The sequence below is a fragment of the Gigantopelta aegis genome, unplaced genomic scaffold, assembly GCF_016097555.1.
Source record: "Gigantopelta aegis isolate Gae_Host unplaced genomic scaffold, Gae_host_genome ctg1752_pilon_pilon, whole genome shotgun sequence".
NCBI lineage: Eukaryota > Metazoa > Mollusca > Gastropoda > Neomphalida > Peltospiridae > Gigantopelta > Gigantopelta aegis.
Window position 1 is genome coordinate 106328 of NW_024532785.1, and position 72089 is coordinate 178416.

The 72089-nt window shown below is 34.5% G+C and overlaps 3 protein-coding genes and 2 pseudogenes across 3 annotated transcripts; 2 read left to right on the forward strand and 3 right to left on the reverse strand.

The window, feature by feature from the left end:
* Positions 1-26002: 26002 nt before the first annotated feature.
* On the reverse strand, positions 26003-31894 carry LOC121391123 (guanylate cyclase soluble subunit beta-1-like). Its single transcript, XM_041522857.1, has 4 exons — positions 31199-31894; positions 30320-30466; positions 29877-30031; positions 26003-26138 (listed from the first exon to the last, which is right to left on the reverse strand). The coding sequence occupies exons 1-4, from the start codon at positions 31892-31894 to the stop codon at positions 26003-26005; spliced, it is 1134 nt and encodes a 377-aa protein (XP_041378791.1).
* A 3609-nt stretch (positions 31895-35503) lies between these two features.
* Positions 35504-38859, forward strand: LOC121391124 (bactericidal permeability-increasing protein-like). Its single transcript, XM_041522858.1, is given in 10 exon segments — positions 35504-35588; positions 35591-35608; positions 36418-36529; positions 37171-37244; positions 37409-37563; positions 37921-38097; positions 38167-38213; positions 38215-38227; positions 38277-38444; positions 38836-38859. Coding segments are annotated over 10 exon segments (873 nt in total).
* A 718-nt stretch (positions 38860-39577) lies between these two features.
* LOC121391125 (P protein-like) lies at positions 39578-52791 on the reverse strand. Its single transcript, XM_041522860.1, is given in 21 exon segments — positions 39578-39674; positions 39757-39850; positions 39902-39995; positions 40042-40146; positions 40384-40556; positions 40559-40570; positions 41270-41343; positions 41345-41431; positions 41979-42058; positions 42106-42161; positions 42460-42542; positions 42814-42888; positions 43018-43097; positions 43169-43225; positions 43339-43404; positions 43452-43523; positions 43570-43623; positions 51254-51340; positions 51679-51756; positions 52261-52389; positions 52639-52791. Coding segments are annotated over 21 exon segments (1806 nt in total).
* A 259-nt stretch (positions 52792-53050) lies between these two features.
* LOC121391126 lies at positions 53051-55545 on the forward strand (annotated as a pseudogene).
* A 10759-nt stretch (positions 55546-66304) lies between these two features.
* On the reverse strand, positions 66305-69267 carry LOC121391127 (annotated as a pseudogene).
* Positions 69268-72089: the final 2822 nt, after the last annotated feature.

Consider the following 72089-nt stretch of genomic DNA (forward strand, 5'->3'; position numbering starts at 1 on the left):
AGCAGCAACCTGCATGGCTGAGGCAGAGCTCCCTCTTAACATGTAGAAAACGTTTATAGTCAAACAGTTCAATAGAAGGTGGGGTAATGGGTGTGTCATAAATTAATTAATTAATAATTAATTTAATTAAAGGTCTATAATGAGATTGTTATCAATTATAATTTCCGCAATACAAAATATTCACATTAATTAAGTTATTAACAGAAATAAGTTATTATAATACAAAAAGTACACAAAACAAAGAAGCAATCTGTTCTGTCTTTAATCGATAATTTCTATAACAATAATATCACTTTAAAATTACTAATAATAATAGTTTCAAAGGATATCTATGCAATAAGTTTGATAAAACAGACAATATAATTTAAGCTTGGTAGCCCATCTATTTTTGATCTCATCGACTAATATAATTTTTGGATACGATTTGAAAATTTAAAGTCTGTGAAATAGAAATGATGTTATAACTGTAGAAGGGAACAGTTCAAAATTAAAACTAATGTCATAAATTAAGGATTTCTGGCTATTGACTGCAGTCCATTCTCCACCCATTCAGCAACATGTGCTATAGGACTATGTGTGTGTGTGTGTGTGTGTGGTGTGTGTGTGTGTGTGTGTGTGTGTGTGTGTGTGTGTGAGAAAGAGAGTAAGATAGATAAAGATCAACTATTCAATGGGCAGTGATTACAATGACCACAATCTGTAAACCATTACAAAACAATTTATATGTAATATCATTAATGATCTTCTATACATGCTGGCAATATAAGGTGAGTGTTTGTTGTGCATGTGTGTGTGTGTGTGTGTGACTTAACAACAACTATGTCTAGTATCTCTCGTCATCAGGAACTAAAACCAGACATTCACATAACATACTAACAATATTGAACAACAGATAAAAGCTTAATGATACAAAAATATTAAATAACACACTACATGTATCCTGTTGATCTCATAATCAGTCACTACACAATACAATTACCATTATCCAACTAGCATCCCATCATCCACACACCAAATACATATCTATTTATTCATCAATACATTTAATATAATATTATTATAGAACAGAATTAAAGGACAAAAGAACAGAGCTCTCGCTGTGTTGCTGTTACTCCGAGTTTCACGCGTTATGCGATCTGTCTGACGATCGCATAACGCGTGAAACTCGGAGTAACAGAGGAAAACACAGTGAGAGCTCTGTTCTTTTGTCCTTTAATTCTGTTCTAAACCCGCTCTGTCTAAACGACATCGAGCACTCTTCAACAGACTTAGATACTTCAGTATAATATTATTATAGAAATATATAATATCATTCTATAGTATACAATATTACATCACATGTTCCATTACCTATATTGATAAAACAACTCCAATCCTTCTGTTCACGTTGTTAAACACATCTAAAAATATAATAGAAAGATTATAATAATAATAATAAATATGTCTCTCATTTTTAGACCGTTCTATATATCCCATTAAGAGGATGTCCTACCACTGCATTGTCAGCATACTACACAGCAAAAACCTCAAGTTTATACTATACTATCATAATGGAGGCTGGGAAGTTCATTCATGTAGTAATTCAAGAAAATTATTGTCACCTCCCAGTGCTAAATTTGTCCAGCTTCTTCAAGAGAGCATGAAGGTAAGTTAGGCTTTAAGACACAGACATCTGTCTCCATAATCTTTTTCTGTTCTACATATACACACAACACTTCTAGCTAATAAGAGAGTGTGTCTTTGATCTCAAACTATATCAAGTACAAGTACACCCACTTTGCATCCATAAAACAAGAGTTAAAGACAAACAATGGCTCTTGCCACTCATAACTGACATTCCCACTTCAAAGGATCACTCTAAATTCCACTCTTCACACATACAGGTTCTACTTAAGTAGTTATTTTAATGGCATTTCAATGTGACTTTGATGTTAAGCTTAGCAACTCTCAGATTATTGCTATAATGTTACACATCAAAGTAAAGTTAGGACAGCCCCAAAGCAACAGTTCTCAGGTCTTATGTCAGGTACTATAGGATGTACATTAATACTTCCTAAGGCTCCATTCTAGAAAAAAGACTTTGAATATTTTTACATACTTAGTATACATGTGTACTTGTAAAGGGAGATTGTTTGGTCACAGACACCCACACACATATCCATATTAATGAAACCTAATCCCTCTCAAAACAATTAATGCCTTGTTTCCATAGTAGCGGTAAGCGCCACAAACAATAAAAACTATTCAACTTTTATCTGATAGCATATCTGTATAGCAATCAGATATTTCTATATATTTCATAGACAAGATGAATTTTCAATTTCTTACAGATATCTCTAGCATTAAAAGTATATATTCTTGTTGCTTACTCTATATTGTCCCATCAGTATATCTGCTTGCTTCCATAGCTCTTGTCCTTGATGTACGTAACCAGTTAACGTAAGATACTCTGTCACTTTAGAACACACTGCTTTAGATACTGATGTAGAACCAGTCTAAACAAGAATATATATATATATAACACTTATTATTGATATTAATTTACTGGCTCTTGGGAGGGGGCGGAGTTTGATGCAGAGCATGGTCCACTACAGGAGCTGGCTGTACTACCTACACTGGCTGGAGAAGGCAATGGAGAGAAACTCCCGGCAGGATTAGGTGATTTCTGATGAAAACTATTGATAAAAAAAGTAAAAAATCATGAAAAAAAATATCTATCTAATCAATAATGTTTATCTCCAGTTGACCATGGACTCATCCACCTGTCCAACTCATTTATTAATACCTTTGACGAAGAATTAAATATTTCTTGTAATTCCTAAGAAAAAAAGTACCTGATCCAACTGCTATGGGCCATCCTCATTAACATTCCTCACATGTTGACATTAACATAATGTTTTGGCCAACTATAACACATTCTTTAGGGTTACCTTGTGCAGCTGTAGGAGACTGGATTGTTTCAACAAGTACATACGCCACATGAGGGCAGCCTGGCAACGCAAGCTAAGAAATAAATGTGTATACATGTACTTATATGTAATAACAAACAATAACAAACAATAAACAACAAAAATTACAATTACTGCACACAGACAGATAAACAATACTTACCATATAATGATTAATGGTTTTACAATCAGCACCCAGTTTAATACAATATTTGACCATACTGATAATGTCATAATAAATCTTGTATGCTTTACTCTTATTATTGCTAGCATCTTTACAATCTGATTTTACCTCACTCTGTAACAATAAAGACATTAATATTTTAGTTAATTAATTATTTTATTAAACAGGGGTTACCTCTTGTGAGTGACCGTGTCTTATAAAGTATACCACAGATTGCATATAACGAATTGCCTTGGAGATACCTTGTGTTTGCTGATATGAGAGAGAGAGAGAGAGAGAGAGAGTCATTTATTATTCAGATAAAGGTCACATAAGAGCATTTGACATAGACCCAATACCAGCTGTCACAACTATTACATAATGTTAAATAACTTTTACTACATACATTATCAATGTTATATAACAATTTACCAAAGAAAGCATGGACTATAAACTCATCCTCATAACTGGGATAGTTAACCAATTTACTAACAAGATAAAGCTATCAACATAATGGACAGGTTAATACCAGCTATAGTATTATTACAAAATATTACATAAATGTTATTGTACTATGTTATGTAATACTACATAATAGAGATCATGTGATCCAGCTATGACATAATCAGTCATGCTTACTCTAGACTAGGGGTGGGGCCTGAAACCATGCAAGGTACAATAGTTGTGATAGTAAAATAGAACGTAATAAAATGATCTAATTATGAAACTAGTACAAACTAGTAAATTATAGTAAATTATAGTAAATTATTGTAGACTCTTTTACTTACTGGTAGACTGTCTGCTTCATGCTTTAAAATTTTGGCGCGTTTCATAGAAATACTCGGAGCTATTGGTTCTGTTTCTAATGAATGGGTGTGGTTAAAAATAAAACAAACATTATAATAGTATGACATAATGTTACGTAATGTTATTTATAAAACTGGTGGTTTAACAAATTAACCAAGAACACACACTGATGATATAAGGTTCTCTCCTCTAACACAGATCAAAGAGGTTGTTACATAATATGAAACAATAAGTTGACAGTTTAAATATGCAACAATTACAAAGAAGACACAATAAAGGCAGACACAATAAGAACAGAAACTATGATATAAAGTGAGACGTCTAAGTTACCGACTAACACACGTCTATATTCTCCAGTGCTGTTACTGGTACAGCTGCTGCTACTGCTCTGTCTACTACACTAATACTAATAGTAGCTAGTTATTATATTAATAGTAGCTAGTTATTATATTAATTATTAAAATATGTATAACCATCTCTATATAAATATAGGAAGTGTGACTTGCTGGTGGTCACATGACTTCCATACATTTTTCAATGGAACACTATTAGTAGCACTTAAGATGAATAATTATAGCTACTGGACTTGATTTCTAATTAATGCCACACCAAGAAGCGCGGGGGGGACAGAGAATTTTAGTTTTGCAAAATGTTGCTAAAAACTTGAGGTTGATCATAGGTGTGGTCAATTAATTACACTGGTAATTAATACAATATAAAAATATGACTATTCATATCCAAATGACATGAAAATTATACTAAATATTTCATTAGTTAGACACGTGTTAGTAATGACTTGATTACTGTAACATTCTCTTATAATATACAACGTGATTAATCTAAGGTTTTAAAACTCTAAAGTTTTCTATAGTTGCAAAAAGTTTCATTTGACCAAAAACAAGTGGAGAAGATTTGCCCTTTCGGCTACCTCACTCCCTGTTATTCTGCCAGCTATGCACTCTGAAGGAAGTGTATACTCCATAATACATTTATTTTTAATCCCCATATAATTACTTAACTAACTAAGATACATTTTAAAGTCCTATTTATAACAAATAATAGAAATTCTAATTGCTCATTCCTAGGAGACACAGAGAGACACACACATATAGACAGACAGACAGACACACATATAGACAGACAGACAGACACACACACACATAGACAGACAGACAGACACACACAGAGACACACAGCTGTCAAAAGTGCACACAGCATCAAATGTATTAACCATTTTAAGTCATCATAAAGAGATAGAAAACAGAAAACACTTACAGAAATATAATTCATACATACTTAGTCAGTACATCATATCTTCTACACACAGACACGTAGCAAGTCAGCATATTATATAACTTAAAGTAATAACTACTTACTTAACATAGGCAACACTAACTTAGATCTTACAATGATAAGATTCCACGTTGTTATTAGTTATGACATGTTATAAAACTAGTCAGCATAATAACGGAAGTGTGAGTACAGTACTACATGAATCTTAGATATATCACAATCATTTTAACATTATGATGTGATAAAAGAGAATAAACAGTACAGAGGACAGTAATAAGGTCAGTACAGAGGACAGTACAAGGACAGTACAGTAGTCCCTCTTTTGAGAGACCACTCCCGTGAAAGACCACCTCTTTGAGAGACCATAATTTGTGTGTACGATGCATTGCAATACAAACCACCTCTAGTCAAAGACCACCTCTTTTGTGAGACCAGAGACACTAACATTGTGCATTTTTAAGACCATTAGAAGTGTAAATTGCATGTAAAATTCAATGCATGCACATAATTGCAGCTGTATTATCATGTGACTTGTAGCTGTAGTTAACTCTAAAGTAGAACTACCAACCAGAGAGGTCTCTGACTACATTAATTAATAACAATTCTTAATGCTTTTTAAATAATTTACATACAAGGTAACTTAATGCTTTTTAAATACATGTACATACAAATTGATCCAAACCCATTACCCCGCCCACCTCTTTTGGGAGACCACTTTTTGTTGGCTATGAGGGTGGGTCTTCAAAAGAGAGACTACTGTAATAAGGTCAGACAGAGGACAGTAATAGAATCCCCAAACACTCTATTGCATGCACATGTCTACAAATATAATACCCACCTCTCTGTATATTGCGTACGATCTCTAGGGTTCTCTTCGACTGCTTTCATAGCTATGATGAGTATTATGGTAACTCCAATAAATTCATTGTTGTGGTCAGAAAGTGGAGTGGATTGTGTATTGTTCCCTTTCCCATCTATCTCCGTCTCATCTCTATCTCTACATCGATCTCTTCTGCTTGAATTTCTTGGATCAAATTAACAGACCAACCCCCTTGAAATAAAGGATGAATAATTAAATTAAATGGACAGATGAATTTGTAAGATGGACAGATAAATGAGAAATGAATTCACAACCTTCTATCTTTATCTATGGCTTCTCATGTTCCCACGGTAACATCTCCTTGATATGACACTTCAGTTCCTATGATGACATTATGACATCATATTTATAATGATTTTCCTGTCACTTACCTCTTGTATATCATATCGTCGTTCTCTTCTAGCAGGGGTAATACCTGCCCCTATTGAGGAAATCATTGAAATAAAGTAATGATTTAGACTAACTAAATTATTATCTTCTTCATTGCCAGATCTCTTGCGATTTGAAGATATGTTATAAGGATTAACAGTGCCTAAATAAACAACAGTTATCATTAATCCATTCATTGTACGTTGTCATTTTTATCGGTCTGCCATCCATCCATTGGTCTGCTAGTAATCCATCCATCTATCAAATCTATCCATCCATCCATCCATCCATCTGTCCATCCATCTGTCCACCACAAACCTGTGGTTTTATCTTCTGTTGTTAAGTAAATCTGGTACTTTTTAGAGAAAGGTATTTGGACAATGAAAGTCTTTAAATCTCTTCTATCCGACACCTCAATCTCAGAGTCTTCTCTCTTCAGTGAACGGTTCAATGCTAAAATCTGATAATTGTAACTTGTCTGGTGTAAGGTGTTTGGGTGGAGGGTCTAGAAGGATCTCTCTCGGAATTTCTTCGCCTCTTTTTGCTAGATTGATTTGTGAGACAATAAAGAAGCGTAGATTTTATCGTCTGTTCTCTTGATGGAACAGGTTTAGGTCCGATATGAGTTCCCTCAGGTTCTGAAGGGAGCTTAGCGCTATCAGTTGATGGCGAGATATCGTCAGGTTCAAATAGAAATGGTTTAGAAATCTGCCTTGTTGTCACGTTGTTACTAACATGGAAAGGTTGAGTAACATCCTCATTCCTATTTGAGGATTGGAAGTATTGGACTCAGTCTTATCTTCATCTTGCAGAGTCACTGGATTCAGAATCAGACTCTTCCTCTGATGAACTGGAATCTGAATCACTAGTCATTGGCTCCGCCTTAGGTTGAAAGTTGGTAAGTGGAGTAAAGGGTGTGGTTGCCCCACTTTTACTGTTGTCGATAGAAAACCCAAGACATTAGTATCCATTTTTATGTGTCTAGAGTCTGTTTGATGATGTTACGTGAATAAGGTTTGGCAGGAGAAAGATTAGCACTTTCATCAGCAATGAGAGGAGAGACAAGAGAAAGGGGGGTGTTGACCACGTCCAGGAGGTGATGTTTTAATGGGAGTTAGTGTGTCTAAAAGTGAGCATTAAATTCATTTTTGATCTAAAGAAAGAAATGTAGTTACATGAATGGAAAATGAATGAAGCACCCTTGTACAAGAGTCTCTCAAGACTATTTACTGCGCTTAAAATAAACCTAGTATTTTCTTCAGTACTTTTCTCTACTTCATCATTTATTTCTCCTTCTTCCCTCTTCCTCTTCTCCACTGGCTATCTTCAGATTCACTACTGCTATCATCACTGCTACTAATATTACCAAGAATATCCGGTAGTACTGGTCAATGGAGGGAGAGATAATGACTTGGAATCATGAAGAGATGATGGCGTCGTTAAAGATATTTTATGTGTGCTAGGATATTGTCGGATTTCCTCTTCATCTGAGCTAGTATTGTTAAAGTCAGGTCTAGTAGAAATGGACACCTGATTAATAACCAATATGAGAAATGGATGGATGGATAATTTAATGGACAGATGGAGGATTGAATGGACATATAGAAATTGACTAGAAAGATGCATCCTGAGAGTATGTCCATTAAAATAAGAGTGTGTGTCCATTATATAAAAAAAAAACATTGTCTTAATTCAAATTTTGTTAAACTTACTTTTCCATTGTCTCATCAAAGGTCGCTCTATTTGTTGTACCTAAATAAAAACAATCACATGACTTATCACATGACAGGTACAATACCTGTGGTCACTGGGAAAAAGAAAAGGAAACTCAGGTTTCTTACACGGAGTATGCATAGGAGTAAGAGATGGATGGTAACGTCATTTCCTAATAGAGTAAATGGACAAAGAAAATACATGATTCACGTAATGCTATGAATAATTAATTAGTCACATGATACCAGAAATGGCAAGCTATGAATAATTAATTAGTCACATGATCAATAGAAAATGGCTAAGAATTAAGTCAATTGTTGTGGAAGACAAATTAAAGTAAACTTTTGGTCTGGTCCCAGACAATAACAAAATAAATACCATTACTAATTAAGGAACTACTGCTAAAGGAACTATTTCTTACTAAAGATTTTTATATATTATCTTTACAGATTATATTGAGACAAGTTTATATTACAAGTATAAAGAATTTACATGATGATAAATTTGAGAATAGAGAATAATAAAAATTATAAAGACATATTCCACCATGACCTACTAAAATTATGTTAAAAGCTATCAATATTCATTGACTTCCTAAAATTATAAATATTAAAAGATCACAAACAATAGTCCACAGATTGAATACCCTTACTCTGGAAATATAACAGACAACACCAGCTGTGATAATAATTGAAAACAAAAGCCTTGTTTACAACATATTGTTTAACATTGTCTCTGGAGCAGAGATAACTAATTCTAGATTGATTTTCTCATGCAAGTGTTATTGTTTTAATTGCTCTTCAAACTTTTTTAAAAGTAACTTCACGTGTAAAAATCAATTTTTTGTTTTTTTCCCCCCCCCCCCCCTCCCCAAACATCATCTCATGACTCTTAACATACAACTATGTACAAATAGACTAGCTCAGTACTGGTACATATTCTGACCTTTAGCATTGATGGACATCATTAGATTCAATTGATGTAGTTTTTCAACAGTCAGCTGGCTAGGTCTACTTGAACTACGACTACTAGGTGGTATCATGTGACCAGTTGATGTGGTCACATGACTAGTATTAGAGATCACATGATCAGATGTAACAAAGCCAGATTCTCGAGGGTCTTTCCTTTTTAGATTTTTTCGGCCGTTTGTCTTTTTTCTTTATATCAACAGACATTTTTTCATTTGGCTGATCCCAAACTGAGTATGGTCAAAAGATTGTGTCGTTTCCATGGACAAGTTGTTTATCATCTAAACTGTTAGTTCTTTTGAAGGAGTGTGAAGTGAATGGATAATTTGAAGAGACAGAGAGAGATTTACCAGAAGATGCTAGGGAAGGTTTAATTTCATCATGAGGAACTAGTTCATCTGTTGGAACAAAATGTCGACTTTTTTTAGGTTTCTTAGAATGTTTATATTGGGCTCGCTATGCTGTCTGTATCTTTAGTGGAGAGGTGTGGTTGGGGTGTGGTTTTAGAGATTGGTGACTAAGAGTTGAAGAGGAAGAGAGAGGGTGTCTAATATCAATCTCCATTTTTTTTGGAAGAATTTACTACCAGAAGACAAAGTTTGTTCTAAGTGTCTGGATGACTTGTGTTGAGAAGGGTCTGTCATTTTGGTTTGTTTTTTCTAGTCTCTCTTCATTGGTCTGATCAAAGATGTTAACCAGGATTTTTACCAGGTATGGGAGTTATGGGAAGGGTAAAAAACGATCAACTCCCATAAGCCGGCTTTGATCCTTTGCAATTGTCTCCACTGTACTGTGATAATCAACCGAGTACATTCTATTTATAAAATTAAAGTAAACAATTTACATGCAGTCTCTAGACTAGTAAACAATTTACATGCAGTCTCTAGACTAGTAACCAATTTACATGCAGTCTCTAGACTAGTAAAACAATTTACATGCAGTCTCTAGACTAGTAAACAATTTACACATAGTCTCTAGACTAGTAAACATCAGTACTTACATCAGTAAACTATTAGTAAACTCTAGACTAGTAAACATCAGTGTTTACCCACAGTGACCTGAGCACAATTAGACAGTTATTGATCAAGACTCTGATTACTACTCTTATAGTAATAAACTTTAAACCTTTCTAATAAAACAAAAACCACAGACTACAAATACACAGGTGGACAAGAAACCCAATATCTATTGTACTATAATAGTAATGTACATGTTTGGTAGGTTCTTGGAACAATCTAAAACTATAATGAAGTGAACTCACATTAGCAAATTGTCCTTAAATCATCACTACTGCTTTACGCTAAATAAAGAAAAGAATACTAATATATCAGATGATAGAATGAATGGGTGATAGAATGAATGGGAGATTGAATGAATGGGTGATAGAATGAATAGGCCAAAAAAAACCAACAGAGATATTGTAATTGTAACAGTTTGATTTTATTATAAATTAACAAACAATTACAATTCATTTAAAACAACATTAACTCTTGTAATGACCTCTACTGTTTTAATGATATATACACAGAACAGCTGTCAACAGTTTATAATTTTAAAGGATATACTTCTATTCATCTAATTTGTAAGCTAAATATCAATGATGTCATTAAATGTAACTTAACAAACCCTATGAATTACATATCATAAGTCTCTTACAATTAGTATTAGTAAAATGCAATTATTATAGGGTCAATTACAACTGACATTACTAATATTCGTATAACATGTCATTACAATATCCCTGTACATGTTATTGTAAACAAAATAAAACATCAATAACGTACTGGAATGAGCTCTCCAAATTTGGGTGGCTGTTTTCGTGCAGAATGCTATAATGAAAACAAACAGACATTATACTAATATAATAAACAATACGTGACAACCATACTAATATATTAACAATACATGACATTTATACTAATATAATAACAATACATGACATTATACTAAATAATAACAATATGTGACAATATACTAATATAATAACACATATTTATTACTCAATAAGAACGAAGCAGTAATAATTACTTAATAGAGAAGTCATCTAAGTAGGGTAAAGTACCAGGAAACTAATGTTATTTGTAAAGTTTCAGTCCTATTACAGAATATGACACTATCTTTGTAATAAAGAGTTAGCAACCTACACATGGTCCATCTTGTAGCTAGTACACAAATGTCCATAAAGTGTCATATAGAGTGTGGTCATATTTATGTATCTAATGTGCAACTGAATGGACACTATCTTTGTAATATAATAGTTAGTACCTGTACAGTTCTGTCCTCTAGTTAGAATATATAAGTGTCATAAAGTGTCATAACTGTCATATAAGATAACACTACAACATGTGTAATGTGGTTTTGAAATAAACCATTGTAGAGTGTGTGGAATAGAATAGAATGGATGGATGGATGGACGGAACTGAAGTAATATGGACAGATTTAAAAGCAACTTAAAAGCATTTTAACTTTTATTAATAGAATCTTTGAAGTAGATTTAAGGGGGGAAGTCAGTTGAATGTAAATCTAATACATGTAACATGATCAGATAGAGTTTATTATAACACAGATAGTATATATTAAAACAAACTCAACGAAAGGCAGCACAACACAACATATCTCTACAAATTTTACTCCATTAGTGAACATGATCAATGAATAGAGGTGAACATGTAACAATAGAGACAACACATTAGCAGTCTATTGTGTAACAAATGGTCACCTTTCTACAGACATTTGGTCATTAGCATATAACTATAAATATATAATATAAATGAGTAATGATATTAATAGACATAAACACAGAACTGGGGTTAAATAACCATATGTAATTTGGGAATTCATAATGAGTTTCATAATGCAGAAAATAATGAGATTCATAACAGTCCCCAAAAACTGATGACAAACATATGACATCATTATTATTACATATCATAATACAAATAAATGTACCTCTCTGTTTGATGCCTGCTTTCTCTCGTTTACATGAGTCTCTGTGTGATCTACTCCTAAGGATGGATACATGAATGAAGACATAAAAGAATAGATCAATGAATATCATTATCCTCCTACATAGTTAACTGTCAATACACAGACAGACATGTAAATGAATGTGATTCATGCCACTCAGGGGCATTGAACTGTTAGACTTAAATAAACATATCTGTCCCTTTACAAATAAACTCTCCCATAGAAAGGATAAATATGTGGCAGAAAGAGAAAGTAGTTATTAAGAAAACAGTATTGTTGCAATAAAAACAGAAAGGGAGGGCTAAATTCATCATACAGCTGAACAGTTATTCAGTATATGTAAAAATACATTTCCATTAAATATGTTTTTAACATGATATATAAAAAATTTAAAGGTTATAGTTTGACATATGATCAATATATGTCAATATGAAAACAGGAGAGTTCACTAGAAACATCTGTTACAAAAGATACTATTGAATAACTGACTTTATTGTTCAGGTAATTAAAAAAAAGCTTTAGGTTTTTAGAATTTCAAATTAAAGGGATTTGTATTTATCTCAATTTAGTTGTTAATGTCTAATTTTGACTTTGTATATTCTTTTATCTCACTTTAACAAGTCTAACCCTAGTAATAACAAAAAGTAAAGATTGTGGTTAGTCTAATACTAAGTCATTAAAATAGACAACCAAAATACCACCATCAGAGTGAAAGCAACAAAGGCAAAATGGTTGATAGATGATGGTAAGTTATCACCAAATCTCACATATTGAAGATACGAACAGAACAAAGGAAGGATTATGAGGCAGTCTTACCACTACACTGACCAAATAACTGACTATTATAATAGCTGGTAAATAATTTAACATATCTAACAATAAATAGAATATGTGAACTAAATAGAACATAAGATGATATTCCGTATAAGGGCAAAGGCAACCATCTGTTATAATCGCATGCAATTTGTTATAAGATATTTTTAGTTTGAAAAAATAGAGTATTAAGTATTAATTACAATTTTATTAATAGGATACAATTAGAATATGGGATATATCTGGAATACTACTATTAATACCTACAGATTCCTAGAGGAGTGACTGATGGATGACACAAGATGGAAAGACAACAGACAATTTCTTTAATGGAATAACATACAAGGATAAATTGATAAGGTAGATTTAATGACACTCATTATATACATTTCACACCAGCTGGCCCTCCATATATAGACAAAGATTACATATAATTTATATATACCATAGAAAGCACTCCATGAAGAGTGAAACACAATTTAAGTACTAGACTAAAATGTTGATACTACACCAAATAGGAGGGTATGAAAACAAAGACAAACACTTTATTACTTTAGCAACTATCTCAGACATTGCCTGGTAACATAGCATGTTACTATGACAACCTAATCAGTTGTATACTTGTACAAGATAAAAAGCTAATGGGTCATATATTGATTGTATCGAAAAAATAAACAAGAATGCCCTCAGTTACAAATCAATTGTAATATCTAGTTCCATAAGGACACCCAAAAGAGGCTATCCCAGGGCTAATATTTGGTGTTTTGTCTATTAAGAAGACACCTCTATCTTTTAAACAATTTTCAAGTTTAGAAATACCTTCTGTTATTCAAGACACTTCTTCCATTCCCATGACAATACTTTAGTATATTCCACTATACTAAAACTGTCTGTATATAAGGTCTCCTATGGAGAAGTATTCCACTATACCCAAAGACTGTTTTTTTATCTAAGTCTCCTAATGGAGAAGTATTCCACTATACCAAAGACTGTTTTTATCTAAGGTCTCCTATGGAAAGTATAACCACTATATACAGTTACTCTGAATGACCTGTAAGGCTCAATAGGGACTTTACTGTTATTTATTAAAAAGAGGAGATTTTTTGTGGGAATGGATGATGTAATGGTTAAGATAACAATCTAAAACTATTTTTCCTGGTACAATATAGGCATGCGTTTGACAGATGAATTAATGAAGATGGATTGTTGAAATCCAATTGCTGTATAGATAGAGAGTTAATAAATTTAATATAATGTTAAAAAATTTATAGTGAAACTACATCACAAATTAACTTTAGTTCATATTGAAATTGGTTAAAAATACTCCACATACATAGAGACATGTATTAAACATGCTATTATGAATACTAACTACATTCAGAAGGAAGGTAAAAGTTAACTGAACAACTATACTAAACACAAAAATATGTCTTCAAGAAGCTATCAGATATGTATTAACACTTACTGTAAATTGACTACACTACAAGTCATTACTATACCAGCTTAATTATATTAATATGTTAAATAAGATCTGTACAGATTGAGGCTGTCACATAAAGAGAAATATGTACAGTTTAGTATAGTATATTGATAAGTCTGTACAGATTGGATGCTAATTTATGTAACTAAATTATTATAATTATAATAATTTAGTTACAATTGTAACTATTTATATTTTGATGTTTGTACTTTTAGTAATACTTTCATTATGACATGATTAATAGCTTATTTACATAACAATAAAATGCCAAAGCTGGATGATTAATCTATTAAAGAAAACTAAACTCAAAACCCTACTCTAAACTCAAGACCCAACATCTAAACTCAAGACCCTGCGTCTAAGAATTTGACTACCCCCTTTGCCGTGAATATGATCTATAACATTACTGATAAAATAGCTAACTCAAAATGACAAACATTTACATATCTCTCTCATATAACTCCCAATCTCTGCTAGGTTGTATATAACATACAAGTCCACTTAAAATATTTACAAGTATATATCCTTATCCTTTAGTCGGGGGCAGGGTGGTGACCAATATACAAATATGGATGTCAACAGTGTTTATAATATTTGACATAATTTCTCAAAAAAGAATGAAAAACATTCTATAAGTGGCTTCAAAGAGGCAGTACAGATGTTGTAGTATATACAATACAACGTGTTATTGACCGCTAAAATTTTAAAGTTGGCTTAGGATTGACAACGTCTTATGATAATCACTATTATTTGCTCAACACAAACGTCAACTCACTACATAATGCACGTATGTTTGGTAAATAGATTACAAACTTATCAATTACTTACCGTTTGTTACTGGAGCTGCTAGACTCCCATCAGTAAAATACGAGGAGGGAAAAGGGGGGGGGGGGGGGGGGGGGGGGGGGGGGGGGAAGAAATAGAGAGAGAGTAGATCACAAGAGATGCTCGAAAAGTTGCGATTTTTTCTATTAGTATTGGATCAGGCAATGATCGATTCGGATCAAAATGCCCCAGTACAAAGTCACTAGCTATCTTTGATTGGGGGAAAATGGGAGTTTAGCTGGGACAGGGCCTTACCGGAAGTAGTTCCTAGAAGCACATAAGCCTTGGGGTCAGTACAGTGTTGTCAAGAAGTGCGTGTTGGGTAAACCCCTTTCATTACCAAGATGCTCAGCAAGCCACACCCACAATATGTTTGTAGGGAGGTGTGGTTTTCGATAAATATCACGATAATTAAAGACTCCTGACAGTCGCTGCCTAAGGGTGTCTTTAGTCAGAATGCAAACGGTAAGTTATTAATAGTGATAGCCACAGCTGTTGGAAATAACAGTGATATTTTTAATGCTCAGAGATACCATACGAGGTGTCTATGAGGCAACACGAAAAGGCATCTTTATCATAAACTACTTGTCTTGTCGTCTTCATTGCTGTTAGAAAACTCATTATCTGGTATGTTGGCTGTGGTTGTTCCATACCAATACCTTTCTATCGTTTCGGTTTGATATTGATACTATTTGCAGCATGATGCTAATGATCTCTATTCTCTCTTGATCTAAATGCATGACCAAGACGAGCATCTGCAATAAAAAAAACAGTATTATTTCTACCTCAAATGTACTGTTTTTTCTGTTATCAATTTGTATGCCATTAATATAATTAGCTGAAGTGGAATGACAAACTTCTTCAGTAGACATATGTGATTACTAATATAGTAGTTTCTTAAAAAACACACATGTTTGTATATCTATATTCCATATAAGGTATTCTTATTATCTGTTTTTCTACACATTGTATTGGTAATGGTATTGGTATTTGAATTTACTACATAAGTAATAACATATATGTTTGTGTAGGCATTGGGAACAGTTCTGGGTGCCTCTAAAGCTTTCTTCTCAGATAAATGGACCTATGGTTTATCAATTATCTGTGAGAGATGACTCGTTTAGTACGTACTGGGTAAGTTTCCACTATAGTAATTATACTACTTCAACTGATCTTTATTATAATAGGAACGCAAATGATCACCATTATTGTCTTTTGGACTGCTAACTCTTTGTTTATGTTCCTTGATCTTACCGGTAGACCTCAGTATCTCCATAAATATAAAATACAAGATGATAAGAATATACCTGTAAGTCTATATATTCTTTATTGTGTAAGTTAAACAGCTGGTCTTTCTTTTTTAGGTGAGCTGGGATAACTATAAAAAATGTTTGAAGGTTGTGTTATTTAACAGTATTGTTGTAGGGTGTTTTTTTCAAACAGGTACATGGCCACTAGCCAGCTGGAGGAGATTGAGATGTTGACATCTGAGTACCAACCTTTCCACAAAGTGGTATTTCATCTTCTCTGTTTACATTATATAGAAGAAATAGGATTCTATTATACACACAGGTAACAAAGAAACAGAATGTTATACATAGTAAAACTTACTTACCATTACTGATGATATAACAATTCTATTGTAGACTCTTTCATCAACCGATATTTGTATTCTCGGAGGTCCATAAAATTCATCACGAATGGACAGCTCCTTTAGTATTGCGTCAATTTATTGCCATCCCTTGGAACATTTCTTTGTCAATTCGTGCCTATTGTTGATGGTCCCTTGTTGCTAGGAGATCACTTTGGTAACAATCTCTGCGTCAGTATGGTTATTTATCATGATAGCAACTAACTATACGACTTCTTCATTGCGGCTATACAACCATGCCACTCTGGTTCTCCTGAAGCACATGATTTTCATCATAGCAGGTAAATACAAACTGTGAAACTGATCACACTCGATAGTAACATGATCTTTCAGATTTAACCAGATGTACGGGTTCCTGGGATTTTGGATCACTTCATGGAACTGACAAAAACATTTCATCGAAGCAAAGATTACGAACGTCATTTTGTTTAACAGGAATGAAGTCAGCCAAGAGAATTGATACCTGATTCTCAAAAAGAAGCCCAGATGAATGCTGTAATTAAGACATGCACTATAGACTATGGATATGGGGACATTGACAACCCCCTAATAATCGTAGTTAGTTTATTCATTTTGTGGTCTTGTTGGCATTGTATTGTTTATATGATGATTTGAAAAATTATCTTTAGAAAATCTTTAGGATTTTTTTTTTTATTCAAGAAAACTTTTCAGTCCCTCTCCTCATTATATTAGTGGATGAACACATATTGGGATAAAAGACAAAACTATAAAATACAGGGCAATAATATTTGTTGATTATTTCCCTGTTGACAAAATTATGTGTAAATTCTTTCCAACATAACGGCTGAAATAAGATTTGGTTGTATGAGGTGTCCCGATAATTGTCTCCAATATCATCATCTTGTTGCCGTTAGATACTCCCTTATATGGTGCATTGAACAAGAACATATTGTGGAATAACAAATATTTAAGAGGCATAAATGGTAGATTATATCATCACTGATCTTATTTCGTTTCATGGATTCTGTTTAGTAATCTCAAAAAACTGTGAATATTTAGATATTAAGTTATAGCATACAAAATTCCAAATGAATGTTACCACTAAACTATCAAGGAGGTGTACACATAGTTAATGTTAATATAAACAATTATAACAACTACTTGATGTGTCTATATTAAAAGGGTTGTGTTTTATAGTACTTTAACACAGTTGTGTGAATTAGAGAAGTACACAAACACAACAGAGATAATGTTAGAAGACAATACGGTCATCTTAAAATAGCTATTTCTGTCAATATCTTGACCCATTAGATAATGGCTATATTTTACTATCGTTATAAAATAATTTGCTAATAAATATTGACTGCACAGCTGAGTTAGGAAGAGGAATGTTATGATGTTAATTTTAATTTAATAATTAATTAATAATTTGACAAGCTGTTAATTTTATGTGATGTTTAGACATATGGGTGGAGTCCAGCAGATTCTGACAAGTGCTTTTGAAAATGCGACAAGTAAGGTTTATTACTATGGATAAATAAACATTCATATGTTCCTTTTCCATTATAGAGCTTACGTTCTAAAAACTCCATGGTGATGTCAATGAAGCAACAAGAAAGACCCTCTCATCATTGCAGCTTCTTTAGTTCGTCTGGGTGACTATTGAGAACGCCAATTGACATGGTTTGTCGTGACATTGATTGCAATCCTTTTCTTCATGTGCAATTCATGTACTCGGCATATGGAAACAGTTTTGGGGTGCCTCTAAAACTTTATTCTCAGAGAATAGGGGCCTATCTTATCAGTTATCTGGTGAGAATAGATTTCATCATGTATGTACTGGGTAAGTCCCAATTATAGATTGGAGTAAAGGAATTATTAATCAATTGTATTATAACAGGGACACAAGGTCTTTGGTATTATAGTGTACTTCCTTGCTAACTCCTTCTTTATGTTCTTGATCTTACCGGTAGACCACAGTACTCCCTAAATATAAAGTACAGGATGATAAGAATGCTAGCCTGTAATGTTTAATAGAACTGCGTGTACTCAAATAAGTTGCTTTTTTCTTTTCAAATTCTTTAGGTGAGCTGGGAGAAATTATAAAAAATCTTTGAAGGGGGGTCATATTGTTTAACAGTATTGTTGTTAGTGCTATATTTCAATAATTACATGGCCAATAGCTAGTTGAGGGGATTACAATTTGGCTATGAGTTACCAACCTTTCCACAAGTTAGTATTTCATTTCTCTTTTACATTATAATAGTAGAGATAGGATTCTATTATACACACAGGGGTAACACAGGGAGGAGATAGATTATATATAATAATATTATTGTTCAATCTACTGTCACAGACTTCTTCATCCTCGATATCTTTATTCTCGTATCATAAAAGTCATCATGAATGGACAGCTCCTGGTTAGTTTAGATTGTGTCAAATTATTGCCATCCCTTGGCGGCTTTCTTCGTCACTCTGTGGCCTATATTTTTGGTGGTCCTTGTTGTAGTGAATTCTTTGGAAACATCATTGCGTCAGTATGGGGTTATTTCTGATGGTATCCATTATTAATACTACTTGCACTATAGCGGCTATCACCTTCCATCTTTAGTCTTTCTCTGGAAGCACATGATTTTCACACAGCAAGGTAGTAGGTTTTTCTTAGAGGATACCAACTTAACATAACTAATTTTTTTAGATTATTTATAATTTGGAGAGCTATTGGCATTTTGGATCGTCTTCATGGAACTGAGGGAGTATTCCGTTGCAGCAACAAAAAGCTAAATATGGAGCATTGCATACCCATTTTATATTGGACAGGATTGTACAATCAGCTAAACAGCTGGTACCTGATCTCAAAAAGAAACAAGACAAAAGACAAGAGTTAAATGGATAAAATACTTGAAGTGTACATTGTGTATTGTTATTGTTGTTGTTTTTTCAGCAAATTAACACCTGGTATTTTTTTTCTAGTAATTTCTAACTAGACTTGAGAAATACAGCTGGTGTAGATATGACCCAAATTTTTGTAAAAATGCGTGGGGTGTGTATGTGTGTCGTAGATAGAACCTTTCCAAATAAGGAGAATAAATTAATTTATTTTAATTAAAATGGTGAAAAGAATTGGTCAATGAATTTAAAAAAGGAAAATTATATACTACTCAGATTGCAACAAAACTTGACTAGAAATAATTTTAAAACATAACTATAAATTCAAGAAGTGGTACTCTCTCATGAAAGGCCTGGATTAGGCATGATCAGACCATAATCTACTGCTTTCTTTAGATCCCCTCTCTGCCTGGTTTTAAAAATAGGCGGGAAATCACCTTGTAGATAAAGCCAAAGATGTCAAGTAGTCACCCTCCAAAAAGTTTTGGCGGCAATATCTTGGAGTGGCTTTTCAATGAGAATGGCTTATAATATATATGCACACGGTAATTGCAATTCCTGGTTCTATTAGTGACCAACTCTTTTAATATTTCAATGATGATTTTTCACTTCCATTAATTTTACTACATAGTTTCGGATCATGTGTGACAGCTGGGCCAATCCTCCTGATGCTTGCACGAGAAAGAAGTCCCACATATTCTTCACCAGAACAACAAAAAGTCCAGAGTTTCACACGTTCCAGATCATCACCATAGAAACGCTTATGGGTACTCTTCTTTTGAATCATGTTACATAAAGCTTCAGTGGATGCATGACGGTATACTTTGTTCCTCAAACATAAGACACCTTCCATTATAGGAACAAGCTCCTTCTCTATTTAATACGTTGTCGAATTTCATCGCTAAGAGAAGGGCTAAGTTTGTTAACGCCATTAATCCTTCAAATTGCTGGAGACCATTTTCTGTCTGATTTAATAGACGAACAAAATGGTCGGTACAACCTCAATAGCACGTTGACCTGGAAAAGCCAATTGGGATTGTTCGAATACCTATTTTTGCTAGAGCTTTGTGAAGCAATGAGCGGTCCTTCTCAGGGAGTTTTCCGATGCTAATAGACTAAGATGTTTTTAACACCACCCGTTGTATAAACAGGGCCACGATTACTGACCTCCACAGTTAGGGCAAAGAAACTTACTCGAGCAAACTTGTTCCCTTTAGCTTTTGCTGTTACAGACTATAAGTCCGACAATGCTTTTGTATTATTCCGCTTTTTAAAAGTGTATCAACCTCTGTTCTTGGGACCTAATAATGGGTCCATTCAAAACTCGTGTTTCTTTAGGAATATTTTCTCCAGCAAAATTTCCAAGTTCTTCAAGTTCAGGAAATTTCTCTCAGGTTTATCGTAACACTGTTGGTTAAGTTGACACCCCAAAATAGAGGCTATGCCATAGAGAAGGGACTTGTCCGAAGGATTCCTGCAAGTTTGAACAAAGACCTGGAGAAGAGCTGGTTTGTCTTGATTAAAGCTTCTTTCTTTGCATCAACCGACGGGAGGGGGTTAGGGGGAGAGGGAGAGGAAGGGATCCAACGAGAGAAAAGCTATTCCCTCTGCTGCCCATTTTCTTCAAATTAATCTTCCTTTTAGAAACTCACAAGAAACCGCCGACGCGGAAAGTTTTCTCCAGCTTTTTACATTAGCTCTCCGTCAGAAAAAGGCTTTGCATTGACGTTGCTACCACATGAGGAACCCAACTTACAAAGTCCTACCACGGAGCACGGACTTGTATCTATCATCTGAAGAGTGATACAACTCCTTCAATGCTGGTAGACCCTGCGTCATAATTTCTGGCATCCCTTTTTGTCTGAAGCTGCAAGAAGTAATAGCTTCAAACAGCAACAGCCTGGCTTGTATAATAGGTGATTGTAGGCAAGCGCGGACATGCTAATTTTGAAAATGGACACACTCCTACTTTGAGGGAAATACCTCATTTACCACTTCCACAACACCTTGAAGAAGAAAAGAGCAGCTAATGCTTTGCCATGTGTCCCAAGTTTGGACTAAGAAGATCAATTGCTGTGCATTGTAAGAGGACAAATGTAGAACATTGCTGTTTGAATAAAAAGATCACGTAAATCCTTTTCATCTTTCCCTTGTATATGTTCATATAAAGATGATAAGACCATTGATACATCATACGACAGTCAGCACTAACTGGTACCTCACTACTTCTTGTCCTTTTGTAAATTCCTCCATGTCTTGCCAGGTGTGAGAAGCGACCTGCAAAACATGTTTTCAACCAGTTTTTCTTCTTTACATAGAGATTGGCCATGTTTGAGTGAGGAATGGTTTTTTTTACGAACAGTTCTAAAAAATACCATCACGAGTGTCACCCAAAAATCATAACTAGCTAAAGATAAAAAAATAAATTGTATCAAAGGTAAAACGGAAGAAGGGTGTGTCCAATTGTTGCTTAGTAACGGATTCATTTTCATCTTCAAGCAGTATCCTTTGCATTACTTTGATCTTTGGGACAGGTTGCTTGGTAACAATGGTGGATAACAGAACTTCTTTTAATATTGTAACAGGCACTCATACCAATGTTATATGTGTAGAACTTAAGTAAGTGGACAGTTTCTCTAGAGTTAATATCTCTAGCACAGATGTAGCACGAGATTTGTACCTATTGAAAGGCTACAAAAAACTTGTAAAACTGATTGACCAGATCTGGCGAGTCACTCTCCAAGTAAGGGATCAATCTAGCCACACCACCTGATTTGAAATAGTTGCTGTGCTCTCACCTTCTTCACGACTTTAAAAAATGGGCATATTTTTGGCTGACTGGACCCTTCGTTCAAGGGGGGCTTGAGGGTCCGATAAAGTTTTATACATTTCTTCCACTAAACTGTTGTGTTGAATGAAAATGTTCCGATTGCTTCTTTAAGACACCATCCAATCGTCGTGCATCTCATTAGCTTCTTTATTTCTAGGGTCAATACTTAAAAGCTTGTTTTTATTTGAACAAGAGACTCCGCCTCTTTTCCTACCTTCCAATGCCTGTGCATAACGATAGAGTGCTTTAGTATCACTAGACTACTAACGAGAGAGCAGAACACAATCTTCAAGTGCTTTCTCGTATTCTTTCATCTTCAAAAAACAACAAGCAGCTCTGGTTTTTTAAATAAATACATCTTTCTTTCGGCTCTTCATCTACAACAGCCTGAGGACAATTGTAAGGCTTCAGTATAGCAGACAGGCTGCTTGGACATAGTCCTGTTTTGTCTTTAAAGAATTGATTCCCTTTTTCTTTCACAGTAGTAGCCTCCATGAGGGCACCCACAATCAAACCACACCTCTATCATGAATATTCATAACTTTTAATTAACTACGCTATATGGGCCATGTCCCTCAAGAGGCAATAGAACCAGTAAGGGAAGGGGTGTGGTTTACCCTTCAGGGAAGTCCAATAACCAAACACAAGAACCTACATCTCATCAAAACAAGAGGACAACGATATCGTAGAGGAGGACGCATCAAGAGGAGGACGAGGACAAAAAACCCCTCTACACAATCAAAGCGCCAAGTTAGACTTGAACTTTAACCTTTGATTGTTTTCATTTCTATTTGTAGCCCCATCACGTGAGGACACTAGCAAAAATAGATGTCATTAAAAAGAGTAGTGTCCAATTCTTAGAACGTACAAACATGCTTGAAGACAGCGATGATGAAGATGAAGATTATTTAAAAGATCCAGAAAAAAGAAGAAAGTTTTAGAAACAACACTAAGGAACTATTACATAAACACTTGTGTCAGCAAATGGTAACAGCTCAGCCACAGCAGCTGGTACGTGTTATATGTGATATTTAAATGTGCATAATGTATTTTTAGTCTCCACTAGGTTGTTACTATAAATAGTAACATATGACATATGTTACTATAAATGGTACGTTATGTCATATGATACTATAATTATTTAGGACCGTAAAAAACGATGGACTAAAACGATGTAATCTTATGTACAGTTCTATTTATTCTCACATACCTTTTTGCCTTGTTCTTGTTCATTCAGAATTAGACTCACTTCCAGAGTTCCTCAGTGGAACCTCTTAGCCGCTAATAGCACTTGTCTTATCTGTCTCTCATCAATTCGTAGATCACATCCAGTAAGACATATCTTATATAATGTTACGTAATCTTGTCTATAGGTTGGAACTGTTCTCTGTGTTTTTGTACACTTCATCTTCAATGTATACAACATTGGATTGTAGATGGTGCTCGACGACAGACTCTCCTTTCTGCACATCTCTTTCCAATCAGGAACAATTCTGGGCATGTCCCAAATGTCGTCAGGAGTACCCTCAGTCCCAGAGTCCCAAAACCTATAAATGTTTTGTGGGAAAGTGGATGATCCTGCCGATGACCCGTGTGGTTATTACCTCACTCCTGTGGAGAAACATGTGATAAACCATTACAAAATAACTGCGGTCATCATGCTTTTCTCTCTCTGTCATCCAGGTAGCCCCACCCATATTTTGTTTGTTATATCACAGCTGCTTTCTAGGTCCTTGTCCTCCATGTCCAAAAAACTGTTAATGCAAAATGTCATTGTGGACGGAGTGTTCTAAAGTACAGAGATGTGGCTCCAAAGGATGGTCTTGTGGGCGTGTCTGTCGTAAAGTTCTTTTTTGTGGTCAGCATGTGTGTGAGAGTATATGTCATGAAGGTATACATACATGGTCATGAGATAGTCATGTGATAATTGTGTGACTATAGGTCCTTGTCCGGAATGTCATTATTCTGTTCAACAGCCATGTCGTTGTGGTAAGGTCACTCAAGAGAGATTATGTACTAGTCTGGAATGGAACTGTGGACAGGTAAGTGGTTTGGGTTTGAGGCTTAATAATTGAAGTTTGAGGCTGTGGCTTAAATACTTGCCATTTCTTTGAGTATTAGATAACCAGCAGCTATAAAAAGTGGAGGGAATGAAATAATTTTAAAAATTTTAAACTGGTGCTTTATAGTAGAGACTAAAGATCAGATAAGATAAGATTAAATAAGATAAGATCAGATAAGATAAGATAAATAAGATAAGATCAGAGTTAAAAATTGCTAAGCAACAAAAAATTGTAATCATTGTGTAATTGTGTATATATTATTACCTACTAATGAATGATGGATTATTAATAGTGTTACATGTACATGTACCATTAATAATAGTATGAATTACAGATATCATATTGAGGGAAACTGTTCTAGTCCTATAATAGTACTTAAATGTCTTTAAACCTCTATGTTAAACATACTACTATATTAATGTCATAAGTATGCACTATAGAAACATTCCAAATTCCTTAGTGCAAACTATAGTTACTAGTATACACATTTCTATAGGTTTGTGGAAAAAACTATTTGACTGCGCCCACCATCATTGTCAGGAGGTTTGTCATGAAGGAGAATGTGGGGCGTGTCCACGGACAGGTAAAAGGAAATGTCCGTGCGGTAAAACAAGCCACACCCTTCCTTGTATTCAAGATGTTCCAGTATGCGGTGATACCTGTTTAAAGGTTTGCTCTTATCACATGACAAAACGTGTGATAATCATGTGATATATTATAGTCTCTTCTTGTGGTCTTCATGCTTGTATGCGACTCTGCCATAACGGAGATTGTGGACAGGTCAGAACCCCTTGTTGAGGGGGAAATTGCTGCTTTATAGGACCCTATGTTAATAGTACTGGTCATTTATTTACAGTGTATGCAAAGAGTTCACAAACTTTGTCGTTGTGGTAAGAAAGAGAGAGAAGTGACGTGTGGAACAGAGTTTTTGTGTGAAGCTAAATGTTCAAACATGAGACAATGTGAACGTCATCCTTGTAAAAGAAAGGTACTTGTACCCCTCACTGTGACCACGTCCTCATTGACAAGTACTCATCCCTTTAGTGCTGTGATGGTAAGTGTCCACCTTGTGAACAAACGTGTGGACGAACATTAAACTGTGGTCATCATAAATGTTCAGCTCCTTGTCACATAGGTAAGTTATTGTACCATTGACATAAAAACTATTGTTATTCCAACGAGAAAACATGATATTTTACAACAGTTACCATGGGAACATCTAGCACTCACAATAACCAAACTGCTAACTTTCTTGTTCTTCAGGTCTCTGCTATCCTTGTATCAACATTGTCACACTCTCCTGTCATTGTGGTAAAACAAAGAAGCAGGTTCCTTGTGCTCAGAGACAGCGCTCCAAACAGCCAGTCTGTCGAGAGCTTTGTTTATTCCTCCAAAATGCCATCATCCTCATCGTTTAGCTCATCGTTGCCACTCTGGCCCCTGTCCTCCATGTGATCAGGAATGTGGCCTAGAAACTGACCTGTGGACATTACTGCCCAAATGAATGCCATACTGAGCCTCAGCAGAAACCGAAAGAGGTAATTCATCAAGATCTCATGACAATCACATGATACTCATGTGATTTTTCTAGGATATTCAAATTGATGCTACAATTCCATGGGCACAAATGAAATCTATTTTACAAAAACATGAAGAAGATATGAAAACAGCTTGTTATTCAACCTTGTCCGCCATGTCTTGTACCTGTACCTCAGTAAGTCACATGATAATCACATGATCGTCACAATCAAAATGTTTTTGTACTAGGGGCTGTGATGGTGGTCATGAGGTAGGTACTTACATGTAATTTGTGTAAATGTAATGTTATGTTGTTAGGTTAAAAATTTCCATGTTCACAAGTACATACATACATTTGTGGGCGTAAGGTGGGCGTGTTCTTCCCTGTGGTAACCATTTATGTGAAATATATGTCATCTCGTCATTAATCCACCTAATATGAGAGAGGTTTGTACTGTATGTGGTCACACTCACTAAACCACACCTATTTCATCTATTCTCTATAGGCAGGTGAAGATTGTTCATCATGCGACTTGGACTGTGAAAAGCCACGCCTCCTGGATGTACCCATATCTGTAATCTACCTTGTCATCCTGGTATATGACCTTTGAACTTTAACCTTTATCACGTGTATTTTCTAGACCCTTGTCCGCCATGTCAGTCATACATCAGATTACGATGTCATTGTTCAACAATGCCATTGTCTTAAGATGCCAGTAAGGATGGATGGATGGATGGATGGATGGAATAATAATTGAAAGATGGTCGATTAATGTATAGACTGAAAGTCTAATAGTTTGATGGATGAATGGACAGGTCATTATGTGTGACAATGATCTTGTTCCGTTTAGTGAATGGACATCAGCTGATGATAACCAAAAACTACTGCTGCAAGCATGTAACAATCAATGTACTAAAATTGTTAGTGGTTATGTATAAATTTTTTTATAAAAATGACTTGTTCTTTTGTGTTGAACTAGCTCTCTTGTGGACATCGTTGTTCTTATAACTGTCACCATGGCAAACTGTTCACCAGTAGACCAATGTACCCAACGTTTAAGCCTTCGTTGTTCTTGTAAAAGACTCAAAAAGGTTGGTCCATAATGGAGGAGATATCCACGTGTGTTGTTATTCTTCAGGAAGTAAAGTGCAATGAAAAAAATACTAAGAAACCAATATGTGATGAGGAGTGTGTGAGGATACAACAAGAAAAGAAAGAGGTATGAGCGCTATTTATGGTAGATTAGTCTATTTTTAGAAACAACTACATGTATTGATGTTGAGATAAGATCATCTATATTTAGTATCTTGTTTTAAGTAACATGTACTATGTATAGTAACATGTGCTATGTATAGTAACATGTGCTATTTATAGAACATATACTGTTTTAGGAGGAGGGCTAGAAGAGCAGCAGAGCAACAAGCTGAAGAGGAAAAAAAGACGGCAATCAGAACGAGAAAAGCTAATGAGACTAAGTCAACCAAGAAAGAGAAAGAGAAAGAAACAAGAAAAGAGAGTAACAAAGGATGAAAGTTTTGTAAAGAAACACAAAATAAAACTGATAGGATTAGTAGCGATACTTGTGATTATTTTTCTTATATTTTTGTTTCAAATTATTTCATTATAACTTTTAAGAGACTAGACCAATAATTTCATTTTATTTTCCAAAAAGTAGAGAGCAAATAGGTTACCATTTTACATATATTGTAACTATAGCAACATTTAAATGCAATAGAATGAAAGAATAACAAAAATAAGTGAAAAACTGTAACAAAGTTGAAAAAATTAAGCACCAGAAGAAAAAAATACAATAGGCAAAAGACTGAGATAAAGAGAGAGACATAACAATAACTGATTAGATTAGATATCTCCATTTGGTACACCTTCTTCTTGTACAGTTGATGAGGAATGTAAATAAGTCATTGCTAATCCAGTACGTCTATTACGATTATTGGCTTCAAAAACTTGACACGTTCACTCATGGAAGTAGAACGAGGTCTGACATATAAAACACTGTGAGTATGACTAGGAGATGTAGGGGTACTGACAGTCTCTTCGTCTCCACTCTCAGAAGTCAAGGAGAAGGATCGATTATTACGATCCACACTGGAGGCTCTTTTTGGTTTTATGAGTTCATTTTGAGTATTAAATACAGGCTCTGATGTGACCCTCGGAAGGTCCTCCTCTTTAATATTAAGTCGATTGCTATGTACAGGTGAGCCCTCTGTAAGAGTAGAGAACCGTTGTTCTCACGATGTTCGAGACTTTTGATTACCGATTGAATTACTTGAGAGGGCTCCGAGTGTTTACCATTAGATGGCGAAAGTGTTGCTAATCCTGGTGATGTTTCAACACTACTATAAATAATAGACGATTGAATCTCATCGCAACTCAACTCTGACTCTGTCGTTATACTACCAGTCTCTGTACATTGACTGGTGTTAGATTCAACACTGGTTTTTCTAGACGAGTTTTCTTGGGTCTCCTTAAATGGACAAACCAGCGGGAAGTTTTGAAAGAAAATAGAGCTAGACGGTGGACTGGGATGAGGGGAGTGGTCAGGTGTAGGATTTATAATATTCACTTCAGGGGTAAAGGGTAGGAACCGTTTTGTTGGGGAAGTGGGTTTTTTGTGTGAGAAGGCAGATTTTTGTGGAGAGGTGGGTTCAATAGGAGGGAAGTGTTTGAAAGTAATTTCAACTGGAGTCATTGATATAGATGGGAGACCACTCCATAAACATAGGGTGTGTCAGGAGGAGAATCAGTGGTCTGCATAAAGTCGTATGTGATCTCATCAGGAACATCTAATATTTGGTAATCAATCTTGTCTGCATTATCTTCTAGAAAATAACACATCAGGGGTTCTGGAACATTTTTAAATTGCAATGGACCCCTCACAGAAAACATGAAATTTGGCTTCCTGGACAACAACTTGGAAAAAAATCACAATGTTAACTTTAAATCATCAGTACTTACCACAGTGACCTAGGATAGCTACCATTAGTAAGCTCTAGACTAGTGAACATCAGTACTTACCATAGTGACCTAGGATAGCTACCATTAGTATGCTCTAGACTAGTGAACATCAGTACTTACCATAGTGACTTAGGATAGCTACCATTAGTAAGCTCTAGACTAGTGAACATCAGTACTTATCACAGTGACTTAGGATAGCTACCATTAGTAAGCTCTAGACTAGTGAACATCAGTACTTACCATAGTGACCTAGGATAGCTACCATTAGTAAGCTCTAGACTAGTGAACATCAGTACTTACCATAGTGACCTAGGATAGCTACCATTAGTAAGCTCTAGACTAGTGAACATCAGTACTTACCATAGTGACCTAGGATAGCTACCATTAGTAAGCTCTAGACTAATGAACATCAGTACTTATCACAGTGACCTAGGAAAGCTATCATTAGTAAGCTTTAGACTAGTGAACATCAGTACTTACCACAGTGACCTAGGATAGCTACCATTAGTAAGCTCTAGACTAGTGAACATCAGTACTTACCATAGTGACCTAGGATAGCTACCATTAGTAAGCTCTAGACTAATGAACATCAGTACTTATCACAGTGACCTAGGAAAGCTATCATTAGTAAGCTTTAGACTAGTGAACATCAGTACTTACCACAGTGACCTAGGATAGCTACCATTAGTAAGCTCTAGACTAGTGAACATCAGTACTTACCACAGTGATCTACGATAGCTACCATTAGTAAGAATACTTACTTGTATGTTGTTTCTGTCACTTGTATCTTTCCTGGTTCTCCATTGGACTCAGTACGACTAGCTATATTGACAGCATTACCAAACAGACAATAACGTGGCATTCTACGACCAACAATACCAGCTACTACTTCACCAGAATGTATCCCTATTCTCATCTAATGACCAATGAATAAATAATGAGATAATTAATTGGACCAATGAATAAATAATAAGATAACTGAAGTGGTAATAAGTTTGACTAGGTGGATCAACACAGGAATGTTAACTACTATCACACTTCTAAACAATTTAATAAATTATGAAATAATTGCTTGAGCCAATGAATAGACAATGAGATAATTGGAGTGGTAATAAGTTTTGACTAGGTGGATCAACACAGGAATGTTAAGTATTTCTATACAATTTAATATACTAATAGAACACCCACTGTGTATATTACTTACCTGGATAGGCTCGTCAGAGTCAGGTCTAACAACTTGTTTACAATAATACATCATATCTAGCGCCTGATTAGCAACACATTCGGCATGTACTGGATTCTTCTCTGGCAATCCTCCAACTACCATATAAGCATCTCCTATAGTCTCCACCTAAAATATACAGAAATAGACAGTGATAATATACAGAGATATACAATGATAATATACAGAGATATACAATGATAATATACAGACTTTTAAGTCTATCTGTAATCTTCCATGCTAAATCTTTCCACAATTAAAACAATCCTTCAACCAAGTTTATTCTCAACAAAACCACTTAGTATATGTGGTATAATAACATACTGTTAATAGTAGGCCAGCAAGGGCCTGATGTCCTATGTTTATTAAACACTCAAATATTATTATATTATAGAAACATCTGGAATGTAGTTGATTTAATAAAATAGCTGACATGTGTCAAACACATGGTCTCAACATATATATAATACATATTTTATATTGGCTGGGCTAAGCTGTAGACTAAACAAGAGCAGCTGGTAAAACCTTGTAATATCATATTATCCTTATATCTTCATATATAATATGGTACATCCTGAATACTCAATAATGTACTTTATAACATGTACCCTCTTGTGTATCATACCCTCTTATGCACTCTATTACATACCCTCTTATGCACTCTATTACATACCCTCTTATGCACTCTATTACATACCCTCTTATATATTCTATAATACATACCATCTTACATACATTCCATTACACACCCTCATATGTACTCTATAGTATGTATCCTCTTATGTACCACACCCCTTATGTACTCCATAATACATACCCTCCTATGTACTCCATAATACATAACCCTCTTATGTACATTACCTTATACACTCTGTTAGTCCCTATCACTTGATCAAACATGGTGTACAGCTTGTTGAGCATACTGACAATTTGAATTGGCTCACATTTACCACAAATACTTGTAAAACCAACAATATCACTAAACAATATCGTGACATTATCGAATCGTTCTGCCTCAATCATTTTTCCCGCCATAAGACTATCAGCAATAGAAACAGGTAACATTTGGTGTAAGAGATCTCTCATACGACCTTTTTCCTCTTCAAGAGAACGTTGAGCTATATCCAGCTTACCAATAACTTCCTCGAGTTGGACGACATGATGAAATTCAGATTGCGCTGTTTGGCTCATCATAAGAAGACCACGTGTTGCATCGTGTACAGGGATATCAGAGAGGTACAACCCACGTTGATCCAGGTCATGAATGGAACTGACCCTAGGTGAACAAAGGAACAACATGCAGTTTGATTCTGGTAGATATATCATCTGTCCCCGAAGTCTCATCGGATCATTTGTCGTTGTAGGATATGCCAGATTGACTTGTGAGTGAGTGGTGAGTCGTAAGATAAAGATTGTGTTGATATGTGACAATATATTTGTAAAGGTCAGCCTCATACGAGGTCTTTCTAGAGCAAAAAAACTAGTCAAGCATTTTTCAGATTGATTCCAACCGGGAATAATCCAAGCTAGAGACGATCCAACTTGTAACATTGTCATATCTCGATTGAAAATAATATGAAATGGAAAACATTTACAAAATGATTTAGCATTTATCAGTTGCTCCTTGGAATCGGACTCCACAAAGTGGGTGGGGTCACTAAGACGCTGTTCACCATAATAAGCAACCTCTTTGATATAAAATAAAGAATGATCCTGACCTTCACCTTTAGGTTTTTTTTAAAAGCTTCATGGAGACCTCAACACCATAAAACTCTCTCGCCACTGTCTTTACGATCCCCTTGACGATATTCTCTAGACCATCTCTGTTGGAATAATAATGGAGATGAAATTCCGTATCAGATCCTCCGTCAGTGCAGCGAAAGGAAGGTGCATCCATTTGTGGGTAAATGATGGATAAATGATCATGTAAAGCATCTAGATTAGTAAGGAAGTCTTGTAGTGATCGACCCAGTCGTTGTAATGTCTTAGCATAGCCAGACTCTTTGCACCACACTAAGAATTGCTCACCAAACATTTCCAATAAAGTACCAGCATCGAGACCTGAGGACAGAGAATATACATTAACTCTCTCTTTCTTTCACAAAAATTCTCACCTAATACTTCAGATGCTGCTCCTACGAGTACATAAGTATCTTCATCTCTGTAAACTGTATTGATGAGGAATGTGTGCTCTCTCTCCCAAATATATGTTAGCTCTTTGTCTGCATGAAAAGATACCAATATTAAATACAGTAATATAAATAGACCCACTAACACTTTTAAACTATAGCCATTAATGACTCATATTGAGTCATAACTACATCACTACAAAGTAACACTCAACAAAGCAAGCATGTTTCTATAACATTTATTTCTTCACAGACACTATTATGAACACAGGAAAAGACAAAAGCAAGTCAGTCAGCGACCTTTGACACATACAGTCCTTAAATGTAGGGTCATTTCCTCCTACACAATGACTCAGGAAACGGTACACATCCTAATTAAGTCTATCACTTTCTTATTTTAAATATAATTATGTTTACACAATCATTATATTATGATAATATATTATTATATACACAATATAATAATAATAATTATGTACTTTATTACATTATGTATATGTATTATTAAGCTATTGAAGTTGGTACTACAATACCAGATGACCCATGTTTACTGGGTTTAGATATGTGACCTCATCATGTTGAAAAACAAATTCATTTTTGTAGTAAATAGTTTTTAATTATGACGGGTCATTAGTAACAATTATGTCATATGATTTATCACATGATCATTTAGTCTCTTACCTTATTTCTTCCCATTTCTCTCGTCCAAATCTCCTACATACAAGTTTCTCTAATGCTGAATTTACAAATCCATACTATATTGAGAGGGAAAGAGAGAGAGAGAGACGAGAGAGAGAGAGAGAGAGAGAGAGAGAGAGAGAGAGAGAAAGTGAGAGAGAGATGTGAATCAAAATGGTTTATCAATCTTTATCAATTAACTCTTCTTAGTAAATTAAACACATGTAATAATAACATCATAAATTCTCCCTTCATGTATATTGACCACATCATTGCCCTCTACTAGATTGCATCACTAACCAGACATGAGTTAACAATTAAGCTGTGGGTACACATAGTGGTGTCTCACTTAACACAGAAGACTACACAAACATCATTAATTCTTTTAGAATATTCAACAAGGAATTAAATAACATATGTTAAATGCTTTAGTCAACATCACTACATACCACAGTGACCTAGGATAGCTACCATTAGTATGCTCTAGACTAGTGAATATAAGTAGTTAGCAAAGTGACCTAGGATAGCTACCATTAGTATGCTCTAGACTAATGAACATCAGTACTTACCACAGTGACCTAGGATAGCTTCCATTAGTATGCTCTAGACTAGTGAAGATAAGTACTTACCACAGTGACCTAGTATAGTTACCATTAGTATGCTCTAGACTAGTGAAGATAAGTACTTACCACATGACCTAGGATAGCTACTATTAGTAAGTACTAAACTAGAAACATCAGTACTTACCACAGTACTGACCCACACAGTTACCATAGTAATAATCACTCTATAGACTAGTCACTACATACTACACTAACTACCTCAATCTCTTCTAATAATAACACAACAGACTTTGTTTAAAACGTCACAACACAAAAAGAAGCCTTGTACTACAGACACCACTAAGACTGCGCGGGTAGTAATTTAATTCGTCAACATGTTGTTATATTACAAGAGTAATGTTAATTATATTTTAATGAAAAGCAAGTGTTCAAAACAGACCAGCTGACATATAAGTGTTATTAATTGTTCTTCACATAACTGAATCATGTAGAGAGTGAAATCCCTCAATAGTTGGGCACTCAATAAAGTGGAGAAAAATATAGTCTTCCATTGAAAACTCTAATGTTATTGAAACTAGATTATCCTTAGTATAAAGGTCTCCATATTACAGAAATTATGTTATATCAAACTATTAGTTTATGGGGGTGGGCTGGGCCAGTATCCTTAAACATAGACTATGTGCTCTTTATTTTATTGTATCCTCATATTACTAGCAAAAGCTGTTATATAGTGACAAGACCACATATTAGAGTTCTGTTTAACTTGTCTACATATTAAGTAAATTTGTTACAAGAAGTCAACATGTAAAATGAAAGTGGAGTTATCTTTTTAGATGGTTTCCTGAATCCTGATAGTTGTGGTCTATCTTTCTCCCTCCCCCCCCCCCCCCCTCTCTCTCTCTTGATCTCACATATACACATACATAGACACATGTCTAGACAAATGCTTTTTAATTCTTTAGAATTATAATAATATTTTTCACAGAAATGTTAGTTTCCTACTTTCACAGTTATGTCAACATTTACTCATTAACATGACATTACAGGAAATATTATGATTTTTATAATCAACTTCTGATAGTTATGATAAGAATCACCACATTGAACATATACATTACAATGAAGAAGATGCACACATTGTATATTTGTATAACAATATAAATTAGTTTAATGTAGTAATATAGATTGTAATATTATGAGAGAATCTGTTTATATAATAATACTAGTTCAATTACCCTGCAATAAATGTATTAAAATAACTTACCATGATTATTTTTGTAACCTTCTGACTCTTTCTTTCTTGTTCCTGCAGCAGGATGTAAAAATGACATTAATAGAACACAGAAACAAACAAAGAAACCATTTCAAGCGTGCAAAATAATAAAATAAACCAAAACTATATTAAGATAAACATCACAAGCCTGAATTACCACCTTGTACGTATCGCGTACAGTTCTAGTCTAGTTGTTCCTATTGGGGACACGCGGTGCAAAAATAGCAGCTTTAATTACCAGATCTCACCTTCAAGGTTCTTGTTTTTTCAACTGTGATATACCAAAAGTTCGTTCTTCTGTTCTATGAGCTGAAATTAAATTGGTTTACACAATAAGTACCAGTAAGGGTGCAGATCACGTGAGTTAATACCAGCCCCACCCTTAAAAGGTATGCACAAAATTTGTATAGCTGTCGATAACTGTTAAATAAAGGCACTTTTATATACAGCATTCTTAAAAAGGTAAGTGACCGTTTTTAAATATCTTTAAATGTAGCATTCTTTTCTATTGACAGTTGATAAAATGATGCTACAACTTGTGAGTACAGTTTTATTGTTAATTGTATATAAAGGAGATGCTCAGAACCCTGGATTTCAGACAACAATCACTGCAAGGGTCTAGACTACAGTAAGTACACATGAGTATTGTAGTATTATAGTTGTTTGTCAATATGAAAGGGAGTATGACATCAATCAATCATCTGAATTTTGTTGTTATTATAATATTTACTATAGCGTATGTAACACACCTTTTTCTAAGAAAACAATTTTGTATGTAATCACAAGAACAAATTACTATAAATTACAAAGTACATTATTTAGATCAAAGCCATTATATCCTATTACATGTAATAGGATCAATAGAAGACTATGATAAAGATCCCCAGACATCTTGAAACTTCAAACATCATATATAGTAGTACATTACCTAGTATTGAGTATCAATATTAGCATTTTTAAACAGTGTATTATAGTATAATCTCCAATGGAAATACAATAGTGATGTTATTTTCTATTAGTTTTAATTATAGTCTATTTATAATTACAAATCTAATGTGATTTTATTTTTAGTTTCAGTAGTATCATAGCAACACACTATATTAATGTATCCAAGCTCATTGTATCACATAGCAGTAATATATCTAAGATATTATCTTGTGTAGTAACAGAAATATAATCTATATATATAGTAAACAATGTTATTTGTATTGTATTTAATTGTTTGTTCATTTGTATAAATTCAAGGTTGCCAAATTTTCATAAATATTAACAAACTACTTATTATTATTGTTATTTATAATTATACTGTATTGTACTATAATAATACTAACAATGTTAGTAGTTAACTCATAGCATAAATACAATAGTCCAATAGTTTGTGTACAAAGACACTGAAAAATAAAACTTTTGACAAGTTTCAATGTTTTTATTGTATAGTTAGACAAGTTGGAATTCCCATTTTGGAACAACAACTTGCGTCAGTGACAATTCCCGATGTTTCAGGATCAGCGGGTACTCCTATTGGATCCGTTGATTATGATCTCACCAGGTATAATAATATGTTGTTGTTACCATGGTTACAGTAGGTTCTTTAGTATCCATTTGTCTAACCTGAAGATTCCATCATCAGCTCTTAAGAGTGGCAGTTCTGGTTTGGTTGTGCAAGCGTCTGACATTTCCATTGATGGTAATGCTCACTGGCATTATAGAGAGCACAGCTGGTAATATAAACATTGATGTCATTCATTGATCATAATATTATGTCAACTCAGCATTATATCATTTATTTTTTATATATATTTTGTCTATAATATGATTGTTAGTTTTAGATTATTTCAGTTTCAGTTTCACTATTTATTCTCCCTAGTTAATATTCTTTCTCTCATTCATCTGTCTGTCCATTCATTCATCCATCCATCCACATATCCATCTATCCATCCATCCATTTATCCATCCACATATCTATCCATCCATCCATCCATCTATCCATCCATCCATTTATCCATCCACATATCTATCCATCCATCCATCCATCCATCCATTTATCCATCCACATATCTATCCATCCATCCATCCATCTATCCATCCATCCATTTATCCATCCACATATCTATCCATCCATCCATCCACATATAATTCTTAACTGTCTATAACTACTAACTATATTTGTTTAATCCAATTATTATTTAGGCCACATATCAGTGACTCTGGAACACTTGATATGTCAGTTAGTAATGTTGGACTATCCATTAGTATTATAGTAGGTAAGCAACATAGTTCACATGAGTGAGTAATCATATGTCAGCTGAGTCACCCACTATTATCTCAATTTAGCCTTAATTAATTAGCTAATGGATACATGTACAAGTATATATATACATGTACATGTACATGGACATATTTGAACATGTGGATTGGTATCCCATAGGTAAAGATAATAATGACCACCCTACTCTCAAGACAACAGGCTGTTCTTTATCTGTTGGTAGTTTGAGCGTCAAATTTCATGGAGGTGCCAGTTGGTTGTATAACCTTTTCTCTGGTAGCATTGCTAACTCTGTGAAGAAAAGTATGCAAGGACAGGTAGGTCAAAGGTCAAAGGTTAAATAAAGGTCGTGCAAGTAACAGATAACAATTTGTTATCCAAATTTGTCTTGTTCATATAATTATTTGTAGATATGTGATGCAGCTACTAAGGCAATAAATGATCAAGGAAACAAAGCATTGGAGTCGTTGCCTGGTAATATTTACTTATTGTAATGTGTGGTTATTGATATTTAATTATTGTTTTATTAATAGTTATTGTTAAAATTGATAAGATTGCTGAAGTAAATTATGAACTAGTTAAAGATCCTATTTTTAATACAGCCTACATTGAAACTCAGCATAAGGTTAGTGAGTTTTTGATCGACCACACCCCTTACACTTGTCTTTATTTAGGGGGAATTTTTTTCCATTACCAAACCTGTTGAAGCACCCTTTTCACCTCCAGTACTTCCAGCTGTTAATTCTACTGACAAAATGATGTATGTTTGGTTAACAGATTATATTGCTAATACAGCAGGTGTGGTCTATCAGACAAGTGGTATAATGAAATTCACAGTCACTCCAGATATGGTATGGAGCATATATCATCCATCCATTCATTCATTCATCCATCCATTCATTTATCTGTCTCACAATTAGGTCCCTTCAAATCTTCCAATAAAACTCAACACTGAATCATTTAAAGTTTTTTATACCACAGGTTTGTTCCCCTCCTATATAACATTGTTGACTACATCACACTTCAATAGCTCTACAATGCATATCCTAATATGCCAATGCAGCTGATATTAAATGCTACCAAACCTCCAGTTCTCAAAGTTGATCCCACTATTGCAACATTTACAGTTGTAGGCAATGTTGATGTAGATGTTATAAAAAGTGATAAGAGTGTTGTCAATGCATTTGTCCTTGGACTGGTCAGTAATGAATGGATGGATGGATGGAGTCCAGTGGGCAAAAGAACAAAATGGTAGAGAGATGACTCAATTATCTCTTATTATTTCAGACAATATATGCTAATGTAACTGTTTCTGTTAAACAAAATGGAACTAAAGAAATTGTTACTGCTGATTGTACTCTGATCAAGTGAGTGTCTCAGACCCTTTGTTATTATAGCATCAATATTACTGGACCCTTACAGATTTGACATGAGCTTGGTCTCTACAACTATTGGACAGTTTTCAGTAGATTTGTTACAAAAATCTGTCAACACTCTTGTTAACCTGTTTATTTTGCCTTTTATTAACAGTTAGTTGTTAACAATAGTCGATGATATAAGAAATGTTTTATTATAATTTCTTTAATTAGTATATGCCAATGCCGGGCTTGTGATTCCTGTGGTTGATGGTATGTCATTTGTTAATCCAGAGGTGAAATTTGGAAAGGTTAGTTAACTATTAACAGTAGTCAAACCAGTTTTACTTGTTTTTTTTTATTATCTGCAGGACTACATTTTAATCAGTACTGATATCAATTACAAACCAGTTTGTAGATAGATCTCTATGACTGTCATTGCTTGTGAATAGAACACAATAATTTATAATAATTAGTGTGTGAGTATAACACTTATTACCTGAATTGAAGTACATGTATACAGGTTGCCTAGATACATAATCCATGTACATAGGTTGCCTAGATACATGATCTATGTACACAGGTTGCTTGGATACATGATATGTTTGTCTAAATAAATCATTTGAAGTGTGCAAAATGTTTTGACATATAAATATTACAAAAATAATAAAGATTTCAAACAATAATTAATGACTCTCTCTCGACATAGACATAATATTAATATACAATAATACATTATTAATTATTATATGGAAATAAAATATTAATTGTTAGATATATAGGAAATGATAGTTCCTTATAAATATTCCATAAAGACAATTTGTAAATTTAATTACATAAACTAAATTATTTACAAGCACACACAAAAAAATATTAATTATAATAATATAATATATGATATTAATATAATCATAATATATTAATTTTTATATTAAATAATACCGCACACATAATAATAATAGTAGTAGCTATATCTTTAACAAGTAGATTTGTTCCACCCGATAGCTTCATGACATATAATAAGATATACCATAGCTGTTGCCGTGGTTACTATCATCATGGGAAAACCCATTCTATAAAAGGATAAATAGATAAATGGATGTATAAACTAATTGATGGATGAATAAATTGAAAAAGATAAACAGATAAACATACTTAAAGAATTGATTAAAGGAAATACGGTAGCCATTTTGTTCCGCTAGTCCAGCACACACAACATTAGCAGAGGCACCAATCAATGTACCATTACCTGTAATGTCATTACACTAATAAATGTTAAAGTTCAAAGGTCATAACATACCCCCAAGACAGGCACCAAATGCAAGTGTCCAGATAAGTGGTCTGAGTGGTAGACAAACTTCAGGAGAGTCTGCCAATTTAACAATTACTGGAATCTGATTGGACAAATGAGACAATATTGATTGGTTGGATTATATATACCATGGCTTGTGTGAAGGGTATATTATCAATAAATGAAGAAACAATGGCAGACACCCACAAGACAAGAATAACAGCTACTAGTAATTGTTTGTCTTTATCTACATCCTGTAATAGGAAAGAGATGTATTAGTGTGATAGATATTATTAACTTATAATATTAATATCAATATCAGTGTCAGTATCAATCAGTAGTATAATAATTATCAATTAATATCAATGTTACCATCAATTACTGACAATCAGTATCATATCAATATCAGTATCAGTGTTAAGATCAATTAGAATCAGTTTTTATATTAGCACTATCCATTGATATCAAGTGAGCATTAGACACAAACAAACCTTGATAATATTAACAGTAACTTCTCCGATGAAATCAATTAGTCCTAGTTCTGCTAGTCCCTCCATTAGTACAAACAGTCCAGCAAAGAACAATAATGTGCCCCATTCAACTTTATGTAACACACCCTCAAGTTCTTGTATATCAGCTAATAATAGTAATACCAATGCTCCAATATGGCTATCCAACCTGTGGAAGGAAAAATATTAAAACTTCTCATATTAAAACACTAATATGTGGTTACTATGGTGATGCATTCTATTGGAGTAGCAACAAGCAGTAACAGAACATCTTGTCAATGACACAGTGAGTTAAGAACAAACCCACTTTATTGAGGAACTAGTTATTAAGGACACTTGTTGTAGTCCCATACTTTAGTGTATTATACAACCTCTATATTGAGGACACTTGTTCTAGTCCCATACTAATACTTTAGTGTATTATACAACCTCTATACTGAGGACACTTGTTCTAGTCCCATACTAATACTTTAGTGTATTATACAACCTCTATATTGAGGACACTTGTTCTAGTCCCATACTAATACTTCGGTGTATTATACAACCTCTATATTGAGGACACTTGTTCTAGTCCCATACTAATACTTAGTGTATTATACAACCTCTATATTGAGGACACTTGTTCTAGTCCCATACTAATACTTTAGTGTATTATACAACCTCTATATTGAGGACACTTGTTCTAGTCCCATACTAATACTTCGGTGTATTATACAACCTCTATATTGAGGACACTTGTTCTAGTCCCATACTAATACTTTAGTGTATTATACAACCTCTATACTGAGGACACCTCTATATTAAAACTAAATGTCTCATAGTGTCTATAGTAGAGAGGTATACACTGTGTTTGTGTGTGTGTAAGTACCCAGGTTAAGTTCTACAAGGGAATAAAATGGGAGAAGAAGAAACAGTATGATGACCACTAGTAAGACCACAAGATTTTATTAGTAAAATTCGATCAGTAAATTTTGTAACGTTCTCTAAGTCTTCAAGATTTTTACGCCACAAATCCATAGATGACCGAGCTCTATAGAATAAGAGATCAAATAAGAGACTATTAGACATACAGACAGTCTTACGTAAGTGTCCTTTGTTCTCGTAATTGATATTGAACTTCTCTTGCTTTAGTTCGAATGGCTTCACGAACTGCTCTTTCTCTAAAGACACTGTTGGCATGAGACGAGCTGTCCTCTCCCAAATAGCTATCTCACGTTTTAGTTCTGTAGAAAACAAAACAAGTTATATAACAATTAATACTATACATCCATTTGTTAATATTATACATCCATTTGTTAGTATTATACATCCATTTGTTAGTATTATATATCCATTTATTAATATTATACATCCATTTGTTAATATTATACATCCATTTACTACAAACCTGCAATGTGTGGTGGATCATTATCTTTTCTTCCAACATAAACAATATAATAAAATAAACTAAAAAAATAAAAATAATTATAAACATCTATCAATTAATTTATTAATATATTTATCAATATTTCATCTATCTATCTATCTATCCATTTATCCATCTCTCTTGCTATCTGTCCATCCATTCAAAGGCTTACAGGAGGACTCCGTATGCAGTTACAGTGCAAAAAACTATTCCAATAAGTAAATGAAGAGTGAACTCAGCAAAATTAACTCCCTATATAGATATAGTACTGATGTTTACTTTTAGTACTGGTTAATTACCTCTCTTGTTATCAATGGATGAGAGACAATGATAACATTGGGGGGATCTCCAATGGCTACAGTATATATAATATATCTAATATATTATAATATATTACAAGTATTATAATATATTATAATACATGTAATATATTACATGTATTGTAATATATTATAGTACATGTAATATATTACATGTATTGTAATATATTATAGTACATGTAATATATTACATGTATTGTAATATATTATAGTACATGTAATATATTACATGTATTGTAATATATTATAGTACATGTAATATATTACATATATTGTAATATATTATAGTACATGTAATATTAATTATCATTTAATGATATTGTGTTTTTTAACCTGTTGCAGTTCCTCCAATATTGGAAAATAGGACTTCAGCAATTAATACTGGTACAGGATCTAAATTAAGTACTTGACAAAGTCTAGAGAGAGAGAGAGAGAGAGAGAGAGAGAGAGAGAGACAGAGAGAGAGAGAGAGACAGAGAGAGAGAGAGACAGAGAGAGAGAGAGAGAGAGAGAGAGAGAGAGAGACAGAGAGAGAGAGAGAGAGAGAGAGAGACAGAGAGAGAGAGAGAGAGAGAGAGAGAGAGAAGAGAGAGAGAGGAGAGAGAGAGAGAGAGGGAGGGAGGGAGGGAGACAGACAGACAGACAGACAGACAGAGTCGGCATAGACAATTCAATAACCATACTCACCTAATAGATACTGGTGTTAATAATAAAATCGTTGTCACATTATCCTATGATAATAATATTACAATGGAAAATGAACTTGGTAATGTAAGAAACATTTAGTTATTAAATTATTAAAACATCTAGTTATTAAATTGTTTAAAAAGAACCTAATAACTATTAATATAGTTGTATATTGTACATATAAGTGTGTATATAATAAGTTACCAGAATGCTGAAACAACAGCTGAAAATAAACATAGTAGAGATATCAATGGAAAAGCTTTTCCTCTTGATAATTTGTAAGCCTATAAAATTGTGATAAATAGAAATGAATATTAATTTTCTGAATAATTATAATTAATAATAATTATAATACCTTTACTGCAAAATAATCAAAGAATCCAGTCTGTGAGAAAATAGCAACTAGAACCATCTATAATGTGAGAAAAATTAATGTTAATGTCGCTCTCTCTCTCTCCTCTCTCTCTCCGCTCTCTCTCTCTCTCTCTCTCTCATCTCTTTCTCTCTCCCTTAAATATTACTGACCATTCCAAAAAGGAGACAAATAGTTTCTAAACTAATCCACTCAACAGTTGTCTCTAAAGTTGGCCGCTAGTAATAATATATTATAATATTTTACATGTATTCATCATACGTACTTTATGTAACATTGATAACACTCCTAGGACAGTTGTACTGCCTATAATAGCGGCAATGGTTCGATGGACCAACTACAAATAAGAAAGTGGGTGTGGTTATGTTAGTCTGTTCACTTACATCAAATATTATCAACACATAGACAATAATAAGAATGAAAGCAGCTAGTATGATCTGAAATGAAAGAATAATATACCATATATGGTAATGGTTAAAATAACACATGGAGTCTATTTGTCTGCACTACTATATTTCCATCCATCCATCCATTTGTTCATCCATTCATCCATTAACCTGTCCAGTGGAGCTTAAAATTTCTCCGAGAACTGAAAATTCAAAATGAACATCAAAAGATGTCTCCACATGAAAACTAACAACTACGTCATTTTCCCTAACACAATAATAATAATAATAATAGTTATAAATTATTTACTTATTTAATTCAATGGAGCGTTTGATGACACTATCCTCATCGTGTTCTCCATTTTTTAACTTTTCTTGATCACTGAGGAGTTGAATGGACACACAGTTTTTTTTCATCAGCACCATTTTCCAATAACTAGAGAAAGAGAGAGAGAGAGAGAGAGAGAGAGAGAGAGAGAGAGAGGTAGAAGACACTCTGTATATCTTCTTACATCACATGAACTATGAACACTAGTTCTGTTGTGAGCACAGATAGTCATAAAATTAAGAAACAGTTACTTGGAGAACCATAACTTGGAGAATTTGATGCAGACAACAAACCACTCGATGTGTTAGTTACTCCAGTATACTCCATGTCTGTAAGTATATAGGTATATATAGTTAGATTCTCTCTCTCTCTCTCTCTCTCTCTCCATACTCTTTCTCTCTCATCCACATTCACCCATTAAAAGGTCCTTTCATGTGAAGTTTTAAACTATGCCATTTATCATATTCACTTGGTACAAATTCTATTTAAAAAGTTAAGGAAATAAAATATCAACCTGTCACTGACTGGATGGTGATCAAAAACATATCAAAATGACAAAATACAGTGTCAGCTGCTAAGATATAGATAGTAACACATTGTATAATAACAATTTGTATAAAAGGAAAATTAACTGAAATACCAAAGACTTCACTTTCTCTCTAATAGTAACAGCTGGCATAAATAGTCTAGCTATCATGATCATATCATCAGTCAAACAGAGCGTCAACATGTTATCAAATATTATGATGCACTTAGTACCAGGAGTGAACACACCATAGACTAGGTGACTAGGAGGGGAACCAGCTGTGACTTTTACTGTCCCCATATAAAGGGGGTATATAGGTCTTGTAGTGACACATATTATATTGTTAGTTCTCATTCAAATATTGTAATGGAGATTAGTTGTCGTACAAGGCTATCATATATTATTGAAGTACTTAGAAATTACTTTAGCAGGTTGATAAGTGGGAGGGGTAATGGATGGATGAAAAAAGTAGATGGATTTATGGGATTTGGATGGTAGATGGATGGATGGATGGATGAATGGACAAAGGAGAGAGAATGGACATGTTAAGTAGGATACTGTATGGTTCATTGATGTTGGCTTTTGCTAAAATATATTTTTCTTCCAATTCGTGATTAATAGAAAAAATACCTACAACAAATGGACGTTCATATAAAATAAAATGGACACGCATAATTACACTAGAAATGAATACATAATAACGAAAGGGACACACATTAACATGATACAAAGATTTTCTTAGACAGCAACTTACCATTGACATGATAATAAGTACAGCAAGAATTGTAATTCGAAAATGACTAAAATCTTTTTTAGTCTCTCCTTTTTTCTTCTTTTAGGTGCCTGTGATGTAAGCAGTGGCTCCGCCTGTAAGTCACTGGATACAATTATTGAATCTTCCTGATATGGAGGAGCCGGTAATAGTTCCCTCACTTTGTTTATCATCTTTGTCATCAATATGTCATCAACATTTGTCTGACATATATCTGTACTCTACAAACACAGGAAAAAATAATAAAGAAAGAATAAATGAAAATACTAAAACCAATAAATATAGTAAATATTTAACAAAAAAAACACAAAATAAATACCAAAGCAGATGTAATAAGAAACAACAATAACAAAACAATAAACAAACAAATATATGCAACGTTTGTCTGATTTGACTCCACTCTTGAGGAGGTATATGTTCCGTAAGTTGGGTGAAGTGTGCCGCTGTCTCAACAAACCATTCCTTGCTCTTGCTCTTGCACTTGGTACTCGTTGTCGAGAGAGAAACGTCTCGTAGTCTGGAGGAGGTGTTTTTCTACCACTCTCATTTCGATCTGAGTAGTAGAAGGCCTCAGATCGAGAGGTAGGCTGTGGAGAATTCTTTGTGCTGAGTTGAGCTACGAGTTATTATTAATCCACATCGTCCATGTCAGCTTTGAGTACATTGACTGAGCTTTGCTTATCAACAACAAAACATTGCAGAAGGTGCAACAGTTTCGAATGAAATAAAGTCAATATTAAGGTCATGAGATCCAGGAGGAGGGGCTCGTAGCGTCACCACCCACCCGCAACATGTCATATAGGCGTGGCTACATCAATTGCAAACACAACGAAGTTCTGCCACGTCAAAGACAGATACGATTTTAGTGACTAACCAACAAGTTATCATTACTACTAGATATAAGGAGATCTAGTAAACTCATAAGACGAAAGATCTCTACGCCAGTGATGGCTGTTTTAGTCTAAGACGCGGTGTTTCGAAGAATACTGCTAATTAAATTGTACATTATTACAATATGGGGCAAACCTACCATGTGGGACATGTCAGACAGATTACCTCGAACTCGTCGAATGCAAAAAGCGAGATAGTTCCAAGATTTAGCTCAATTACCACCTGAAGTAGCTGTTGAAGTCTTATCTCATCTTGATTGCCACTGATCTCTGTCTGGCATCCTGTGTCAATGAGTTATGGTATAGTTTAACCAATGTAGAGGTTCTTTGGAAAAGGTATTAAAAAGACGTAGATATCACCTTGCCACCCTTCTCCCTCCTCCCCTACTCTTTTACACTCCTTCACCTCTCTATCCCTCCCTCCCTCTATCTTCCCCTCTCCCTCCCTTCCTCTCTCTTCCCCTCTCCCTCCCTTCCTCTTCCTCTCCCCCCCCCTCTCATCTCCCCTGCCCCCCCTCTTTCTAGGTTGTGCTACAGAAGGTGGGAACAGGTCTCTGCTTATCACAATGGATATTTGGTAGCAGTTAATCATTATTGATGATATCATTTATCTCTTACTTTTAGTGTAACCATTCATTCAAGAACTCTACATGATTCTCGACAATGGTATGTTATCATTTGCATCTGATCCTCACGAGGTTTGTAACTAGATCATATCTAACTATGCATCCATTTAACAATCCATGTATCCATTTTTCTATTCCACATGTCCATTTAACTGTACATGCATCCATTCATTTAGGGTAAACATACTTAATACGTAAAGGAGTATTGACTGATGATACACAGTCCATCACTGAATTTATAAATTTTACTGAAGAGATATTTCGTGGCCAAGTTTAGAGCAATATTTACGTGACAGGTTTGATCTCTTGTGTCATGTGACTGTCATGTGATCTCTATTGTTTACTTTACATGTAGACCAGATGTTTTGGAGTGTCTTGTAGAGCTACATAATTACAAGGACATTTTTTTGCCTGATGCATTGAGGTAGGAGTGAAATTAATCTGTAAATATTTATGAGTTAAATTGCTGTTTTCCATAGAGCATTCTTTTCACGTATTCCTGCACCTAGAGAGAGGGGGTATTTCTTGACAGACTCCTGGATCATTTTTCTAAACGATATTGTCAGTGCAATTCTGATATACCTTATTCTAAAGGTAGTTGATTGCTATCCTAAGTCACTGTAGTAAGTACTGATGTTTACTAGTCTAGAGCTTACTAATGGTAGCTATCTTAGGTCACTGTGGTAAGTACTGATGTTCACTAGTCTAGAGCTTACTAATGGTAGCTATCCTAGGTCACTGTGGTAAGTACTGATGTTTACTTGTCTAGAGCTTACTAATGGTAGCCTATACTAGGTTACTGTTGTAAGTACTGATGTTTACTTGTCTAGAGCTTACTAATGGAGCTATCCTAGGTCACTGTGGTAAGTACTGATGTTTACTAGTCTAGAGCTTACTAATGGTAGCTATCCTAGGTCACTGTGGTAAGTACTGATTTCACTAGTCTAGAGCTTACTAATGGTAGCTATCCTAGGTCACTGTGGTAAGTACTGATGTTTACTAGTCTAGAGCATACTAATGGTAGCTATCCTAAGTCACTGTGGTATGTCATATTAATTCTTACATTTTATAGACACAGTTCACGTTTATGCTACTCCCTAATTCTCTTAAGTGTGGACTTGACTAGTCCCTGTGTTAAAAACAAAATGTCCAAGAAGAGAGTTCATAAGAAATCTCAGACCTACTGTTATAGGAATCAATGATGAGACATTAGGTCATATGTATGATAACATATATCTCAATGGTCACGTGGCTACGCAGGACACATGTGCTTAAGAGGAGGAGTGGCAATATAGATTTTTATTTTTCTAATTTTGTTTTGTATTTCTAAAAGATATTGTTCTATTTGTATCTATTTTGAAAGAAATAATTTTATTATGTTCACATAAATGGAAAGGAACATTTAACAATAAATAAGTATTATTTGTTAACGTTTATAAAGAGGCAATTTATTTTCATAAAATTGCAATAAATTATATTTTGAATGTTCTAATATTTTGTACTAACAGTTGTAATGACAAATTTGACAACAAGTGGTAAATCTTTTATTGAGGTTGTTCTCGTACAAAATATTAACTATGTTTTCGACTGCAGTACAGGTCTATCTCTTTCTTCAATAGGCGATGATTCCAACGACATTAGTCCTTGTGACTATAAGAAAATATTACATATTTGTACCTTTAATTAAAAAATATTGGTATGTGACCAGACCTCTTTGGAATCCAGATAACAGTAGCTATGAAATAGCTGACTGTCTGGGGTACGGATAGCGTCTCTAAAGTGCCACTCCTCCTCGTCTTCTTCCCAAATTGTTCCAGCTGCTCATGACATACACCACAACCTGTGCAACATGTGTGAGGAGTACATGACGGGAGAGGGAGAGAGGGAGAGAGGGAGAGAGGAGAGAGGGAGAGAGGGAGAGAGAGGAGAGAGAGAGAGAGAGAGAGAGAGAGATATGTCAATAATGTACACCAAATACTCTTACCTGATTATCTTCTCTGGCAAAACTTGACAACTAACTCCACCTCTTCTTCTCTCTACCAACTGACCTTTCTCTTACTTCCTGCTCCATAGTCAGTACTGGTTCTGTAATGGACATATTGAGTTTAATAGCATACTTAAGTGATGAAATACCATTTTGGTTTGGTAATTGAGTCCCTTAATGTTAACCAGTCCTAGAAACAAAGCATAAATAACATCTTTTGTCTTTTAATTCCTCCCTCCCCTCTCTCCTTTCCTCCACTTACATCAGGACGAAGGTACCAGTTTCTCATCATACCCCTCGTCCCTCCTTATCCATTCTATTCTCTTGATAATGCCAGTCTAAATGTTGTTGATATGCATCACGTTTGATCCTCTGTGAAACGTAAACCACAAGATGTACAAGGCTCTCCACGATGAAGCAAATCAGTCCACCTGATCATATCGTCTGCAAGAAAAGAGTGTGGACAGTACTCTGACAAACACACCCTGTATGAATTAATGGAGAAATAATATTGCCTATGTACAAGTTAAAATATTAATTTTAAAAGTTATTTAGTAGAAGATTTGAGGACAGTGCATCTGTGTGCGTGTACAATGTGGTGAATGAAATTTGAGATTATTGTTTTTTATGGTATCTTTTTAAATAATAATTCTATTCTCCTTTCTATAAGGAAATAGTTAAATGACACCAGGCTTCTTAAAAGAGGACCACACATCAAATGACTAATAGAAGTTTCCTATACAAATGGTATGGAATCACAAGAATGCAATAATGAATTTCTAAAATATGGAAACACGGGAACACAATAATAGGTTCCTATAATGGCCCACTTCTTTAAGTCTTTAACAATTTAATCTGATCTCTGGAATAAGTGGCAACGGATGTGATATTGATGGCATATTAGGGTCCCTATCAGGGGGTCTTGGATCAACTTTAAAACAGACCAGTCTTTTCCAACTGCTGATATAGATCAACCACATTCATGGCTTTTAAAAGAGTAAAAATCAATTAAAAATATTAACAAAGGGAGTTACTCACAGTGAGAAGGAGGAGGTCCAAGAGTCTACCTGTGAAGGTGGTGGAGGACCTGGACGGGGAAAATGCCGAGGAGGGGAACTACCTCTAAAAGGTGGAGGTCTATTATGAAATCCTTGACCCCTGTGACGAGGTCTAGGAATATCTCTGGGACCATCTCTTGGCCATGGTCTAAAACTACCTCCTAGAAGGTATATGTGGTCTCCGACCCCTACTGGGGAAATTTGTCATCAAAATTAGAATGGGACATATGATTGAGAGTGGATGGGTGTGATGGTGTACAGAAAAATTATGTGAAGGTGGGGGTGGTTGTGATCGGGGTGGAATATGTGATGATGAAGGTGGTACATGTGAAGATGAAAAATGAGATAAGTTCTGATTGTTCTGAGGAGGACTGTTTGGTTTCTTCAGTATACGATTCTGATTAGTTTGTCTCTGTAATCATAGAGTTGATCAACTTTTTTACGAGAGTGTCATGTTCTTTCTTTGAAAGTGTACCAGATTTTAAAACGAATCTCAGCCTAAATATAGAATATAGATGGATGGATAGATAGTAGTAATGGATGGATATCGACAGGGGTATGGATGAATAGATAGGGGTAAGGATGGATATAGGGGTAATGAATGGATAGACAGGGGTAATTGGATTAGAGTAATGGATGGATAGATAGGGGTAATGGATGGATAGATAGGGGCAAGGATGGATAGACAGGGGTAATGGATTAGGAGTAATGGATGAATAGACAGGGTAATGAGGATGGCTAGATAGTAGTAATGGATGGATAGATAGGAGTAATGGATGGATAGATATGAGTAATGGATGTATAGACAGGGGCAATGGATGGATAGATAGGAGTAATGGATGGACAGACAGGGGTAATGGATGGATAGACTAGGGGCAATGGATGGATAGATAGGAGTAAGGATGGACAGACAGGGGTAATGGATGGATAGATAGGGCAATGGATGATAGATAGGGGTAATGGATGGATAGATAGGTTACAAGAAGAATGAATCAAATATTGAACTGGTAAACAAGTCATACTGTTTTAACATGTAATCTTGATGTTGACGTAATAATCAGGTGGGAGATCATTGAGTTCTAACAAATCACAGGATATCGTCTTAAAATGGTCCTCAGATGAAGTGGAATCAACCATATCTTTATAACAGATGACATGATTTGTCATTGGTGGAATAATCTTTATCTATACGTAACTGCTTACTAGCAGGCTATAGGAGACAAGATATACCTGTAATCCTGAGTCATATTATATTATCAATAATTACCTTCCTCAAGAGTGTCAATAATTTTATGTTTTACTCCAGTAATATTTTTCACTTCATCTAACGGGACATTCTTATTTGTCTCCATGGCAACAGTAGGACTAGCACTACGGGGACGTGTGGACTTTTGAGACGTTGGGTCTGTGTTCTTTTTTTCTGGACTGGGGACTGAGGCTACGTTGCTTCTGTACAAGGAGAGAGATAAAGAAGGATGCTATTGATAACGTACTTACCTCTTCTTTAGGTGGTAAAAGTCCCATTGCTCTCTGCTTATCAAATTTCTTCTGTCGCTGCTCTTCGAGTAGTTTTTTGGCTCCGATCTTGTATAGATAAATTACTGGATTTGTTAGAATTCTGTGATTGTTGTTGAGGTTTTTCATCTTTTATTTTTAATGGACTTTTTGATTTACGAGATTTTACAACTTTAACATTTAGAGGACTCCTAGATCTATTTAGAGGTTTTCCTTACTCACACGTACTGGACTTCTTGACTGATGCTGAGTTTTTTCATCTTAGGACTTTGTGATCTCTTTTTAACTTTCTCCTTTGAAATTTTTTTATCGAATCCTTCATATCAGCACTTTGAGATAGAGCAGAACCTTTTGAATGATGTACCTTAGAAAGATATACAAAAATGAAAAAATAAATTATGGTATACCACTTTAGTAGGGGGTGAATTCCGCTGTGATGGTTTACTAGCAGCTGTTTCACTTGATGAAGTTGGTTCTTCTATTTGCTGTGTATTAGAGAACCAAGTTAACAAAAAAAAAACAGAAAAAAGTCTTACAGATCCAAGAAATTTAGGATTTAAAATATAGTAGGGCTGGAAGGATCTTGTCTAGATGGATCTTGTGCTGTTATAGGCCAATTTGGATCAATAGCATTAATGTGTTTATCAATGGCTGCTAATTTTTTAACTGGAATGTAAGGCGGCCATGTTTGTCTAAACTTATAAAGAGAAATACTAAATTTTAGGATCATTCTAAAATAAGAGAAAGAATATGGGTTATTAATATTTAGGGGGTGGAGCTTGATAGATATTAACATGACACAATATTTGGTAATGAATATGATTAACTTAATAATATAAGTATTATAATTATATTCATAGATATAATTATGCCCAAACACCTAGGGGGTGGAGCCTGATAATGTAAGACACTATTTGGCAATGAATATAATTAACTTAAATTAATTAGCATTATAATGACATTCATAGATATAGGTTGCCATAACATACCATGCACTCAAAAGCATGACAGAACACGCCCACAATATTCTTGCTGATCACTTCTAAGAACTCCCCTCCAAGATTCTTGATCATGGAGTCCATGAGGTATAGTGTGGGAATCTTGTGTTCCTGACGTACCTAACATCAACGTAGAAAAAGAAAAAATGACCTACTCTTTTATCACGTGACATAGCCTGTTATTTTTTTTTTTTTGTTACCCTAGTAACTAAAAATACCTTAAACATATAAAATAATAACAATGTTTTCTTTTTTTTTTTTAAATATTGTCATTACATTAAGATAGATATTACACAGTATTGATATGATTATCGCTATGACAACTTGGTGTCCCCAATATTACTGGTGTAGCAGCTACCTTGAAGAAACGGGACTGTACAAACCCTCCACGATTTGAGGGGCAAGATGTTTGTGTTTTTCTGCTAACATGGTGAGCATGTTGATGATAGGCTTAGAATTAAAGGTGAGATCTTCTAGCGAGGTTTCATAGTCTTTGAGAATCTCTTTATCTTTAGGATCCATCCCAAGTTAGAAAAGAAAGGAAAAGAGACGTGAAGGTGTGGAACTTGGAAAGAAAAGGAAGAGAGAAGAAAAGATGACACACAACTAACTTAACGCGTGATGATCACGTGATAGAAAATAGGAGGAGCTAAGCGTCTAATTTATTTGTTTAAAAAATCGCAGTAGCTGACTGTCACATAGTTATTAACTTGATCGAGTTAAAATTGACTGAAAACAACAATATTCAAAGAAAAAGGACTTAACTAAATGGAAGGAGAATATGATTTTTTTGTTTAAAATTGTTCTAATAGGTTAGTAACCTAAACAGTTGCAATCTACATACAAAGTATACATATTAAGTTGTTATAGTGTGGGTGGTAAGACTAGCTATAAGTTTATATCATTATATTATATTAGGTGATGCTGGTGTTTGGTAAAACTAGTATTGTTAGACGTTATACTGATGGTGTATTTACGTCAGCTGGTATTCCTACTATTGGAGTCGACTTTTGTATCAAAACACTAAGTATTAACGGAAGTGCAATAAAGGTATGTCAAGTCATGTGACAATGATATGATGTCATTTAATATATGTTTGTGAACTTTTGTTGTGTTGAGTGCTAGGAAGTGAGCAATTAGTATAAACAAACAATGCACAGAAGGAATATGTTCTTTTAAGTTTATTTTGTAGTTTGGAATACTTTGGAAAAGAAATTATTATAATGTGACAAGTTGAAGCAATTGAAAGGAAGGAATGATGAGTTTGCACATTAACAGGTTGTGTTTGCTTTAATTAATGCATGATGAGATGACCAAGGACTTTCAATGTGCCACATCATCACTTTGTAGTCACATGACTTGTGATGTGTCATCACAGACTTGCTGCAATTACATGACTTGTGATTGTGTCTTTTTTGAGGTGTATATATATGACTGACAAAGGAACACCTCATAATAATTAAGAAGGGGCGTGGCTCAATCGATCATAATAATTATTCAATTTCTTTTAGTTGCAAATTTGGGACACAGCTGGACAAGAACGATTTCGTACAATCACTCAAGTTATTATCGCAGTGCTGATGCTATTGTACTAGTATATGATATAGGATCAGCAAACATTCAGAAACCTTCCGAATGGCTCTCAGAAGTTGACAGATATGCTGGTAATACTGTACATAAGATCTTAATCGGCAACAAAAGTGATCGCACAGACAGAGAGATACAGACCCACTTGGGCAGTCAGTTTGCTCAAGAAAATGATATGCCATTTTTTGGAAACCTCAGCGAAAAATGCTGATAATATTGACAAGTTATTTGAACAGCTAGCTAAAACACTTAGGGACACACATATGCAGAAAGGTGTCAAACAAAACATAGGCGGTCCTCAAAATCTCAAATCAACAGTCCAAGTTCAGAAACCATCTGATGAGAGCAAGAGAAGTAATAATGGAGGTTGCTGTTAATCTATATTAATTTTTTAATAGGAGAAAGTGTTTAATTATCATTATTTGCTACCTACTATAAATAGTTTATTAATACATTTGTATGTTAATCTTGGTGTGTTTGTTTATGATAATAATAATGAAAGGATCGTCCCCATATTCTATGGCTTACATTCTAATTATAGTATCTTGAAATTGTAATAATTGTTTACAATCTTACTATCCAATAATTAACGAAAGGTTAACATTGAAATCATTTTAATTAATAATAACTTGTGGGTGTGGTTTTAGGGCGTGGTTCCAGCATTACGCAGTATAGTCGATGTATTAAATCAACCATGGCTGATGGAATGGAAGTTGATCCAGCACCTGTTGTACGAGATAAAAAACGATTTGAAGTCAAGAAGTAAGTGACAAGTCTATTAGGAAGATGTTCAATTGAATTCTTCCATAAAACTCTAGCTAAAAAGCACCATATTTACTAAATATTTCACTCATATATTTTAAACTACTAGTCACTTTAATATACAGTCTTTTTCCCATTTGTAGTGGAATGCAGTGGCTCTTTGGTCCTGGGTAAGTTGTACATATACTAGCGGTCATGTTGTATTGTTTTCTCGTAATAGATATCGTAGTTGATAATTGTGCTATTTGTCGTAATCATATTATGGATCTGTGTGAGTAGTAGTAGTTTGAATAGATAAATTTGATAATCTTATCACTAGAATTATTCTAGTTATTTGCTTATTCTTTTAATGATATATTAGGTATTGAATGTCAAGCTAATCAGGCATCTGCTACTAGTGAGGAGTGTACTGTAGCCTGGGTGTCTGTAACCACGCCTTCCATTTTCATTGTATTTCAAGATGGCTGAAAACACGTCAAGTTTGTCCTCTTGATAATAGAGAATGGGAGTTCCACAAGTATGTTAATTAATGAGGGGTGGAGTCAATATTGTGTGCATAATGGTCACTGTAGTACAGTGATGACTGTTATACTGGTATCCATGGTTACAGTACATTGATGACTATGGTGTGTAGGTATACTGGTATCCATGGTTACAGTATTTTGATGACCATAGTACAGGTATACTGGATATCCATGGTTACAGTACATCAATGACCATGGTACTGATACATTTTTGACCATAGTATTGGTAGCTGGCATTTTGGTATCCATGGTTACACCATACTGTTGACCATGGTACTGGTATTCTGGTAACCATGGTTACAGTATACTGTTGATCGTACTAGACCTGTCAATATACTGGTAATGATTAACTTTTGAGCTATAAATATTATCTTTTATTTTTTACATCAGATATGGACGCTAGAAGTGAACAAAAAACATACTAAACAATAACAAAAAATAAATAATATTATATTTGTAACACAAACAATATTTAAAATTGCAAAAAAAAAATTAGTGAAATATAAAAACTAATTATTAATAAACTGATTATTAATGAATATATAATTAGAGTAGCTATTTATACTTTTGGTTTTTGGTAATGGCAGAGGAGGTCTCTTACTCACTTAGGTGAGGGATATCTTCCACTGATCCATTAAAATCATGCTCAGATGATGTACTAAAGTCATTTGTACTGGGTGGAGTCTTCAGAGGAGAACATGACTGATTTAAATCTGCTTTAGGAGGTAGAGTCAGTTTTGAAACTTTTGGTTTGGGTAAGAGAGCAGGAGGTCTCATCTTGTTATCAGTAGGTGTAGTGTGTTTTTGTCTTCCAGCACTGACATGTGAAGGTCTGAGATCATTAGGTGTTTTTGTGGCTGAGGTCTGAGGAGAGGGTGATCTTGGGTTAGTTAACTTACTTTTTTGAGCTGAGCTTTCATAGTTTGTGGATCTAGGTTTTACTGGTGGTAAAGGTTTGTTAGACTTAGTAGGTGTGGTCTTCATAATGTCCTCTGATGGTAGAGTGTTTATTAGATCCTTTTCATCAAAAGAAAGGGAATGTCTTACTAACATATCTCCTGAGGATTGATCTGAGGATGATCCAGTATCAGATTCAGGATTACAGATTCTGTTGTCCTGTAAGGTTTTATTCGATGATGTCCTTTACTGCTAGTATCACTGACACTATTATAACGTGTAATACCACGACGGTCGCTTTGTCCAGGTATTCGTTTTTGGGATGGGGGAGGAGGTGGACTGTCCCTCTGATTAGGAGGAGAGGAAGGTGGAGAGGGTGTGTTGCTTTTGCGAGAAGGAGGAAGAGGAGGAGAGGATGTATCTTTTTGGGGGAGGAAGAGGAGAGGATGAACCATTTGGACGTGGGGGAGGAACAGAGAGGATGAACCATTTGTACGTGGGGGAGGAAGAGGAGGGGAGGAACTATTTGGATGTGGGGGAGGAAGAGAAGGGATAATGGATCTTTCTTTCTTGGTTTGGAAGGTAATGGCTTTTCTCTTGTAGGTTTGTTTGTTTCATTGGGAGTGGATTCAGAGATGATTGAACACTGTTAAGAGATCACATGACCATCACATGATTATAGTAAAACTTACCGTGGAGGAACAGCAGGAGATGAACAGCGGAGTCATTTGGATGAAGTGAAGGTTTATTATCACGAGGAGGAACAGAGGGAGTCAATGAAGGAGAATAGCTATTGATATCAGCACTTTTTCTCTAGAGAGAGAGACAGACAGATAGAGATACACAGACAAAATGTTGGTGAACTGAAAGGAAATAACACCATCTTTTCATAATAAGAAGGTTACTAATTTCATTTACTGCACAGGAAGGACCAGAACAAACAAGGGCAACTGACCTAAGTTAGTGGGAAGCTATTGAATTAAGTTTAGTATGTAGGGATAGTGAACTACAACACATGTAGCGATACTAAAAGTGGAACTAAACAATAACTACAGAATAGTTGAGTAGGAGTATACTGTACTCATTACAATAACATAGTAAGGGGTTAAAATAATAAATAATAACTTACTTCAAATTTCAAATATTCAGCTGGTTCTTTTATTTCGTTATTGGTAGGTAACTCAAACTAGATAACAAAATGTCTAAAGTTATTTCATTTATTGTTTACTTTTGAGTGTCTATTACACATAACTAACACTTTCAAAGTAAATGATGCCTCCCTTTACAGAAACAATCATTGTGTCATAACTATCTCTTTTCGCACTAACTATAACAGTAAAGTCAACATCTGTGTGCGGTTTATGTACATACTTATAGCATTGATTAGATAGAATAGTAATTGAATCAAAGCCATTCTAAATGTAATGATATTAACAATGTCTCAATTAAGAACAGAAACAATTAATCTAATCTTTATAAGGTGAAGAGTTAACCAGAAATGTTTGCCCAACATACCTACTGACAATAACTACTACAAACTGTTATTTATGACCTCTTAGTAATATTGTGTATTGGACCACCATCAGTGAAAACATTGTTCATATACAGGGCCACTACTAACCACAACATATCAATAATACATTCTATTACTACATTAAACAAAATTTTAGCATTACAAGTACAATAAATTGTACAGAACACTATGTGAAGGTATTTAAGTGTGTACAATGTTTGAAACGGTTTATTTTATAATAATACATGTTTAAGAACAATAGTTTTATACTTACTGGAAAAGTGGTAGGCTTTGGTAGACGAGGAGTTCCAATAATAATCTGGGTAGGATAAAATCATATGGAATATTTATTCTTAACAAAGTGACTTACATCAGTATTAAATTGAACTTCCTCATATTCCATTTGTTCTTCTAACTCATCCTGTCCAATATATTCTGTTTCTGGAGACTTTGAAAGTCGTCTGTTAAGTTTCTGTTTAAGTTCATCAAAATCAACTGCCCCCATTGTTGATGATACATTTGGTTCTGATCTTGACTTATGGGATGGCTGTTGTTGACCTGGTTTTGGAAGCTTCGGAGGTGGAAGGGGTTTTCTAGCAACAGGAGGAGAACCTGCTACATTTGGGATGGCTTCTCTCTTCAATAAAGAGCTAGTTAGCTATGTTGTCCTGGCCCAGCTTCAATGTGACGTTTGAGACTGGTAGAACGAGTTATATCTCGGGTCTGGGAACCAAGTGTTTGAACATTGCCCTGGTTCATCTTCTATCTCTGTGTACACGCCACCACTTTCATCATCTCTTGATCATCAGAGAGGACGTACTCAAGACTAGAGTCTGGAGGAGGTACTGGAGAGGTCTTTTGTATGATAGCATCTTTACTTGAAACAGAGATAAAGCTTCATATTTTGTCCATTAGCTTTATATCTATTTAGTGGAAAAAAACAAGTACATCTCTGTCCATTTATCCCCTACTTACCTTCTGGTGTCAATCCAGAAGCTTCAGAGAGATACTTGACCCCTTCATTGAGTACAGGAGGACAATCACAGTCAAGCCAGTAATCTTTTAATCTTGATTCCTTCATTACTGATAACTTAATAACATTATGAACGCTTGCCAATAGTGATAGGAGCCTCCATATCATGACAATCTTCAAGATTAAGTGTCCCACAATAATCTTCTGCTTTCTTTTCATAGTTGGTGTAATATTCCAGTATCCCTTTAGACCACAATACGAAGTATCTCTTCTTGCCAGACCTAGAAATGATAATAGAAGATAATAAATACGAGTATGCTTTGATCTATTGTTTTGTTGTTGTTAGCTACTAACTTTTACAGGCCAATTAACTGTCTTGCTAGCATTATTATTATCAACTTACAGTTACTGAGAGAAGACGATCTTTTGGATGAGCCTTGTGCATATAACCTTCTTTTAGCGGTCCATAGTGGTCAGAATCTCACAGTATGTCGATTATCTAATATTTGTTCAAGCTTCGCATTCCAGAGGTGAGAGTTCTGAGATTGTGAAGGTGTGGCTAGAACAGGATATTCTTGTATATTGCAACGAGGAGATTTACTAGAGTATACTAATAATTTACGATGTTCATGTAGCGGTTTAGTTGTAAATAACTGAGAGCTTGTGGAGCAGATAGCAGTATATTATTTTATATCGTTTTAACGTCTGCAGTGCTGTTTCGTTCTGTATTTTGCTACTAATAGTAGTATATATTTTGCTTGTACCTACGCGTTTTAAGGGTCTAGCAGTGCACAAAGTGAAAGGGAGAGAAGATATAACAAAGAATTAGAGGAGATAACTATATCAGAGTTATGGGTGGTGGAGAGATATTGAAGAAAGGCTGGCTAATCAAGAGTCCTCCTCTTGAGGGAAGTGGCATGAAAGTAAGTGTCTAGTTAGTTAGAACCTCCTTCCTTGTTTTCAAGCATGCTTTGAAACGACTATTATCAAAGCTAGCACACTGTTGTATGATTTCTTCAAGTAGATCAAAGTTATTGTGGGAACGACAAATGAATAGTTTTATTCTTCACTATTAATGTATCTTATATACAGTAATTATTATTTTTCCACTACCAACCTTACTATTTAGACATGGTGTATAATATATTGTTCAAAACAAAATAGGTGTGTTATATGGGCTCTTATTGAGAAGGGTGGATAGCTATTTAACAGAGCCCTTGGAAAGTAACAGGCCAGTATATTATGTGTGTGTTCAGGTGTATTCACATTTTAATCATAACAACACATGTGTTATCATATGTTCCTATGACATCCATTGTTGTATTTATATATGGATGTGACCTTTTATTGTTATCAGACAAAAAGTGTAGAGAAAGAGAGGGGTATAATTGTATTATCATCATCATCTTTACCTTGTAGATAATACCCTTAAGTTACACCTCAGTACATATATCTAATATGTTCCCTAATTGTTAGACCTCAGTACATATATCTAATATGTTCACTAATGGTTAGGACCTCAGTACATATTAATATGTTCCCTAAATTAGACCTTCAGTACATATATCTATTGTTCCACCCTAATTTAGACCTCAGTAGCATATATCTAAATGTTCCCTAAGATTAACCTCAGTACATATATCTAATATGTTCCCTAATGACTCTCAGTACATATATAATATGTACCTAATTAGACTCATTACATATATCTAATATGTTATAGACCTCAGTACATATATCTAATATGTTCCCTAATATTAGACCTCAGCATATATCTAATATGTTCCCTAATGTTAGACCTCAGTACATATATCTAATATGTTCCCTAATATTAGACCTCAGTACATATCTAATATGTTCCCTAATGTTAGACTCAGTACATATATCTAATATGTTCCTAATGTTAGACCTCAGTACATATATCTAATATGTTCCCTAATATTAGACTCAGTACATATATCTACTTGTTCCCTAAATACCTCAGTACATATTCTAATAGTCCCTAATGTTAGACTCAGTACATATATCTAATAGTTCCCTAATGTATCACCTCAGTACATTATCTAATATGTTTCCCTAATGTTAGACCTCAGTACATATCCCGAATATGTTCCCTAATATTAGACCTCAGTACATATATCTAATATGTTCCCTAATGTTAGACCTCAGTACATATATCTAATATGTTCCCTAATATTGACCTCAGTACATATATCTAATATGTTCCCTAATATTAGACCTCAGTACATATATCTAATATGTTCCCTAATATTAGACCTCAGTACATATATCTACCTAACATTAGACCTCAGTATATACATATACATACCCACCACAATTAGTTGTGTGTGTGTGTTGTGTGTGTGTGGTGTGTGTGTGTGTGTGTGTGTGTGTGTGTGTGGTTCAGACATTTTAGGAATATGATAATTGCTTTACTGGAACATGAAATCACTGTGTGTAAAAGCATTTGCTGGTTATTTCATAGAGAAGGTGTTTACTTAAATGTTTAGGAATGCAATAAAACTTGAAAAAGCAGACATATTTTAAACAATTTAATGATGTGTATAAGAGTCTAGAGCTGCAGTGTGAAGGTGAATAGATCAAAGACTAAGTTAGAAGTTAGGTATAAATAAGAAAGAGATCAAAAGTCACATTTGTCCTAACTCTAGTCTATTAGGACAAAACTCTGTGTATCTATGTCTCTCTAGTGTTAGGCCTATGTTTGTATAACACTACTCATTGTAATCCCCAGGGCTTATATGGAATAATATTCTAATGTAAACTCTTAACTATACATGCTAATGTTATTATTTGTTGTTACGACAACTAGAATTAGCAAACTAACTGATAAACTGTTATTCATTACTTTATTCTATTACATTGACCAACTTGTCTCCATGTGATTATTGGTGTATCAAAATTATTACAAGCACTTCAATAGAAATAGTTATTTTCAATGGAATCAGTAGTATCTATATAATGTAGATAAATCAACAGCTGCTACTCTAAAATTCTCACTAGTAGACACTTTTTCTTATTTTCACTTCAGTCTCATTAACTGTCATATATAAATTTATTATTTATCAAGTAATTAAGTCATTGCTAGCAATAAACTCATGCTAGTTATAAATGAAACAATAGCATTAATTAAATAATTAATTATTAATTCCTAGTATTACAGCTGTCACTATTATATGTACAATATTAATTCCTAGTATTAACAGCTGTCACTATTATATGTACAATATTAATCCTAGTATTACAGCTGTCACTATTATATGTACTGTTTATTTAGTTAGTACAAAGACACTTATAAGATGATGATATAATATTATCAAAGACTACTGCCATTAGTCCAAGTGTTTGATGTTAACTAGTATTACTTGTACATACCAGGCTGGATCCAAATGTTAGTAATTGTTATAAACTACACTAGATTATATAATAATATGTTTCACTTTTGAGCTGCTTTTTCTAAATTAATCTTATTGAATAGGGGCGTCCTCTTTCTTAAGACCATGTATATAATCACTTTTATAGTACATTAGTTATCTTAATAAAGACACTACACTACATATACCTTATAGAAGAAGGTAAAATGAAACTGTTACTTAATATTACAAATAATAGTAATTCCTGTTATATGACTTGAGTTGTTATTTGACACTATTATATTATGCAATCTATTGTTATTGTTGCTTGTCTAGACTCGTTATATCACTGAATATCCTGTCTATATTAGCTGTTATTTTGCACATTGTCAGTATACAATACTTTTAATGACTCTCTTGTGTTCACACATTGCATTAAATTTCACAGCAGTCCCTGTTGGCCACTTCTTGTTATTGTAGCTAGAAACTTCTTATTAGTGTCATCTTGTGGTCATGTGACCTTTTACTAACAGGTCTGCTACTTTGTAGAGTGCATGTGAATATCATGTGACTTGCAGCCATATGCAATATGGTTACGTTTGAAGATGTTAGTATCATGTTCATAATGTGTTTAAGTACAATAAATGAATCGTGCGACAAGTATATATAGATCAGGTGATAATCATATGACTTAAACGTGTGTTAGACATTTAAGTAATCTGAGTCATCAAAAGTGAATGTGACAGTTATTATAACGAAAAACAACGGATTTGTTAAGTCATATCAAACAATATAAGTTTATGACTACTTACTAGAAATATTTCCCCTTGTCAGTTGTAGACATCTTTATATCATTACAAGTAGACATAAGTTATCAATTTTGTAGACACCCTCTACATCACAAGCTCAATAGTGTAACTTACATTGTCAAAGACAATCAACAGATAGACAAATCATGACTAATGACTTGTTAAAATTACAAACTAGTTATTGCATAACTGACATTACAAATGATGGTTGTTCTATGTAATAAGATGTATATAGATACATTCTATGCTACATCCAATAAAGAAAGGGTGTATAAAGGAAAGAATATGTAATTTTTATAAAGATGGTAACATTGCAAATGATCTTTTGTAACCAGACAACATCATACTACCTCAAGTACAGAGTGTATAAACTAGACAACCACGTTAATGCATGTAGTCAACATGTCCCCCAAGACACTCTAGATTATTATTATATATTAATGTTCATTTTGGTACTTGCTGTATAAATTAAAATCTTTCTCTCTCTCTTGTTTTCAGAGTTGGGGTAAACGATGGTTTTGTTTACGTTCTAGTAAAATACTTGAATATTATAAAAGTGAAACCGGGTGATTAAAAGGTGTGATCAATTAGAGGACTGTAATATAGTCCACTCGGCTTTTTTCACAAAAAACATAAACATGTTTTTTGATATAACTACACGTGACAGGACTTATTATCTGGTAGCACCTCGGCTGATGAAATGCACAGTTGGGTAGCTATGTTATGCCAAGTTTGTGAATTCACTTCCACTAGTGTTGTTACCAGTGAGGGTAAGATAGTTATATTAATTCAATAACAAATAATTCACTGTCATATTGTAATTCAATTATGCAGAAAGAAGTCCTGGGATTGAGAACATGTCTCCTGGAAGGTAAACGCCACTCAGACACTCTTCCTAACCACACGTCAATCCGTGCCTCTCCCTCCCTCTGCTACCCTCGTCTGAAGAACAGATGTAAGTGGTAAGCATGATCCTCTCAAGGTCTCGTCATCAGAGGCTACTAGTAATGTATTGAAACCTGTTAAGCTGAGCGTTGAGGTACCTCCTGGTACATCATGTTACTCAAGCATTAGCTGCTAAAGGATATGGGAGTAGTAAAGACAATGTCTTCTGTTCGCAGATCTACTGAGAGTACTGGCCACACCATCTAGACTGTCTGGTGATCGAAGGACTCATAAGTGCTGGTTACTATGTCCCCACGTCCTCCTGATGGACCTGGTTATCTTGAGAGTTATTGGTTTTCAAGTGTGATATGAGGTTCCTACTAATAACTCTCCAGCTGTTTCTTTAGCATCTTGTCCTACTGGGGTACCAGACTGGTATGATATCCCTCGCTCTCTAACCTGTAGCTAACAACCCTACTTGTTACACTCCACTCGGAACGTGCTCAAACTTATCTAATGGTTACATGGTCCCAAGATTATTGACAAAGACCAGTGTTGCTCTGATATTCCAAACTATGACTATCCACTCCTCCTCGTGTAGCAGAATGGGCCACACCCCATAGCAACATGTATGATGTTCACCCCACCAAAAAACCTGTTGAATCTAGCTCTATTTCTTATCAAACATATGATGTCCCTCCTCCACCAAGACCACTGGACTCCTCCACACCTCCCAGATCTCTTGATACCGTCACTAGTTCTTCATCTTCTCCCCCAATCAAGACTTTTCCTCTTCCTCAAAGGTCAACCACACCTCCCAATCAGCGTCGTTCAGTCCTCTTGCAAAATGAGGGAGGAGTCATTGTTAAACGTGACTCTGTTTGATGCACCATTCCATGAATATGTTAAACATTAGAATAGTTGAAATATGCCTCCCCTATAGATCGTACAACCAAACTTGTCCCACCCAAAATTGACCGTTCCACAAAACCAGGTCGAAATAGCGAGGGACCATCTGATTCTCCTGATGGCTCACCTCCTGACTTAGACAGCAAGCATGACAGCATTATTAGTGAAGAAACAGAGGAATTGTTTTTCCTCCTGGGATATCCAAGACTGACAAGTCGATCTGTTCACTATGTCAGATAGAGTTTGAGAAAATACATCGTAAACCGTTCCCCACTCCTCGTACTAAGTTACCGAGCTCATCTCCACCTACTGCCAATACTAATGTTAATTATATTTAATGTTGATATTACAGCGCTAACAGCATTGAGTATGAGCAGAGAAGAAGATAGTAACATTGATGTACCAGCAAATGAAACAGAGAATGTTAGTTTGAGTGAACCAGTAGAACAAGAGAGTTCTATAAAATATTGTGAAAATGAATCTGATATCGACAGTGATGAGGTGATGGTCTGTTAATATAATAAATATTTGATTCATTATTTTTTTTTTTTAACTTAGTCTCTTGGAGATTCAGAGATAACCCAACGCACAAAACCGTTTTACAAGTTAGCTATAGAGGAAGTATGATAATTTTTAGAGCCACAACATTAATGGCGAATATTAGTCAATGTTTTTGGTCTATCACTGTCACTACTACTGCCAAATCTGTGACATATGTTGGCAAGACAACATGTATATGTACACGATATGAGAGGGTGTATACATATTGTGACATTATGTTGGCCAAGACAACATTGTATATGTACATGATATGTGGGGTGTATACCTATTGTGACATATGTTGGCAAGAAACATTGTATTGTATATGTACACGATGTGTGGGAATATACCTATTGTGAGTAGTGTGGGTGTGTGAGGTCAAACAGACTATTGATATCCTGCTACATCTTGTTTTGTGGGTTTTAAATATATCATTACTTATCATTTCTTGTTTGTTTGTTTGTAACACATTATCATATATCACTATTATAACAATACATATATTTAATATAGATTATTCATCTGGTTCATAACACTGGTAATTATTACTGGTAATATTTTAATATATTATTATTAATATGTGTAATGTTTTTTAATTCCATTTCCAATAATTAAAAAAACGACATTAATATTTTTTGAAGATTGTGTCAAACTTAGTTAAAAATTAAAATCAGGTTCTTTATTGTAATTGATCAGAGGGTATACAAACTCTCTCTAATCTTTTTTTACGATGTTCAAACACTTCTATCTTAGCATCACTGGTCTCATCACGACTAAGCCAGTCAATAATTTCAGTACAATCTTTCCAAAGCTATCTTTCGAGCCTCTATTTCTCTATATCTTATTTTGCTTCTTCTATTGCACTCTTCATAGATATAGCATAGCTCTCTAAGTCATTCATAGCAGTAACACGGTTTTTTCTCCTTCAAATCATCTTCTTTGTACTTTCTAGCATCCACCAGTCATTTGATATAGTTCCTCTGCAGTGAATCTGACATTTGTCATTTGTGGTCATTTTTGCTCTCTCTGCCACTTGATTTCTCAATAGCACGCACAGTAAGAACACCAGGCCTATCAATATCAAAGGTCATTCAATTAAATTATCCATGCTGTGAAGTTCACTTTTAGACTCTAATTCTGTTAATTTTCCTGGGGAACACCGGTAATTTTAATTCTCCCAATAAATTGTTGTTTGCCACCATTGCTCTTTCTCCTTCATAGATCTTGATAGTCATTTAGAGGTTTGGCTATCAGACCATAATGTGTCAGTGGTCTGGTTTATCTGAGCTAATAGTAAAGTCTTGTTAATTCTTTCTTGGGAATGGTGGAGTTTCGCTTAACGAGAGCTGTCATGAAACCACCAGCTGTCTCAATACCAAGAGAAATTGGAGCAACATCAAGAAGCAAGAGATCTTGATTTCTTCACTTTTATCACCACTCAAAATGGCAGCCTGGATAGCTGCTCATAGGCAACAGCTTCATCTGGATTGATGGATTTGTGAGTTCTTTACCGTTGAAAAAACTCTGTAAGGAGTTTTTGGATCTTTGGGATACGAGTGGAACCTCCTACCAGTACAATATCATGTATTTGACCTTTGTTAAACTTTGCATCTCTGAGAGCTTTCTCAACTGGTTCCAGTGTACCTTCGGAAAGATCAGCACAGAGTTCTTCAAAACAAGCTCTAGTGATGGTAGTATAGAAATCAATTCCTTCAAAGAGAATCAATTTCAATTGAAGCCTTAGCACTTGAAGATAGAGTTCTCTGGCACGTTCCACAAAGCCGTTCGAAGGCGTGTTGGACAGATCTGGCATTTCCGCTAATGTCCTTCTTGTTCTTACGTTTGAACTGCCTGGATAAAGTGGTTCACCATACGATTATCAAAGTCCTCACCACCAAGATGGGGTGTCACCAGAGGTAGATTTAACCTCAAATATGCCATCTTCAAGTGTCAACACAGATACATCAAACGGTACCACCTCCTAAATCAAAAATGAGTACATTTCGTTCACATACAATTTTCTTGTCTAAACCATAGGCAATGGCTGCTGCTGTGGGTCCACTGATGATACGTAGAATGTCAACTCCAGCAATTGGTTCCAGCATCCTTGATTGCTTGACGTTGGAATAGTTAAAGTAGGCGGGAACAGTGACCACAGCATTATGAATAGACTTCCCCAAATATCGCTTCTGCTATTTCTATCATTTTAGTCAGTACCATTGACAAAATCTCTTCTGGATAGAAGGTCTTTGTCTCTCCCCTGTATTCCACTTGGATTTTTGGGTTACCTTCAGCATCAAACATGAAAGGGCCAGTGTTCTAGATCTGCTTGAACTGTTGTTTCGTTAAATTGTCGACCAATCAAACGCTTTGCACCAAAGACAGTATTGTGTGGGTTCATGCAACTTGGTTTTTTGCATCATTACCAATAAGTCCGTTCTGTTTCAGTAATGCAACATAGCTAGGTGTTGTGTTTGTTACCTTGGTCTTAGGAATTATCTCACTTTACCATGTCGGAAAATTCCCACACAAGAGTTACTTGTCCCCAGATCAATACCAATAGCTAGACCTCAGACATTTATACTGAGGACACTTTTGAACCTAAAAAATAGATACACATAGAATGGTATTTATTTTGTGATCAAAAAACCTATTCCTTCATGTAACAGCTTACATAGCAATTTGCTATGTAAAGCTGTTACATATATTACATTACAATGTTGCATGTTGTATATTTGCTATGAATACTAATTTTAGAAAGTGTCTTTTCTTATTTTATTAAGTTAGGGATTAGGAAGGTTTATGATCTACATAATCTTGATACCAGACATTTCAGTACGAGGATCTGGCACCAGACTATATTAAGGTCTAGGTCCATTGTTAATGGTGTGTTCATGTGATCAGTTAACACAGAAATGGTCAACAATTCATGTCATTTGACATTTCTAATTTCTTTAACATTATGAACAAATGTTGTATAACATACTGTGGTATAATATAAGTGTGCTAGTGGCTTTTTTTTTTTATATTTATATACATTTATTCCTATAATGACACGATTGATATCGATCATTTAATTAGTGACTTAATGCTGTATCTAGGTGTTTTGCTTTAATGTATGAAATCAATATTAATATATAGACCCTAACAATCGAACAAACTGTATATTTTTTTCACATTAAAGTAGGTTCTTCTCTTCTAGCTACCTACATGTAGACATATTGTATTTTCAAAAACAAATCATTCAATTAACAGTACTTTTTACAGTAAAATTACCATTAATATATATTAAAATTATTTTAATCAATAAATATATCCACGAATACACAGCTAATTACATTGTAATCCACTTACATGACTCAGGTTTTGTGGTGAAATCTTTGAGCTACGCCTACTCGGCAATAATACGGTTTGCCTACGGATACCGTAATTCTAATTAAACAAACATTTGCGAATTTACAAATTACAAGACAATAGCTACTGGACCAAAAGGGACTGAAAGAATCTTAAGTAATGATGAAGGATTTTAAGGTAAATGATGATTTAAAATAGTGTACAATTTAATATTAAGGAGAGTAAAGATTAAAAAATTCATAAGTTAACGTGTTGAGACATGCCTGCTACATACTAATAGTCTGATAAAGAGATTACATCACTGCTAAATCTTTCTTTGAGTTCCTTAATGTGCTGATCTTTTCTCTATAGCTTTCTTTCTCTGATGAGGTGGACAATGCATAATCATACATAACTGGTTTACTACAATATAGTGGTGTAATGTGTTTGTTAGTATGATATTCTTACTGTAGCTCATAAGTGTTTCTTGGTTACAAACGTGACACGTGTAATTGTTCAGGAGTTGTGCATGTTTTGGTACAGTACATGACAAATTGGATCCATATAAAGTATATGTCACACTGAATCCAGTTGATTTCAACAGTGGGTGTAGTATTTGTCATTCTTCTTTCAGCAAGCATCACAAAATAGAGGCACTTCTTTTGCAATTTTCGTTCCACACAGATGATGTCTTAGATAATGTTGTTTGTGGTTGTCTTTTCTTTTTTATGAAAGAATTTTCATTACCTTTCACTGTTTGATTTGGCAGAAGTTTTCTTTTAACTGGGAGGATCTTGTTGTCTTCTAAGAGCTTCAAGCATTGTGACAGCTGCCTGCACACAGGTTTTAATGACCGTCTGTATAACATGTAGTCTGCTACATTTTTAATTGTCATTTTAAAGTGTCTTTTAAGTAGTAGTGTGCTTCTTTGCTGCCTCTAAACCTGTTTTTGTTTACTTTTGGAAGAGAGTACAATCAATCAAATAGGATAGTCAGTATCTATTGGTGTTCTGTCTATACACACAACGCTGTCTATAGTTCATATGCACTGTTATATGTTCACATGCATGTAGAGTAGTATCTGAACATGTTCATGTGTAATCACATGGACACACTTGACAGTCACATCACATAATTTCAGCTTTCCAGTAGTTTTCTATTACATAATGTGTGTCTGGGATATGCAGAGATCATACTTTTCATAAAGGTATTAATGGTTTTCATAATTCACAAATCCTGTTGCTGTTTTTGCCCATTTCCATCTTCCTCAATCATTTCAAAAGCTGTGTACGAGATAGGGTTTGTCATTGTCAGTAGAACAAAGAATGCAAACACACCGAGCTTCTTCACATTTAAGGGGACTACCATATGTATCCTAATCTACCCTATAGGGATACCTGTAATCTCTTACTAGTATGCCCTAGAAACCTCTTAAGAGGTTATTATACAACTCAAGAAATACAGAAGACTATACTTTTTAAATAATTACCATGGTAACCATACTAAACTCCATTGAATTTTAATATAATGTCTTAACTTTTTATTAGATTCTCAATATCAAGATTTGAATACAACATCTAATAAACCAGTCAAACTTGTTAAACCAGTTAAGAATTATCCAATAAAATTTACTAAAAATTTTTAATGAAATTTTCTTTGTTAGTTTTATGTTTCATTGTATATATATATTTGTGTAAAAGTACAAATTCTGAGGTATAGACCTCAAGAATTGGTTTGCAATGACTTCAAACGCTACTTTGAAGGTTTAACTAGCCCCTCCCTCAAAGAAACATTTGAGGGAGGGCCTGTGCTGCAGCAATTTCCAGCCCTCAAATGAGTTCTGTTTGCATTATTCTTTAATCTTGCATTATTATTCTTTAATCCAGCAAGCATCTCATTTCTAGATTCTTCACTACATTTTTAAAGTGTCCTGCAAGGTAACAAAAAAAATCTTAGAAAAAGCTTCAGACTTCAAGATGTAATATTAGGATTTATATATACTTGTTGTCATTGAGATAATGTTGATTAATCCATAGAATTGAATGAAGGAAAGAGAATGGAAACCTATACAGTTAATCACTTAATTGACACATCCTATTTTAGTTATCAATGTGCAATATTCTTAGAACCAAATATACACAAGATATGACCAGAAATAATAAGAATAAAGTGTATTGTTTTATCTGATTATAATATAGATTAATACACTCCTTGAAATTTAGTTTGCAAACATTCTTGTTGTGTGTTAAGTAACTGTGGTTTTTATAGCCATATATGAAGTCACTGTAAAGCTTCCCACCCACATATGCAGTCTGTTGTACATCCACACTTCTGCCAGCTCTTAACTAACAATATTTTCCATAGAACCTTTAATTTAGGAGTGTAAAACCTTGACATCCTTCCTATCTTTAAGATTTAATTATAGTAAATATGCTTCAGCCGTCATAGACAAGATGTTTTCAAAGCAGAACGTTACAGCTCTTTATTGCACTTGGAGTTTTGATTGACCTTTGGTTTCCATCACTTCGAAGGGCCAATGCTCAAATCTGCTTGAACTCTCAAGTCATTAAATTGTTGTCCTATTAAACACTTTGCCATAAAATAGTATTGTTCGAGTTCATGACTGAATTACCTATAAATTGTTCTGTATGAGTGATGGTGATATAGCCTGGAGTCATTTGGTTGTCACAATTAATTTAGGAATTTACCATATCGATCAGTTGGGAATCTTCCAGGGTACCAGTAGGGGCTGCTGTAGGACCTAAAGGGCTTACAGAAATGTGCATTACAGATTAATAGTGGCAGAGCGTTGGCATTAAAAATATAGTTAACAAATTACTAAGCCTAGAGCTTACAAGTGTCTAGTTGATCGAAACCATACATCGTTATACTTTAGCTCCACCTACTATATTTTTAGGTGTCCAGACGATTAGTAAACTATAGAGTACTACAATGAGTAATAAGTATTGATATCTCGACCACGAGAACAAATCAAATTGAGAGTTGCCGGTGTCGCTAGCAAGAGATCACTCTGTATTTACCCGTATCTCATCTTGGTAAGCCCCTTTATATAAATACTGTTTTACTTTATTCGAATGGGTTGGTTTTGTAGAGCCCCGTCATCTTATTGACATCATTAATGTTTTAGAAAGACATCATTTTCCAAGCACAAAATGGTTTAAACTAGGTTTTCGTCTTCGTCTATGGAGAATACGCTGGACATTATTGAAGAAGGAAAACATAAAGATGATCCCTGTAGATGTCTTCTAGAATGTCTTGATCAATGGTTGAATAGAGTTTGACAGTGTAGATGAACCAACATGGGACCAGTTGATCAGTGCTCTTAAAGACGTTGGAGAGGTTGCTACAGCTGGGAACATAAGGAGAACAAGTAAGTGAAGATATCATGTTACAGTGTACACAAATAGAGTTCATCAATTGACACTTACAGAAGAGGAAATGATGTTACCCACTGTTCAGCAAATATCATCTTCTCCAGATACGAGTCCAGGTATTATTTAGTACTGTGATAATGTTAGTTTTTTATGTTTTACAATATATTAGCAAGTATTGCTGACGTTCTTCAGAATTTTTCAACTGCGTTAGAACAAGCTAGGATCTATCCAATAAAAATGCTCAGATGTTTTTCAGTTATAAATGTATCAGTGAAACAACACTTGATGAGGTAGAGATATTAGAAAACTCATTGGATGCTAA

Coding starts and splice junctions, on each gene's coding strand:
- LOC121391123 (XM_041522857.1), bottom strand. CDS start 31,894: ATGACAATGTTACAAGTTGGATCGTCTCTAGCTTGGATTATTCCCGGT. Junction 30,467..31,198: donor GGACTAACAGAGTGTATAAG/GTAATGTACATA, acceptor TGTATATTTTAG/GTGGAGACTATAGGAGATGC. Junction 26,139..29,876: donor GTGACAGAAACAACATACAA/GTAAGTATTCTT, acceptor GTTTCTGCTGAG/GCTCAGTATGGCATTCATTT.